General features: G+C 43.6%; 1 protein-coding gene across 2 annotated transcripts; it reads right to left on the reverse strand.

Moving 5' to 3' along the window:
- Positions 1–10,290: 10,290 nt before the first annotated feature.
- Asb7 (ankyrin repeat and SOCS box containing 7) lies at positions 10,291–60,730 on the reverse strand. 2 transcript variants are annotated; one of them, XM_038314029.1, is made up of 6 exons: positions 60,225–60,730; positions 59,936–60,035; positions 53,928–54,042; positions 51,220–51,481; positions 26,328–26,933; positions 10,291–13,639 (listed from the first exon to the last, which is right to left on the reverse strand). In XM_038314029.1, exons 4-6 carry the CDS (start codon positions 51,428–51,430, stop codon positions 13,500–13,502), a joined length of 957 nt encoding a protein of 318 aa, XP_038169957.1. In that variant the 5' UTR covers positions 51,431–51,481; positions 53,928–54,042; positions 59,936–60,035; positions 60,225–60,730; the 3' UTR covers positions 10,291–13,499. The 2 variants fall into 2 exon arrangements, with proteins under 2 accessions (XP_038169957.1, XP_038169956.1); XM_038314028.1 differs by having other exon boundaries at positions 53,923–54,042.
- Between the last annotated feature and the right edge of the window lie 218 nt (positions 60,731–60,948).

Genomic DNA, 60,948 nt, shown 5'->3' on the forward strand with positions numbered 1-60,948 from the left:
CATCAGTTGGGTAGCTCTAAATGCTGTCACTACCTTGTCCTTCAGCACAGCCACTCACAAACGATGTACTGAATGAGCAATCAAGTCCCAGCTGGAGCCTTTCTACATTCTCTTAGAATCTGGTGAGCATGGTCTGGAGACGCCACGAGCTCCCATTCACCAAAGAAGTGCATGCAGCCGGGACCCCTCTGAGGGTCCTTATTCTACCATTTCCAGGGCACATACTCTGATTTGAGTAGAAGTGTGAACCTAGGAATCCCACAAAGACAGGCTTCTGCTAAGCAGGCATTTTATTACTTCCCGTTAAAACAGAAGGTGATTAAAGCACTTTTTAATTTAAAACAATTATTAAATGGAGCAGGAAGCAATGGTATCAGTTAATCTTAGGGTAGAGCTCTTTTTTTTTTTAAACACCCTAATAGCTTCCTAAACATCAAGCGTTTCCATGAAGCTAACCAAAGTTACTTAATTATAGGCTCTGCGAGGGTTTCTATGAATTCTCAAAGGAATCACGAGGACCCTTGTATAATATAGGGTTTAGATGTTCCACGCTGGAGCCTATATACTAGCCCTTTTATCTTAATGCACAAAGGTGTCCAGAGGAGGATGCAATGAGGAATTAATCACCCAGGGGAGCCAGCCTGGCTCAGGGATGAAGCAACCAGCGGAACGTGTGAACTCAGTGTCAACATTCCCACCCTGCCTGATGGACCACTGTAGCTCCATGCTAGTTACACTATCAGCCGCCTGCCAAAGGTCCTCGTGAGCCCTCAAAAGACAGCATCAGCTGCTCTCCCGAGACACTTTGCTGTGTTGTTGCTTCTCCTTGGAGGCTGAAAGCCCTCTGCAGAGGACTGTGTCACACAGGACTGCCAGGAGGCAGGACAAAGAAGAGCTAGGGTACAGTAGCCAGATGTCGCTACAGGACATCAGAATCTGGCTGGAGGGCATCACCAGACCCCTGGCAGAGCATGTGGACAAGCCCTCCAGCCTCTTCTAGTCTCGGGGTTGCCTCCTCCTTACCAGATTGCAGAATGAGATTCCGAGGCTTCTGTGAGCTTATTTGCTCTTTCAGTATCCTAAGACCTTTGTGTTTAAGATAGGACTCGTGGGGAAAATTAACTATGGAGACGAGAAGAAAGAAGAAAGCTGGCCAAGTGCTAATAGTTCAAGTCTGAAATGGTTCCTGTCGGTCCCTAGCATGGTGCGCTCTGGGGAGGTAGGGTGTGTGTAGGGGGTAGAGCCTAGTGGGAGGTCCTCTCGCCTCTGGGAATGCCTCCCCAAAGGGAATTGAAAGACCCTGGCTTCCCTCTCTCTATTCTGATTCCCATGCATCTGCATCGCTGATTTTGCTCTCACCATGATGTACTTTGGCACAGGCCCACGACAACAGGATCAACCAGTAAGGGATTGAGACCTCTATAACCTGAGCCTAAAGAATCTGTTTTATCTACGAGTTGATCATCACAGGCAAAGCAACGAACAGGAAGCGAGAAGCAAGCGTGTGCTGTGTAACACAAGCTTGAGTGTCAGTCAGGCGGGGACATCGAAGCCCCAGGGACAGGAGACCGTGTGCAGCCCACTTTCATCGCTCCGCTGGAGAGATGCTGGAGAGCCATGGAGAGCGATGAAGGGTCACTCAAATGTGCCACCTCTGAACACTGCTCGGGCTCTGGACTCCTCTGACAGCTTGGCAATGCCACAGATCCTCTTCTGTGTAATCCTCCAACTGTGTACAACCTCCCCCCCCCCGGAGGGGGGTTAGGGTCCCTGGGAACACAAGCACACACAAGAACTAGGTAGGGGGGACATGTGGTATGGGGCAGACCTGTGGGATCTCTGGTCAGGGTGAGCAAGGCCAGCTCAGAAGCTGACTGAAGTCCTTCAGAGGGCAGTTCTGGGGAGGGGACCGAGGTCTTGCCTCAACTTCTTCTGTGGAGATAATAAAACTACCTCATAGGGAGGAGGTCAGAAGACCCGAGGGTGAATGTATGGTGGCTTTATAGGGAGGAGGTGAGAACCCCTAGAAGGAATGCATAGTGGCTTTCCACAGTAGGTACCTGGTCAAATTCTGGTTCCCTCTGGCTCTTACCTGGTGCCAGTGCTGTAGCAGGGCCATGCTCACTCCTCCTTCACCAGACACCTCCTGCCAGTGACCATATTCAGGGCTGGTCTAGCTGTTGGGCAGCATGGCCCACAGCTGGATAAATCTTGTCTTCCAGAAGCTCCATGCATGACAGGTGGACACAAAGCAAATGGGTTTCCCATTTAGAAAGAGCTTCCGGGCAGTTCCTCCAGCCAGTGCTTTCCCAAAGCCACAGCTGGACCCACAGATGGGAAGTTGAAGGCTCTGTGGTTTCACTAAAGCAGGAAGGCCTTGGAGAAATAGCCCAAGGCAGCCTTCCTTCACTGCCATCCTGGGTAGGGGCCCCGTGTCTAGCAGGATGGGAACTCAGAAGCAGCAAGCGCATCGTGAACTAAGTGTCCCTGCTCTCCAGCATCTCCCCAGACTCCCTTTTCTAGCATGCCTGAGTTCAAATGAGTGCAGACCTGCAGGCCTTCAGACTGCAACAAACGGCAGAAGGCTGGGCGTCCACGACGTTCTTAGCTGTCGTGAAAGCTAACGAAGTGAAAAAGCAGATGGCATATCACAGGCCTCTTTGGACAAGCGCCTAGATTCCGTTATCCAAGCCACCTAGAAAAGACAGTGTAGGACAAAGCTGTACGACAGTAGTTTGCCAGGTTCCCAGACAGGCAAAGGGCACGATACAGGGTCCCTCTACCCCAAGACACTGCTTTTGTTTTAAGCTGAAAGTGGTAGTGGCACTGCTTATCCAAGCACTAGGGATTTGCACGATTTGAAGACTCCATCTCATATATATATATATATATATATATATATATATATATATATATATATATATATATATTTGCTGTGGAATAGGGGCCGAGCCATGTTCTGACCATAGTAGAGCATCCTATGTGTTGGCAAAGTTTACAGCGCTTAAGGTTGCACCCATTCCCTTCCGTGATTAAGGTCCATACCAAATGCCTATCCTGATGGCCTTGCCCTTCTCATACCTATTTTTAAACTTTTGCCATTTTATTTTAGCCAGGTGTTATGGCACACACCTTTAACCCCATATATATATATATATATATATATATATATATATATATATATATATATGTATGTATATATATTTGAGATAAGATCTTACTATACAACTTCAGCTGGCTTAGAACTTGCAAAGCAGACCAGGCTGGCCTCCTTGAAATCACAGAGCTCTGCCTGCCTCTGTCTCTCAAGTACTGGGGTTAAAGGTGTGTGCCATAACACCTGGCTAAAATAAAATGGCAAAAGTTTAAAAATAGGTATGAGAAGGGCAAGGCCATCAGGATAGGCATTTGGTATGGACCTTAATCACAGAAGGGAATGGGTACAACCTTAAGCGCTGTAAACTTTGCCAACACATAGGATGCTCTACTACGGTCAGAACATGGCTTGGCCCCTATTCCACAGCAAATCGCTGGCACGGGCAAAATCAAAGCCCAAATAATTTGCAGAAAACAGATGACTTCAGGATTTTATTTCACAACTATTCACCTTGCCTGTACTGCGGTCAGAGTTGCACACACACACACACACACACACACACACACACACACACACACACGCATGCATACACACCCCACATCCCATCTGCGCAACAAACAAAAAAAGGAAAGAACTCAAGAGGTGGAAACGGACAGGGTTCGACTGAAGACCTCATTCAGCTGCCCTGAGAACGGAGGGCATGGGAACCTGTAAGGACACCCCAGCCAACCTGAGAACCCAGAGGAACACTCTGAGCTGGACAGTCCTCAAACTGCTGGGAAAGCTCAGAGAGGGAGACCCAATACAGCTCTCAGCAGCCGGGGTTCAGTGGGCTCTGTGGAAGTTCACCGCCACCAGTAGGCCTACTGCCTGGAACTAGGGCAGAGGAGAGGTCAAACGAAGGGGCAGGGGCCTGGAGGAACAACAAAGCCAGTACTGCCAGGGGTCAGGACTAAACCCGCCTGAGCAGTGGAGAGAAAAACGTGGAGACTGTCGCCTGCTTGTTCCTGTTGTTTTGGGTTTTTTTGTAGAACTGAAGGATAAACATGGGCTAAGAAATACTGAATGACTACCACAGCCGAATAAAACACTGGAAAATGGAAAAACAGGCAGGTAAGACCCCCAGGGAGTTGGGTGTCAAGAAGCTCGTTGCCTCAGGGAAAATAATTTCTTATGAGCAGCAATAGTCAAACAGGAAGAAATGCAACCTGCTTCTGTGCACATTCAAGATGGAAGATGGCTGCGGCCCACACCAGATCTTAGCCATTCTTTCCTATTAAAACTGAGCTGTCGTTTTGCTCTGGTAATTACGGGAGGGGAAGCAAGCCGGCTAGGACTTCAGAAGCAACCCTAATGCAGTTTGCTGAGGGTGAGCCCATTCCTTGCCGACAGCATGTAATTCACCGAAGGTTCAGGGGACTGGGACTGAGAAGGAAATCTAGATGTGCTCGCTCGGGAGCAACGGTTCTCAGCCCTCCTAATGCTGCACCCCGCTAAGGCAGCTCCTATTATGGTGGTGATCCCCCACCCCACCCCATGAAATTATCTTACTGTAATTTTGTTACTCTTATGAATCATAAAGTAAATATTTTTGGAGATAGAGGTTTGCCAAGGGGCCGTGACCCATGGGTTGAGAACCACTGCTCGGGCGGCATCTGTAAGAGTCATATACAGTAATTCCTTGGTCTCCAAGCGCTCTTTATTCTGGGAAAGACAACGAAAGTGAAGCTACAACCTGACCCAGAACTACCAGCGGAAGAAAAGCACCACGAGGTCAGAGCTGAACAGCGGCACAGAGAGGACCGGGCTTGCCAGATAAAACAGGCATTCTCCAGCAGCGTCACCACCGTGTCGGGGGAGGGTAAGTCGTCTCATAACAAGCCAGTTTCTCAACCTAAACAGAATCCACCGCCACACACAGCCACCCCATCTGATCTGTAAGACTTGGTTTCCCTGAGAAGTGAATCACTTCATTGTTCTCCACATGACTTAAACTACATTTATATTAAAGGTCTCCCAAGCAAAAGAGGGGGGGGAAGGACACACAGAAGGAACACACATAAATACCCATATGTGATGGCTTGCATCTGGAGCCCAGTCCCTCAGAGGCAGACAAGTGGAACTCAGGGGCTTGCTGGCTAGTCAGTCTAGCCAAATCTTCAAACTCAAGGTTTAATGAGACCCTGTCTCAAAAAACAAGGTGGATGGAGATAGAGGAAATCCCAGTGCCAATCTCTGCCCTGCACAGATGAGGATATCTGCATACACACTTGCACGCAAAACACATATACACAAACACATTTCCAATGAGATTTTTGAATCCTAGGACAAGCCAAGTTTTAATATTATTTATGACAATTACAAATGACTATTTCTTTTAAAATAACAGAACAGTAGTATTTGACTTTACCTTAGTCCCTGGGCTATCAGGGTTCTTGGTCACTCAAACAAGTCTGGTATAGGTTCCATCTCGCGGAGTGGGCCTGGGGTCAAATCTGATACCTGCTGATCGCTGTCACAAGCTCTGTGGGACCACTGCACCAACCAGCACATCGTGCAGGCAGGACACCTTTGCCGAGCCAAGAGGTTGTGGCTGGCTTGAGGTTTATGTTAATCTTTTGGTAGCATTCCTAGCTATAACAAAGACACTAGGACACAGGGAAGAAGGCACCAGCTCAACTTCACCGCATTCTGTGATCTACATAGGTATTATCTTGCTGTCAGCTCACAGAGACCAGCCTATAATCTTGGGAACAGCCTGGGTTGTTCAGGGATTCCCATGGGACCCCTTTGGCCAACAACTCAATTAGCTGTAACACAATCCAAGCACTGGAAGCTTCATTTGGTGACAAGAAATGGCCAGCTGGGGCTCTGCCTCCTTAATTACTTGGTGATTTCAGTTAAATCCCCTTCATGTATATTTTAGGAAGCGTCTACTGTATTGTTTCTATACTATTCCTAAAATGTCCTGTAGTTTTACCTGTCTCTTCCTGTATTCCATCATCCTTCTCTCCCCCTCCCCATTTGGTCCTCCTATTCCAGCACCTCCCCCAACCCATCCATAACTATGTGTTCTATTTCCCTTTCCTGGAGAGAACTATCTGCACCCCCTCCCCAGCCAGTCCCTTACTCTATCTATGCCCAGCCTCTGTAGTTCTATGAGTTGTAGCTTGGTTATCATTGACTTACAGCTACCATCCACATAGAAGCAAATACATACCATCTTTCTCTCTCTGGATCTGGGATACCTCACTCAGGATGTTTTTTTTTTTTTTTTTAGTTCCATCTATTTTCCTGTGAATTTTATAATCTCATTTTTTTTAAAAAAAATGACTAATACTAATATTGTATAGATGTACCACATTTTCTTTATTTTTTCTCTTGGGGACATCTAGGTTGTTTCCAATTTCTGGATATTCTGAATAGAGCCGCAATGGACATAGTTGAACAAGTGTCTCTGTGATAGGCTATAGAATCCTTTGGATATACGCTCAAGTGTGGTATAGCCAGATCTTGAGGGAGATCCAAATCCCATGTTCCTGAGGAATCGCCACACTGATTTCTATAATGGTGGTACAAGTCTGCACCCCCACCAGCAATCAATGGGTATTTCCCTTACTCCACATCTTCACCAGTATGAATTGTCTTTTTTTTTTTTTTTTTAAATCGATCTTGGTAGGTGTAGGATGAAATCTCAGAGTAGTTTTGATTTGCATTTCTCTTAGGACCAGCTGAAAATAAACAAAAATGTAGCCGTAAGATGGCTCTAATGACATTCTGCTACACTCACAGATCAGTGCCTTGCTTAGCCATCACCAGAGGAACTTCCTCCTGCAGCAGATGGGAGAAAATATATACAGAGACCACACAGCCAGACATTATGCAGAGAAGGAGTGACCTTGTAACACTCAGCCCTAAACAGGTTGCCTTCATCAAATCCCTTAGGGATCGGGGAACCCTGAGGAAAGAGTCTAGAGCCAGAGGGGAAGGAGGACACCAAAACAAGACCCTCTAAATCAACACGATCGAAGCGCATATGAACTCAGAGACTGAAACAGCATGCACAGGGCATACATGGGTCTGCACCAGGCTTCCAATTTAGTGTTTTTATGGAATTCCAAAATATGAGAAAGAGTGGGTCTCTGGTTCTTGTACTTTCTCGTGTTCTCCTTCTGTTTTGTTTTTTCAATTTTAATGTATTCACTTTTGTTTTATATCTTATTTTATTATTACCCCTTAGAAGCCTGTTTGTTTTCTAATTAGAGACAAAAAGTTGGGTGGATCCAGATGGAGGGGAAGGGGGAGAAACTGGAAGCAGAGAGAGGAGGAACCATAATCAGGATATATTATGTGAAGGGGGAAAAATCTACTTTCAATAAAAAGGAAAGAACAACAAATGCCTACTAGTTTTCTAAAAGTCATGATTTACAACAGAAAACTATTTTTTGTAGCTTTAAGGATTTACAAAAACATTTCAGGAGTGCTTACCTGTATGTGTGTGTAGCAAATGAATATCTGTCATCTGAGGAGGGCAGAAGAGGGCATTGAGTCCCCCTGGGATTGGAGTTATACACGGCTGTGAGCCACCACGTGGGTGCCAGGAACTGAATTCAGGCTCTCTCTTAGCTGATTGAGTCCTTTCTCAGGCTTCTAACTGTCAGATCATCCACGTCTGATGTATCATGTCTTCAGGATTGAAAACTTGTTCTCCTTGGAGATACATACAGCAACAACGACAACACCACACACACACACACACACACACACACACACACACACACTCAAAAGAATGACACCTAGGCACTTAGTGAAAGTTCCCCACTTAAGACTGAAAGAGACCAAACATGTCAGCTGCAGCATTGGGGTTCATGGGTATATCACTGCATGGACATTTTCTTGCAGAAGATTCTTGACAAAGCATCAGTTTTTTTTCAAATGTGCTCTGGTCTGTGAAGAGCATAACTTGTCCCTAGAGAATGAGAACTCTATCAACATATTCAGTATCGAACCGTCTATAGAGTGTACATTAGTCTGCAACACGGAACCAGAGATAGTCAGGAAATCGTTTGATCCAGTTGGCACCCTGTGTTGGCTGACCCTCTGATTACCTAACACGTACCAGGTAGGTAGTGCTGGCATAGTAATGGCAAGAATAAAGAGGCACCGGTTTGTATGGCAGGAGCCTACACCAGCTGTTCTACAATCTAGGATCTAGCAGCGGATGCTTATAACATCTCCGCTGGTTTTGAATGACAATACTAACATTAAAGTCGGGCATGGAAGCTTGTTTTTTTAATCCTGTGATCAGGAGGCTAAGGCAGGGCAATGATGAGTTAGAGGCTAGCCTGGGCCACACAGAGAGACAATGTCTCAAAAGCATCAGAACGGAAAGTATCATCCCTTCTTCTTAGGGAACACAGAGCTGCATAAGTTACAGAAAAAAAGGAGGTGACACACAGCCTTTCATCTTGGACATCCAACTACATGGGTGTGGAGATATTTCTCTTATCAAGCAGATGGTATGTTCTAGCAACAGCTAGTAAGCCACTTTTGTAATCTGTCCTTCGGCTGAGAAAACAACACACTCCTTACATCATTATCAGAAAAGGAATGACTCCAAGATTTCCAGGCAATGCAGCTATTTTTCAAATTCAAACTCCCCTGTTACCCATTACAAATGATTTCAAATGTGCCATTCTTGGCCTTCATTTGCACCGAACCCTGGAGAAGCATGCAGCCAAGTTGTAATTCCAGCCATCACTGTCCCACATGAGGCACTTCAATAGCCAGTTCTTCCTTCCTCACATCACGCCATCATTCGTAGGAGCTGGAGGTTGCTCCCAAACAAGCTGTGCTTATGCTACACAGAAGAAGTGCAAACTCTAGGCTATGCTGCTGTCTCCTGCAGGCTAACAAACCACCTCAGTTCTGCTGTGCCTGCATTTGCTCTTCTGCTTAGTGGTTTCAATAAAAAATATTTCCTCTATAGTTTATCAGCACACGGTTTGGGGAAGTTTGGGAGGTGAGGTGTGGCCTTATTGGATGGAGGAAGTATGTCACTGTAGGTGGACTTTGCAATCTTTAAGGCCTTGACCTATTCCCAGCTTGTTCTCTCTCTCTCTCCCTCCCTCCCTCCCTCCCTCCCTCTCTCTCTCTCTCTCCCTCCCTCCCTCCCTCCCTCCCTCCCTCCCTTTCTCTCTTTCTCTCTCCTTCCTGCTTGTGGGTTGAGATGCGAGGTCTCAGCTTGCTGCTCCAGCCTCCAGGCCTGCTGCTTGCCCTCCTTGTAGACTTTTATCCCTCTGGAAGCACAGGCTGAATAAATCCTTCCTTCTGTAAGTTGCCCTGGTTGTGGTGTTCTAGCAGTTACAGAGAAGCAGCTAATGAACCTGTCTTCCTAATCAAGACGTGGCAGAGGGTGACAGTGACTCACGAAGCCTTCATGGTGGAACGACACCTGATGTGGGATTCCCCTCTATCTGCTGTGAATACCACTGGTGAATAAAGACACTCTCCTGGACCTGCGCAGGGAATAGAGGTAGGTAGGTGGGGAAAACTAAACTGAATGCTGGGAGGAAGAAGGCAGAGTCAGGGAGAAGCCATGTGCCCCGCCAGAGACAGATGTGCTGAAACTTTACCCGGTAAGGCACAGCCACACGGCGATACACAGATTACTAGAAATGGGTTAAATTAAGATGTAAAAGTTAGCCAATAGGAATGAGAGCTAATGGGCTAAGCAGTGATTTAAATAATACAGTTTCTGTGTGATTATTTCGGGGCTGAGCGGCTGGGAACCAACAAGCGCCTCCTTACAACAGACACCCTCAAGGCCGAGGCCTTTCCTTGTTTGTAGTCACAGAATGCACTTTAAAAGGAGAAGGCAGCAGTGAGGGGTCCAGAAGATTAAGGGTTTTGTAGCCAAGCCTCATGACCCCCAGGAGCCACACTGCAGGAGGGAACAGACTCCTGAAGGTTCAAAATACTAAAAAGTAAACAAATAAAAGGGAAGATAAGAAATGGCTTGAAATATGGAGCTGTTTTAGAAATCATTGTCTTACCCAGTCACTGGTGACAGAACATGCTGATGAAGAAGACAGCTTGATTTCATTTTACTAAACACCTGGAGGTGTTGAGAAGTTAAGGCTGAGTAGAAAGAAAACACAAATCCAGTATGTTTTTTTTTTTTTGAAACCAGATTTAAGATTTTTTTTTTAATTCAAATTGACCCAAAGCAAAACTTACATTACAAAGAAAGAACAGAATATATTATGATACAACACACTGGGAGTTACATGAAAGCTAAATTTGTGGGCAAACGGCCTTGTCCCAATCCCATCCTGGGCTAACGAGTGATTCAGTAGGGAAGTTAGAGGTGCTTTCGTATGGTCCACTCTGGTTATTAAGCTACACTTTCTTGTGTCTTACGAGGGTGTGAGTCTAGACTCCCTCATGCTCCAAAAGTGACTCCCGCCACTGCCACAATGCTGCCTTCTCCAGCGAAACGTTGTTCCAAGCATGACTGATAATGAATTAAAAAAAACAAACAATCAAGTCATCCAAACTAATGAGCACGGGTTATTCTGTAGTAAATAGTTTAGAAATATGGGAATTAAATAATCTAAAAAAACCACTCTTACTCTGCTGTACATTTATAAACACAAATATTTACAAAGAAACACCCTTGTTTGCAAAAGATGAGGTTTGCAGTTCATTAATGATCATAATCTTTTATGAGCTGGTTTCTTTGGTGTATTTGCCAAATGCATTTTATAAAGTTTTCGGAATAGGCTTAAATAACACATTTCAAAAGAAACACAAAAGAATCAGTGGCAAATTTTGAGTCAAGATTCTGGAATAGCCAATAGGCCAACCTTCTGAAAACGCTTGTTTTTCTCTCCTCGTGGCCAGAGACCGTTTCTTGGATAATCAAAGTCAAGTGCAGACCTGATGTCATCAGGGCCACTATACAGCCGTCCAGTCACCATAAGATACAGTGTATGTCTTGGGCCCGTTAATAAACAAAGAACATTCTTTTACGCGTCCAGATAAATCAAATCTCAAACAATAAATAATGGAATTATACACTTCTTCATTAAATAGAATTTTCAATTTCAGGAAGAGCGCTCATAATTTTTTTTTTTTTCTGAAATCACAGCAGCACACAGAACAAAGAATTCGCCTTAATATGATCTTTTCACTTGGGATTCCCTGACTCAATCTCATGGCTTGGTTCAGAACCCTCTGCACGGCTGGGGAATGAGTGTCATTAACTTGCTGAATAAATTAACAAACACTTACACACACACGCACAGAAGCACACACACGCACACACACACACACACACACACACACACACACGCACACACATGAGTCCTGTGCAACTGGGACACTAACATGGCAGCTCAGAGTGCAGACTCCAGGCTCCCTCCCTCCACTTCCCTTGCTGGGCTCGGGGCTCTAACAGGAGTTACACTCAGGTAACTGGTCACTTTGTGTTCCTCAGGCTGTTCATGAGTCTCCAGCCTTGATCTGGGTCCTGAATAAAGAATGAGAACAGGGCTGCACAGCCGTCTTCGCAGGGGGGATCTCCATGGAGATGACCTTCCAGACAAGGTCACAGCAAACAGCCAGGCCTGTCCACTGGGTTCCCAGCTCTACTTAGGGGCCAGCTCTAACTCTGGTTGTGTGCTCCCTAGCTTGCTGAGTCTATGGGCCACACTAGCGAGTCCCTGAATCATCTTTCTTGCCCAAGCTGCCTGTTCAGGAGTCTGTGCACCATCTAGGTGTACGCAGATTCCATGTTCTGATGGCACAGCTACTTTGCAGCCAAAATGACAAACTCTGGGCTTAAAAAACAGTACTGTTGGCCTGAACTCGGTGAAGCTGAGTTTCACATTTTGGGGTAAAAGAGTTTTATGCTTAGTGCCCCCAAACTGGCAGACAAGAAAGGAGAAGCCCTTACCTTGCAAACTTCTGATAGCAAATTTATCAACAGTTATAAATATTTTAAAAATTTGTCACGGCACTAAGAATGACATGGGGCACTTGGAAAGGATCTCTTCACACTAACATAATGACAAATGAAGCAGTGAGCACGTGTCGGGGGCACATCCCTGATGCCTTGTGCCTACGGGACCTTCTCCCTTGCTACTGGTACTTCACCACATCCGGGTTTATCTTGCCCAACCAACTCAGAAAATAACACATTTGTCTTGAATAGCTTTACTGTACCTACCTTCCAAACAGGAAATATTTAATTAGCATACCAGCAATTTGCCAGGCTCACAAAAGAGTGCCCATTAGAGATTTTTACCCTTAAAATATAAATGTATACATATTACCAGGAAGGGGGTCAAAAAACCACCATGAAACTACCCCAAATTATTTAATCACTAAAATCAAATGGTTTAGCAAGAATGTGGGCTATTTCTAGGGAACACTGTATCACCAGGATATGAAATTGGTTCCTTAATATGAAATGAAAACCAAAACTTAAAATGGAGGTTGAGGTGACACACTGTGGGTCTGCGGTGGGAACGGAAGGGGTAGTCCTGCGTGGAGGGCTGCGAGGAGGCCGGCGCGGAACAGGACGGGTGAGAGACCGAGAAACTACACAGAGAGATTTGCACAATAGGCACTGTTTTTTAAAAAAAAAACAGAAGACACTGGCTTTAAAAAGTTAATTCTGTTCCCCGTTAATCTCGTTTTTAAAAGTACAGTTCAACAAGAGAGAGAGGACTTGAAACACAATGTCTCAGAGTAGTGTCCTACAGTTGCTTAAAAAGAATAATTTAAAAATAAGCGCACACCAAAAGGAAGCAGAGGTACTGGTTTTTTTTTTTTTCATTGGAAAGCTACATTAATTAGAAGAGAAAAAAGAATTTTTAAACAGCTCATCTGTACTCATTAAAAATGAATGAGGTGATAGTATCGCTGTAAGTTTCTTCGTCGGGAATTTTCCAGCGTCACCCAGGATCTGCTGGGTGAGCCCGAGACCTCCAAACTTGACAAGTGTTCTACTGGTTTCTTAGTACCTTGTTCACCAATGAAACCGGAGCATTAAAGGGGAAAAACTTCCACTTTAAACCTGCCTGTGTTGGTGCATTTAGGAAAAACAATTTTTCTAAATGCATTATTGTATAGAAAGGCTTGGACCTCATAGACTTGGACCAAAAAACCAAATTAAGACCTTCAAGCGTGTGGTGTGTGTGTTTATATATATATATGTATATATATAAAAATCCCTCCCCTAAAATGAAAACCAACCAAACAAAAACCCTAAAAGTGTATACCTGCCTTCTGACTTCACAGCAAATCAGAAATTGCATAGGATATACTTTGTGCAAGGCCCAAAGCCTCTTAAGTATCTGGAATAACTCTTAATCTTGTTCACAGTCCAGGTATATCAGATATCATCAAATTTGTGTTTTAAGTAGTCTTTCATGACCTTGGCAATTGGTAGTTCATCAAGCAGCTTCAGGTTTTGAAGGCCTATACACTGTCGAATTTTAATTCGGCACAGGTCCTGCAGGGTTCTGGGTTGTCCTAAAATGACAGAAAAAAAAGACAACGTTACAAAGCTACAAAGCACAGCATTGACGAGGGAGAGCCTCTGGCGTGGGCAAAGTGACTGCTTTCCAAGGACGTGCCTGCTGCGGGCCTCACAGACAAAGGGCGGAAACGCTGGACTGACTGAAATCCAAGTGTCATTAGTACCTTTGCGCAGTGCCTCACCTACTTGGTAGCGTGACGGTCTGAGTATGTAACCACCCTGCCAGGCACATGATTATAACGCTTTGTGCCTAGATCACGACACTGTTTTGGCGAGCATTGTGGAAGCCCTAGGAGATAGGATCTGGCTAGAAGATACAAGTTACCCAGAGTGGGGCATTGGGAGTTTATTATCCCTGGATCGTTTCTGTCTTGTCTCTTCTCTATCTACTGTGACAGGAACAGCTTCCGTTGTCATGACTTTTGGTCCACACACGTGGAAACAGTCAACTTTGGATGTAACCCACAGAAGCGGTGGTCCAAAAGAATCTCTCCTCTCCTGAGTAGCCTATGTTTGGTAATTGGGTCACTATGAACTGACAAGCAACTAACCAGATGCCTCCATCTCTGCTTTACAAACAAGGCCCTCAGGATGAGAGATTTAAGTATACTGGCCACTAACCGACAACCAATTGTAGCTTAGAATAATTCTGAGGACAGTCTTTCTGATTGCAAGCCTGGTATTCTTTCTACTATAAATCAAGGAATTGTGGATCCATCCTGATGAGACTAATATGACGGTGACCATCTGTGAGGAAATAGTTTCTTTGGGCCGCAGTTTCTCCACAAGAAAAGCAGGGACTGAAACGGATGTTGGCGAAGGTGGACTGTTTGGACCCTGAGGCTTAGATGCTGGAGCCTTGACATAGCACAATCTCTATGGGGCTTTGTCATGATGTCTGCTTCCTTATTCACTGTCACCACGGCAGAGCAGACCCTGGATAAGGGATGAGGGTCAGGTGGTCCAGCAGCAGGGGAGTTTGAAAGGTAACTCAAGTTAGTCAGCATCTCTAGCTCCCTTCAGAATCTACACCCTGACCATTGATCAGCAACCACTGTTGTCAGCGAATCCAAACGAAAGTGAAAAAAATCCAATTCTGTTTCTCTCAAGAACTTTGTTTTTATACCTTAACAGTATTGATCATTACTGACCCAAGGAAAACTTCTTTAACAATGCTTCAGTCAGTGCCTGGAGCCACAGAGAACTAACAGTGTGGAGAGGCTACCCCATATCAAATGCCTGCTGTTCCATGTGCAACAGAAGCTTCTGAGTATGGAGCCATTTAATCGTTTTACAAGCGAGGTATCACTCCATTTTACTGCAGTCTCAGAGAGATTAAGTGCCAAGCTTCAAAAGTCAAGGAGATAGTGTATTTCAGTGGATATAAAACATGGAGTCTCAAATTCCATTATGTTTTTAAAGATGACTGAGGATATAAAAGAACTTTGATGTGAGCAGTATCTATGGCAAAAACCACATCAGAAGTTACAACAGAAATTTTATAAATACCTGTTAATTCATTTAAAAAGTAATTAAAACAAACTAATTACACATTAAAATGAACAATATATGATAAAAACTATATTTTCCAAAACAAACCTACAACGGTGAAAGGGAACTAGTACCACCCCCCCACACACATACACAGTTTGCCCTGCTCTACAGTGCTCGGCTTTACAGTGGACCGCTGAACGTCTGTGCAGACTTGCAGTCTGTAGTCTCAGGAGAGAAGGAACACAAAGAGGGCAGATAACACCGTGTGGCTGCTATGAGATCACTCCGACATCACAGCCTCCCTGGAAGGGTCCCAGGCTATACTTGGATAAGCACTGCTATTCTGAGGACTTTATCTCTTGCTTGCATTGTTTCTATAGTGATAAAGCAAACCAAGTAACTCTTCCTAAGTGAAAAGAGCGCCATAAGACTTCAGACTTCTGGTCTACCATTGGTGCTCAGCGGTAGAGCAGTCCCCAGGAGTGCACGGTTCCAGGTTCAATTCCCAGCATCCCAAGAGAGGAAGGAAAAACAAAAGACTGAAGACTGCTCTGGACAGCCTGGATGAACACACTGCTTTCCAAGAGTACCACACACGTGTTCTCCTAGGAGCCACAACACGCGACTGCCTTCTTGGAAATGTCTGAGACTAGGGTGCAGACGTGTGCACAGATGTATGCAGGACACATGCATGGCAGTGACACGCGTACACTTGTCTGTCTCTAGACGGATCATATGTCCTCTGTTTCCCAGGCTGATGCCAAAGCAGTCCCTCCTCAGAAAAGACAAGGTTTGGCTCTCCGTCACAAGCATATGCATGTGACGTCACGTGACATCACTTCACTAGCACTTATCTGAGTTCCCCTACAGCTGACCATTTAAGACAGCACCCCATCATGTTATTGTTTGCTCCATGTATTACTTCTGGACCAGCGTGGGGGTGCTATTGCAAAACAGCGCACTCACTCAGTGACTAGTGGGTTAGCGCTGTGGCTACTGGAGCGCCGCCAGGACTGTCCAGGCCCACACGTTCTGGAATGCTTCACTCAGGGAAATCCTAGGCCTAAGTACAGTGGATTGCCTTTCTCAGTTTGTTATTTTTCTTCTTAAGTAACACGCCACACACGGCATCCTTTATTATTCTGGAAGAATGTGGTCTTTTAAAGGTGTTTTTAGTCACGTGTAACTCCTGACTACAGAATCGTCTGCAATGATAAGGGCACAGTGTCATGGTGAAAATTCACAGTGCTGGATGCGGAGACACAGGCTCCCGGCCCTGCCACTCACCACCCACATGATCTAGGCTGAGGCGTTCAGCCTGCTGCCTTAGTTTCCTCCTAACAGCGCCTACCTCAAAGGTTTCAGAAGAACCAAAAACATTCATTGGGACAAAGAGTTGAGAAGAATACAAAGCAAACTGGAAAGCAAATTCTAAAACTACGAGCTGCTAATAAACACTTGTAGAGACAGTATTTCTTCTTGCCTCAGGAAACTAGAAGGCTGTCCTTGGATGGTGGTCTTCATCTCCTGGTGTGAGGATGGTAACAAAACAAGATGGGTAGAAGCACAAGCAGTACCCATGATGAGGGAGGAGCTGGGTAAACTGCTGGGCAGCACCCATATGATGTCACCCCATGAAGTCACCCATACGCCTTCAAAGGGCTGGAGATGGAGACTTCTACAGTGTGAGACTTAAGACGCACAGCAGCGAGAGGGTTCAGCTAGTCCTCTCTGTCACACCAGGACACGGGCTTGACCTCGGCCAGGCTGACAGCAGCAAAGTCAGTGCTATTGTTACTCCAGACATCGTGGAAACCTCTTCAGGGACAGTATCTTGGGACGAGAAGGCTATGATTAAATGAATATTTATTTGTTACCAGACCACATACTAAACATTCAGCAATGCAGTGACCAAAGAACAGAGGGACAAAGAAGAGGCGTAGAGGGGGAAAAGAGAGAAAAGTAACGGGGAGGGGCGAGTCAACACAAATGCTCATCCCACCCACCAGGCATCCTAGGAAATAAATATGTACCGCTCCACCATGGGCTTAAAACAGGGAGGGTTGTGGGGCAGCTCCTCATGGACTGTAATTTATGAATTATAAACAGTGGAGGATGCAGCAAGAACTGCACAGTGGGCTTACACAACAGTTCAAAGGGCGAATCTTGCCAGGCTGTGGAGAGGCCTATCATTACTAATAACCAGGTCGGCACAAAATAGAAAGTCGGCCTCTGGAGGCCAAGTTTAACATGAATAAAATGCCTGGGCAAGGGTTTAAATTAGAAAATTAACTGACCTGAAGCACCCCCCTCCCCCGTGGCTTTTACAAGGGAGACCTGATTTATTTCTTGGGATAAACACATCTGCACTTGGGGACTGGAAAGATTACTCGGCTATTAAAGAGTGTGAATTGGACTTCCAACACCCATGATGATGGCTCACAACCACTTGTCATTCCAGTTCCAGAAGATCCAGTGCCTTTGGTCTCTTGGACACCTGTGCTCATAAACACAAACACCTATACATAGTTAAAAATAAATCTTTAAAACGTACTCATACTCATAAAGGTAGACAAAGACCAAACACTTAGAACACTCAAAGGCAACCTCACAGAAGACAGAGTCCTAGGCTTCTTGGTGGTTATGGACACAGTAACATGGAAGGGAGAGGGAGTAAGCCAAGAAATCACGGAGTGTTCCCTTCCTCTGGATTGCTTCAGAGCCTGTCATTCCCTAAAGAAGCACTCCATCTCCATCAGCATCCAGAATGGTCCCTTAATTTTTCTGTTTAGTTCCAGCTCCCATTTTAAAATTCTACCATAAGTGCACTTTTAAAGACAGGGTCTCACTGTATGGCCCCAGTAGACCCGGGACTTACTGTGCGTACCAGGCTGGTCTACAGTTGACAGAGATCTGCTTGCCTCTGCCTCCAAGTGCTAGGATTAAAGGCATGTACCCCCATGTCTGGCCAACCTCAGATGATTCTTTTGTTCCTGCTTCTGCAGGCTTCTCACTAGGACTAAAGTGTAAAGTGGGATCAACAACTCTTAACTTTAGAGGTCCAATGGCAGGTTCTAGCTCCCCTAAACTAAAGATAACAACATTCACGTACACTTTCTGACACGGAGCATTGGTGGTCTGAGAGAGATGTCCTCCATAATCTTGAACATATGAATGCTTGGCCTCCAGTTGGTGGTACTCTCTGGGATAGCTTAGGAGGCGTGGACTTGTGGGAGGAAATACGTCACTGGAGGTGGGCTTTGAGAGTTTAAAGACCCCTGCCATTGCTAATCTGCTCTCTCTGCCTGGTGCTTGTGACTCCTGCTGCCAAGCCTGTTCTGCCATTGCGGACTCTAACGTTCTGGAACTATAAGCACAAATAAACTCTTTCTTCTATAAATTGCCCTGGTCATGGTCTTTTACCATAGTGACAAAAAAGTAACAAAGTCAAGCAAAAATTATACATGGTTTACTCACAAATGCAAAGACGTCTACAGGTGCCAACATTAAAAGTATGAACTATAAAAACACTGCAAGAAGATACAGAATAAGATACTTTCTGGTTAGTTAGAATAAACTAATTTATTTAAAATTTTAAATTCTAAAATTTATTTTAAAAAGACATTTGCTATTCAAAGAAGCTAAAAATTTTGAAGGACAACTCTGTACTTTTCATTTCTGAAAATGGCTTTTAATAAGTTAAGAGAAGGGGCTGGAGAGATGGCTCAGAGGTTAAGAGCACTGACTGCTCTTTGGAGGTCCTGAGTTCAATTCCCAGCAACCACATGGTACCTCACAACCATCTGTAATGAGATATGGTGCCCTCTTCTGGCCTGCAGGCATGGAGGCTGAACACTGTGTAAGTAATACATAAAGAAATAAGAGAAAAAATAAGTTAAGAAAAAAAACCTGTAAGACTCTAATGTGGATGGACTGGCAAAAATCTCCAATTCATGAAGAAAAATATATAAAAAAAACTTAGCTAAAATGTGTTGCATAAATTTCTCCATAGAGTCCACTATATAATAGGTCATCCCACCAAAGTAACATATGGGAAGGAGCATAGTAGGCCAGGGCTGTTGACATCCAGGCCATCTTGGGAGTAAATCCATGCACATACCTACTCTGTGCTGGATTTAACTGAGGAAACCACAGACTTTTTCACTTCCTTAAAATTAAAAACAAAAAACAAAAAAAACCAAAGGAGCCATGCCTTTTCCTAGCCTGTAGTTTTAAAAGGTTTTTTGCTTGTGTATGTTGGTGGTGCCAGGGATTGAACCCAGGGCCTCATACACACTAAGCATGTCTCCACAGCAGAGCCACTGAGCCACATACCCCCTCCATACACATACACACCCTCAGGTCTTAATTTTTTTCCCCTTCGTTTCAAATCTTATTTCTATAAACATAGTACTTTTGTTTCATTTTGTTTTGTTTTTTTAAGTAACATAGTACTTGACTATTACTGAAATCTAAACAAAAACATATTTCTGGTTACTTAGATATTTATAAAACAGTATTTTTAAACATCTGTGATTACCGTTCCGGCAAGCAACTTAAGTACTTGACAGATTGAGTCTCCTGTGAAACAGTTTATACGGTTCCCAGCCACTTCAACTTTTCCTTTTAGCATTATGAGCTATTTAATCCCTTAAAACACACAAATCAAAATCAACCTCAGGCCTATTTTTTATACAGCCCTGAAAGCGTGCTGATGGGTGACTCTAGTCTTGGAATGATATTTCTGGAACACAGGTCACTGCCTGATCTTAGGATATTAAACATTAGCTCAATCGACCTAAGAACAGTCTAGACCAGAGCCATAAGGATAAAAGGACATCGTGTGAGAATACGCCTGGAGCAGCCCACACAAGCAAGGTGGGTGGTTTATTTACTCGAGGAGCCGGCACTTTTGACACGTTCTGTGCATGACCAGTGTCTGAAAACTGTCTCTGGGACCCGAGGTACTCGAATCCCCAGCTGATAGGAACCATTTACCCCAAGTCAGGAAAGTCACAAGTTCGTAGACAATGGCTAGAACTAAGAGGCCTCTCTAGAGCCTGAGCCATAAACAGGCCAGCATGAGGCAGGCTCTCAGCTCACCCACAGATTTTAACTTCAACCAAAAATATATTAAGGATTCTTCAAATCCTAAAGCACCAGGTTGATAGGACTCCCCTAGCAAATACTGAATGTAGGGATGGGCATGCAGTTATGACAGAATGACTACCTAGCTGGGCTGGGGAGATGGCTCAGTGGTTAAGAGCACTGCCTGCTCTTCCAAAGGTCCTGAGTTCAGTTCCCAGCAACCACATGGTGGCTCACAACCATCTGTAATGAGATCTGGTGCCCTCTTTTGGCCTGCAAGCAGACACAATACTGTATACATAATAAATAAATGAACCTTAAAAGAGAGAGAGACAGAGAGAGAGAGAGAGAGAGAGAGAGAGAGAGAGAGAGAGAGAGAGAGAGAGAGAGAGACTAGCACGCCCATGGCCCTCACTTGTATCCTTAGCCCAAGAATGTGGAAACTGCACATTGCTAGGCTTCCGCGCCTTAGCTGAAGGATGCCTTCGCACCTTGAAAATGGGAGACTCTCAAAGAATTCTTGCTTAAGTAAATTATATTTGCCCATGTTTACCATATTTGGAAAACTAGAAATTCCAGAAACATTTTGACTTGTTTAAACAGTTCATCCGCTGAAATAATTTTTATGAAAACAAACAAAAATCAGTATCATTTTCTGAACTATCAAGAAGGCCGTGATACGGCGCCCTTTCTCCATCCTGCAAGCGTCTCTTAATGTCTGCATTCCACCTGCTGAGTTCAGTCTGTGTGCTGTCCTCACTACAGAAACTGAAGAACCTGAGCTCAGGGCTTCTCAACCTGTGGGTCACGACCCAGTGCTTGGACAGGGGTCTCCTAGGCCATCAAGAAACACAGAAATTTACATTATGATTCATAACAGTAGCAAAATTATAGCTATGAAGTAGTAATGATAATAATGTGGTTGGGGTCCCAAGAGGAACTGCATTAAAGGGCGGCAGCGTCGGGAAAGATGAGAACCCCTGAGCTAGCTCTGCTCAGATACGCTGCTGGGATAGCAAGGGATACTTAGAACGGCTCTTCCAGACAACTTTAGATACTCTATGAAACCCTCTTAAAATGGGACAAGGGACTTTTTTCTGTTTATATCTGATGTGTGTGTGTGTGTTACATACATACACAGGGACATGTGTGTGTAGATGCCAGCATTCACTATTGTTTTCCTTGATTGTTCCTTATTTTTTGAGGCAGGGTCTCTCACTGAACCTCAAGTTCACCAACTGACTGAGAGCAGGCCAAAAAGCCCCAGGGATCCTCCTGTCTTCTTTCTCCTGGTGCTGGGGTTACAAAAATATGCTACCATGTCCAACTCTGTATGTGGGTGCTGGGTATCCAAACCTATGCCTTCATGCTCGCTTGGCAAGCACCACCAACTGAGCTATCTCCCCAGCTCCGACAGTTGTGACAGAGAATCTGAAACTACGCTGATGAACCTTTTGTACTTTTAGATTATAGTTCATGGGCATATCTTAAACTTTTAGTGAACCATTTATCCATACACAGAGTAGTATAAATTAGTCATCAGAAATACATGGCATACTAGGTTATGCATGTCTTCAAATTGTTAGTCAATTTCATTATATAATACCAAAAAATTACTTTTCTTAATATTTCCACTGATCTCAGACAAAAGTCATTACATAGTACGACTCTCACAGTGGTAAATCCAAGTTTTCAAAATCCTTCTCTTCAAAGCTCAAGATCTGGCTGCTCATCAATACTGTGGTCATTTCCCTTAGAGTGTCAAGTGAACTTTGTGCATTTCCAGGAAAATGCCTGCTAAGTGCCCATGATTAAATAGTATACTTTGGCTCTCAGTCCTTCAAGGAAAAGTGGTTCTCCATGGAAAAGCTACTGGTGCAGCTCAAACAAACCTGTCACTTCTCCCCCGCTCAGTTATTTTCATCTATAGAACATTTAAAAGGTATGTGCACAAAGGGACAAGATGTAATTCAATTATGTTTACTGTTTTGCTGCAGACATTTGTAAATGGGTTGGACTACTCATGACTGAGGCTCCTGGCAGTGCAGCAAACAGCCATTATCAGCATCCCAGCCAGGCTGTCTGTCATGCTAACCTGGAAGCAGTTTTCCCTCCAGAGCTTACACATCACCAGCACAAAGGTCATCACAGTGGAAAGGGAAAGAGCTACAGATATGCAACTGGATTTTATGGCCACCTAAAGCAACCTGTGGACTCCTAAAAGCCCATCCTTGGAGAAAAAGCAACAAATAAAACCAGTTCTATATCTATATGGTCCTCTCTTTCCTTCCTTCTCTGCCTGCCACTCTCCTTCCTTCCTTCCTCCCTTCCTTCCTCCCTTCCTTCCTTCCTTCCTTCCTTCCTTCCTTCCTTCCCTCCCTCCCTCTCTCCTCCCTCCCTCCTTTTCCTTTCCTCCTCTGTGGGGTGGGGCTGGAAGCTGAAGACCTTGTCTAAGGTTATTAGGCAAGCCATTTGGGGCCCTCTGCACGACCCACTCTGCTGGTTTAACAGCATCTGATACAGGCACAGCTGAGAGCCTTGATGACGCAGAGAAAGGAGCCTCTGATTCCAGTGTGCAAAATCCTTCTCCACTCAAAGAAGCACAGCAAGGATGCTTTCACACTCCAAATGAAAAACCACGATAAAACCAGATGGCCGTCCCATGACAACTCTAGCATGTGCAGAGCTCAGACATCATCACTCCCGGGTTCTTGAAAGAAGAACAACTTCAACAACTTTACAAACTAAGCCTTATCTTGGAGCAATCAAAAAAAAACGGAGGTTGCACCTTTATCAAAAGTTCTAGAGATTATGACAGACCCAGAGCACTGAGGCTGACACACACTTACAGAGCAGAAGCCACAGGGCTCACAAACAGAAGCAATGGAGACCACGGATGGACAGAACACCAAGAGCCAGTCTGAGGAGGCCCCGCCAGGTCCTCAAAGTGAAGACCAATAAATACCCTGATGGCTATAGCAGGGAGGGGATGCACAACTGGCACCCCAAGCTGCTCCGTAACTAAGGCTGCTCTCCAAAGGAAAAGGCTCACTCAGGGAACAGACACTTCTCAGGGCTGGCCTTCCTACCTCACCTGACAGGACTGGAAGAAAAAAAAAAAACCTAAGGGAAAACACATATGATGATTCCAGCCTGGGGACACAGGCTCCTTTAGAAGACTGGAATTTAATTAGAAAATTGCAGGGTAGTGGCCCACCCACCACACCTGAAAACTACACCAACAGGGCCCCACTGCAGCAGCTGTGGACTAAAGCCAGCACACCTGAGGAGGAGTTAAGGGCATGAGGGTCGATATGCCGCCGAGGGAGAAACGAAGACGCTGGGGGACTTTGCCCATCTAGCTCTCCGTAGTTACACGGAGTCACACCCCGTGCCTAGCCAGATTCACAGGATGCCTTACAGGAAGACTATTAGAGAGCAGGTATGGTGGCTCACACATCCAATCCTAGCTCTAGGGAGGCAGAGGCAGAGGACTCCACTGCAGGTTTGCAGACAGCCTGGTCTATACAGCAGTCACAGGTCAAGCAGAGATAGCCAAGATGGTCTCCAAAGGGCCAAACAGAAACAAAATAAAAGGGGGGTGGTGTGCACATCACCTGAGTTCTTGCTGCTCTTCACATCATGCCTAGCTTCAACTTAAAAAAAATTGTAGCGTACTAGGCAGGATAAAAAGGCAGCCAAAGAGACAGAGCTAGCGTCAGAACGAGATTTAGATGTGATACAGATGTGGCAATGACTGTAAGCCAGAGAACCTGGAGCAACTATGAGTATTCATTTAAACCTAATGGAAACACTAGAGTGTGGGAGATCCTGCCTAATGCCCAAAAGAGGCGACAGCTCTGCGGAGCTGAGGGTCCCACACGGTGCGGGTATGGACGGAGCTGGCAGAGTGAGTCGCAGGAGGAGCACCCAACTCCACTTGCCTGGCCCTAACTTTGGCTCTACTTTGTCACCTGAACATGGCCTTCTCCTACCCAAGGGGAAACTCTCACAACAAAGGCTCTGAGGATGCGGCTTTCTGCAGTCTTAGCAAGCAACTGCAGAGCAGCTTCCTTTCAGGTCCGCACTTAGCTGGCTACCAGATTGTAGCGCGAGCAACTGCAGGTAAAAGAGCCACCAGCTCTTCACTGAACTGGCTTTTTGGAGGCACAATCTTGTGACTGTAGCCATTCCAACACAGCCTGGCCTGGCCTTGAACCCAAAGTCTTGTCTCAGCCTCCTGAGTGCTAAGATTACAGGTGTGCACCACCACGGCTCTTGACAATGATTCCCCTTCCTGGCTGCAGAAGTGGCTGTCAAGGCATCGAGGCCATGTACCCAGTGATCTAGTCTGTAATCCTTGCTCGAGCATTTCTAGATGGGCCACCGCCTGGGCCTACAATTTCTCTGTGAATAAAAGTCCAGGCATGAATTCATTAAAATCTCATCTTTCAATAGCAAATTCCTTGTTAGTCACTCTCCGAGGGTACGGCCTCTATGAAATTTCTTATGTTCTGACAGCACTACTTGTGGAGAGGACCTGGGTTTAGTTCCCAGCCAACACTTTCCTGCCAGTCTAGCTCCAGAGGACCCAATGCTCTCTGTCCTCTGGCCTCCTTGGCTACCACACACAGGGTACACAGACAGAGAGGCAGGCAAAACACCATACACACTGAGTAAAAGTAAATACATTTTTAAAACATATTTCATACTCTAAACAACTCTGCAGTCTGTAGTTATCGATTAACTAGAAAGCTTTACACGGGAAGGAAGATGACGAGACCAAAAATCTCATCTCCTCTAAATTCTAATCAGTCCTCGGGCGGGTTCCGTTAGTAGCCAACCACATCCTCAGGTAATGCTGTACTTAGGTAATTTCACCAAGTTACACAATTGTGCCACCGTTTCAACAATCTTTCGTCAGCTTTCCCTTGTTTTTTTGTATAAACAAGTTTTTTTTTTTTCTTTTTTTGGGGAATGAGGGGTGTAAGCATTTCTATAGTCTGCTTTCCCCTTGGAGAGCTGTAACCCAACCTCTAAGGACCAAATGCCCACAATCTTCCTGGTTCCACAATGATGTCCACATAGACACCTAGACAAACAGTTCCACTCTACCCGGTGCTAGCCTAGCCACAGGAGAGAGGGCAGCTCATCTCCTTGGGATTTGGAGCTGTCTGTCCTATGACCGTGCCAATTGTCATTTGACACACCTTCGTGTACTCCAGGCTCTATGTCCTCTAGTTTACTGGCACCATCCCCTGGCTTCCAGATTTAAAAACTCAAAACTAAAATTGGCTTATCATAAATGCCACATAGTCAGAAGCCGGCCTTTCTTCTGTAATCAAGATGGTGTGGGAGAGGGCAGCAGGCTCTGGACAGTGGAGCAGAGAATAAATGGATGGTGCCTACACGCCTCAGCTTCTTGGCTCACACTCTAACCTCTGGGACACACACCTGGCCAGCTCCAGGGAAGCAGGACAAGAAAAGGTAATGAAGTCCGTGCAGACTAACACTGCCCTCAGTGGACGGCCACTGCTTCTGTTAGATGATCCAGACACTCGGAAGTGCAGAGAAAGCAGCTCTCGAAAACTGGGCAGACATGGATGGGAGCTCTGTGGCCTGGGGACAAAGGGCCAGCTTCTTAGTGTTTTCTCAGAACAATTTCTAGGGTCCCAAGTCTCCATTACTGGGGTATTTAAATAGCCAAAGTGGCTTTCCCTTCATTCGAGCCTAGCGATGAAGTGCAAATTATGGACCAGCTCTATAGCTAAGGAATCTAAAACCCCAAATTCTCCTTCTAATTCCTCAATCTGAATCCCATACAGTATTAGACAGCCTATTGTTTGGACTGGAGGGAACTGACTTGTTCTAACACCAAAATTTATTCATCCTGAAAAAAATGTCTGTCGTTTCCTCTAAACTTTACTACCCACTTTTAGCAACACAGTTGGGTTTTGGACGAGTGAGTATTACTTACCAAGAAGGACTTATAAGAATGATTAACGTCTAGTCATCTCGTATTACAAAAATATCTCAAGCAACTCAGAAGGTGCGAATAAGAGGAAAAGGTGCAATAAGAGTAGTAATTATGTTACATACTTGTGACTTCTTGTAAGAAATCCAAACATGGCCGACTACTTCCTGAAATACTTATTGAAACGGCCAGTGGTGTCTGACCTTCATAGTTCCTTGTGTTCGTGTCCGCTCCATAGTTATACAACATCCGTGCACAGAGCACGTCATCACGAAGGGCAGACAAATGCAAAGGAGTCTGTCCGTCTTCCAGGCGCCCCAAGTTTGTGTCTGCCCCTCTCTGAAGGAACATGCGGCAGTAAGAGTGATTGCTTTTGATCACAGCATAGCGCAACAGGAATCCGTTCTGAATGTCGATGTTGGCATTGTGGTCCAGGAGGATTTTCACGCAGCTGGACCTCTCCCGGATGATGGCGAGCTGAAGCGGTGTTGTACCTTTATCACTGAGTGGGTCGACTTCAGCCTTGAACTCCAGAAGGAGCCGGACGAATGAGTCCCTACCATAGTGGGCAGCCACGTGGAGAGGAGTCCAGCCGTCATTGCTTTTTGCATTAATAATGTCACTCCTGTATTCAGACTCTAACATCAGGCGTGCGATCCGGGCCCGGCCGTGCATGGCTGCGTAATGCAGAGCGGTGAAGCCTCCGATTAAGTCCTTAACCGTAGGATCAGCTAGGGTTAAACCAGAATGAAAACATCAGTGGCTGTAGAGACAAAGCAACTCTATCAGCGGAGTGTGGCTCAGCTGGTCAGCATCTATGTGAAGGGTCAAACACGAGCAACAACCGAGGCCTTTCCCCAGGCTTAGCAGAGGCTGTGTCTCAGGCAAATACATTTTAGGAGGAAGTTATCAAGCCCAAGTTTGGGAAGAGCAGGGAAAGAGAAACAAGTTTAAAGACAAGACCCGGCTCCGCGGCACCTCGCCCTCCAGCCCAGTGAAGGGAGGGTATCTGCTCAGCGTGCATCGCAGCCTTAGCCCACTTTTCTCATTTGTTTTCAGCTATTTGCTGTGCTTTTCTCGCGCTGCTTCTTGGCTTAAAGAGAAGCATATGCGGCGGCACTGACGCTCTGAATCGTGTCCCGTGGTTGGCCGGACTTGGTTTAGAACTGAATAGGGTTAGTGTGGGGGTGAAGGCAAAGACTCAGGCAGTCTCTGAGCTCGTCAAAGAAGCAGGTGAGACACACGCGCATGACATGCCCCGGATGAAGCATGTTTGCATGCATAAGACAGGACTCCAAATTCAGTTACGGATGGTGCTGCAAGTTTACACGGATCAGCAAGCACTTTATGTGAAAAAAAAATGCGAGAAACCTCAGCACTACATTGGTTTTAAAGGACAGTTTTAAAACTCTCTCCTAAATCAACAGATTCCCTAGGAAGAAAAACTCACAAGAATTATTTGCTACGTGGCTTATCATGCTACAGACTTGCCTCCGGCTCTGGCCTTTCCACTTTGTAGCTCATACTGCACTGCCGTTCCTGGGCAACGGGCAGAACAGAGCCATGGGCTACCACAGTATGGACACTGCTTCCTGGAAGCGAGAGCACAGCAACAAGGAAGAAAAACCAGCACGGCCTAACCACTAGAATTAAAATGCTTCTTGTGCAACTCAGCTTTGGGTTTGTTTACAAAAGGAAACAATGTAAATGTTTTACACAGATACAAAATGCCCCAAAGCTATGATGAACTACCGATGCACTACTTAATAAGATCTTATTCAGGTCCAGACTACAGCAGCTGGGCTCTCTGTAAGTGGCTGTGAGGCAGACAACGATATGCTGAAATATTAATCAGACTGCAGCGGGTGAAAACTGCAAGTTAAAGGGTTGCTAGCAAACAAAACCTATACAAAGTAAACTATCATTTTAGCTCCTCATAACATCTGATACAAAGTGACAGCTAACAACCACAGTGTCACTTTGATCTGTCTACAAAAAAATTTTTTTTTAGGCATCAGCAATGGCCTTAACTAAAAGAATATTCAATACCTAGGACTAGGCAACCCTCAAGACAGGCTAGAACACTTAAGCACAGTACTCTGCTGCCACCTACTGGAAGCGGCTAAACATGCACCAGTCAGCTTTCACTTAGATGACGGAGCTCTCAGACCAAACTGACCTTACAGAACTGGCTGATATGTAAAATAGAAGAAGTGTTAAGAGTTCTTGCTGCTCTCTGAGAGTTTAATTCCCAGCACCTATATCAGCATCTCATAAACTCCTGCCTCTTCAGCCTCAGGGGATCCAACGCCATCTTCTGGCCTCTGCAGGCGCTGCATGCATGCACATAAACCAACCCCCCCCCAAAAAAAATAAAAACAAAGATTTAAAAATAAGTGAATAAAAGTGAATAAATAAGAATAGATGAAATGAAGACAGGCAGAAGAGATAAATGCCCACCCTTCTTTTCAGCCACCTGTGTCAGCGAAATTTGGGAACCCCTTCTCTTACCCCTCCTACCTTTCATCCACCAGGGATACCTCTGAAGGTGCCAGCGCCCTTACACCTCACAGTCGTTCTATTCGACAAGTCAGGCTAAAATGCTGTTACCCAGAGCTGCTCCTGCATGTTTGGTTTTCACTGTGGGTCTGTCTGTTCAAGGTTCCACTTACATTCTAGTGCTATACTGAACGGAGGAAACACAGATGAAGATACACAGCAGTGACCTCCCTCATCTCAGCCCCGCCATTAACTGACTACATCCTGCAAGCAAAGCAGAGTCAAGAACCATAAGGTGAAAATGCATAAAAACTATAGCTATTGTCCCCAAGAAAAAGTGACAGGATGAAATGAAGTGACAAAGCCATGAGGGTGCCAATGAGATGCACGACAGAGTCAGGGTCAGTCAATGCCAGGCCAGTGAAGCCCACAGACCAGTGCTCGGCGAGGTCAGTGAGAAACGTGGAACACACGTGTGAGATCCGCTTGGCTGGATTTCCTTAACTTTCTCCAGTGCTATCTGCGCAATTTCTCTTTTATCAGCGAGACTTCCCAAGTGCTCTAAAATAACAGCCTCATCTGAAGGTGTTGCACACGCCTTTAATCCCAGTAACAAAGAGCAGAGGCAGACAGATAGATCTCTGAGTTCGAGGCCAGACTGGTCTACAGAGCACGTTCCAGGACAGCCAGGACTATACAGAGAAACCCTGTCTTGAAAAACCAAAATAAATAACAAATGAATAAAGTAACAACTCTGCCAAGCATCTTCCTTGAACCCCCCCCCCCCCCCCCCCCCCCCCCCCCCCCCGCAAGTGAGACCATTTTAAACAAATGGTAGCATAATCTAATCTAAACACACAGAAACACGTTTAAAAACAAAGAAACATTACTATGCTGCGTGTGGTTTGTTTTGTCAAGTGGAAGTGAAATTCGTTCATCAAGTGCAGACTGACAAGCTCCAAGAATCCACAGAAACAGTCATGTTAACTAAAAGCAGTTAACACCCACAACATTTTGTCACCTCCAAGTTCCTTCATGCCTCTTTACAGCTCATTTCCTACTTAGACTCCGGGACATAGGTAAACCACTGGTCATCAAAGACAAAGCCTGGCGTCTCCTCGGATGTCTGCAGATCTCTGGGACCATCTAACTCGGATGATGCTTGAGACTCGCGTACCCTCTTCTGTGTGTTCCCTGCAGGACTGGCTGAGCTGAGACTGTCTGAGCGATCCTACCGCTGCTCTATTTTCTTTTCACTTTCTAAGTGCGGACTCTGAGGCTAGCTGCTGCTTAACTTCCTAAGAAGCTGCCCTGTGGCCTGCTGCTAGCGGCTGCCCTGCCCTCTGTCCTCACCAGTCATGTACCACAGCTGCAGATGGCCCATCTGGGTCACCACCACGTCTAACTTTGCTCATTAAAAGAGTAAGTGATGACTCCCTGTCCTGTTAATTTACTAAGTAACTTAATTGTGCAAGTAACTCGAGGGCTGGCTTACTTGCACACATTCTTTGTGAGTGATCTGTCACACTGCTTACTCATTTTTGCTGGGTTGTCCGACTGTGGAGTTGTAAAAGTCTTTGCATGTTCTGCACAGGAGCCAAATGGAGCATGCTCATTTACTTACTTAGTTTCGCAGTGCTGGAGACTGAGCAAGAGCAAGCGCTCCACTACTGATCTGCACTCAGCTCTTGGTTCTTGACTTCGTCTATTATCACTTTCTTCTTCAACCACTTACTAGACTTCTGCTCTGTGGGAAAAAACTGCCTAACACAACACGACACATTTGCTTTCGTCTGGGTATTTTGCACTTTAAACCCTTACATTTAGGTAATGATCTACTACCACTGAATATTTCTGTGTGGTGTAAAGGAAGATCAAGGTTCATCATTTGCCATACAGTTGCCGACTTGTTTTGGCACCATTTGCTACAATACTTTCTTTACAAAACAGGGGGGATGGGGGCGGTGATGGTTCAGCAGATAAAGGTGCTTGCCGACAGCCCAACAACCAGCATTCTATTCCAAACCTCGCCGAAGAAAAAAACAGACACCTGAAGTCTGTCCTCTCATCACCACATGCATGCCCTGACACATGCATGCCCTGACACCTCCACCCCCTCTCATAAAGCGTGCGCGCGCACACACACACACACACACACACACATTTTGTCAAACACAAATGTGCACACATGCACACTCTCATAAACACACACACACACACACTCTCATAAACATACATGTGCATGAACACACACATGCATACTCTCATCAACACATAAATGCACTCTCATAAACATACACACATATACTCCCATAAACACACATGTGCACCAACACACACATGCATACACTCACCAACACATAAATGCATACACTCTCATAAATACACACACACACACACAAATATTTTCTTCTCGATTTATCCTGCTGCTTTTGCTGAAATTCAACTTACCATCTATGTGTAGCTTTATTTCTGAACCATTTTATTTCTGTGCCATTTATTTAAAAATACTTTCTAGCTGGATATGGTGGCACACACTCAGGGGGAGGCAGAAAAATGCCAAGTTTGAGACCAGCCTGGGAAGAGGTTCAAGGCCAAAAGGAGCTATATAACAAAACCCTATCTCAAATCAAGGTCCAGGAATGCAGCTTAGGGGCAGCAGGCTTTCCTAGCATGGGACATGGCCCTCAGTCCAATCCCAGCACCCTAGGAAAAATGCAATTAAACAAACAAACAAAAAAATAACAAGCTTTTCTATATGCCAAGTCCAAACTTTTAATTACTGAAGTTTTATAGTGTATTTGATATCAGGTAGCGTTAACTCTTCCAACCTTTCTAAAAAATTATAGGTTGTTAATTTCTGCTCTAATTTTTACTGCTGATTCCAACAACTTTACAGATAGCAGGCTCCTCCAATGATATAAATAATACTAATTTTCCCATGAAAATTAATGACCATGGAACACTTCTCTACTTACTCAGGACTTCTTTAATCCCTCCCAACAATGTTTCAGTATAGATTATCTATGTATTTAATGAAAATAACTATTAAAAATCTTAACTCATTCCTACTGTGAGCTGCTGACAAATGCTAACCGTTGGCAGAACTTGAGTTTTGTAACACTGATCTGCAATCTCAGCTCACTTTTTAGCTTTAGTGTATCTCTGTAGACATCACACATACACACACACACACCCAGTTAAGATAGTTTCACTCATACTTTTTATGTGTTATTATTAGTATGTATGTATTGGGGGGCACATATGCCAAGGTGTGCCTCTGGAGGCCAACTTTCAGGAGTCAGGTCTTTCCTTCCAGGGATCGAATTCAGGCCAACAGGCTTTAACTGCAAGGACTTTTACCTGCTGAGCCATCTGGCGGACCCACAACAGTTTTACTGGTTCTTTTCCAATTTGATTACTGTTCTTTTACTCCAATGGCTAGAACCTAAGAGAGAATGTTGTATCAAAATAGCAAGTGTGGACAGCCTTCTATCCATGTTTAGAAGAAAAGCCTCAGTCCAGCATCGAGTACAAAGCACGTTGCAGCTTTGCCAACGACCCTTTTCTCAGGTGCTGAGTTGCCTTCTGGCTTGCTCAGTCATTTTGAATGGGTAGTGTTGTCCCGGGCTCTGAGGTGACCCTTTGGCACTTGTCTTTGGACCTATTAGCCTGGCAAACCTCTCAAGGTTTGTGGGCAGACCTTGACTCCTGAGATAAACACTACGTAGCCACACTGTAAAATCCTTTAAAAAATGCTAGTGGTGGATCATTTAGTTAGCATCTAGGCCGGATCCTGTGTCTGCTGTCGTAGAAGCTAGTGCTCTGCACTTTCTTTTCTGCCTGTGTTTTTGGTTTTGCGGCAGGGGATGCACATTGTATTGCACACTAAATTAGAAGCTGTACCTCCTCTAAAGACTGTGTGCTAGACCACTATGTGGCGCAACACACAAAACAAGAGCAAAGCCGCTGGACCCATAGCTTTCTTGGCAGATGTTTAATGAGAAACTCAATCTTTCAACGCTATAGACAGTGATGAAATCATTCTTTTGCTATTGGTCAGTTTTGGTAATTTGTGTCATGGAACTGGATTCTTCTCCATGACAAGCAGCTCACCTTATTCATATCTTTTTTAACATCTGTAGGATCCAGGACAGCGTCTGTTCCCAGTCTTGAAACTGGTTATGTCTTTTCTCATTTTCAGTCTGGCTACAGAATTTTCAATTATATTGATCTTTTCAAAGAATTACTTTTTTCTTTCAGCTCCATCAATTTGTTCCCTTTCTATTACACTGGTTTTTGTTTTCTTTTTTAAGGTATCTTTTATTTTTAACACAATATGTCATTTTCCCTGTTACCTATCCTTCCTCCAAACTCTCCAATATATCCCTCCTTGTTCCCTTTTAAATTCATGGCCTCCTTTTTCCATTAATGGTTCTTACATGCATATATGTACATATAAATATACCCAAATATAACCCGCTCGGTATGTATAATGTTACGTGTATATATATATATATACTCTGGGTTGACTATTAGGTATTATAGATAACCAGTTGGCATGCTCATCCTTGGGAAAGACTATTTCTCCCAATTTCAGCATTCTTTTGATGCCTGTAATTTTTCTGTGTAGGGTTGGGGCTTTGTGGTTTTGCTGTCCACTTTGGCTGTTTATTTTAGCTCATGCTGGTGAACTCTGTAAGGCTGGTACTTCTGACAATACTGGGAAACACAATCTCACAGCCAATTCCTCATCCTCTTGCTTTTGCAATCTTTCCAGCCCCTGTGTCTGAAGATTCGCTGAGCCATAGCAGGGGGAGCTGTACTGGAGATGGAGTCTTTGGAAGTGGGGTCCACAACTAGTCTGCTGCAAAGAGAAGCTTCCTTGATGAGTGGTGAAGACTACATTACCCGTGGGTGTGAGGACACGTTTAGTGTAGCGAAGGAGTTTCTCCTTCCAGATCATGACTTCACAAACCTTGGTATTTGCTAGGTTTCCAGCACCAGGCTTGGCTTCCTCTTGCTGAGAGTGTCTCAAGTCCAATCAGAGAGCTCTTGGTTACCACCAAAGTAGACATGGCACTACTGCACCCTTAAGGCTATCATAGCAGGATGAGGACTATTGGTTGCTTCCTTCCTTTAGAGACTTTAGTCCTCGGAACAGAGGCTTTTGGGTCAGTGGGAGATCAGGGCTTCTGGGCTCTGGGTCTGAAGCGCTTGGTGTCTTCATTACTATGACTTACTACTGCTTCTGAGGAGCAACCATGGGGAATAACAACAGCCTGCGATGCTTTGGGAGTCTCTTGGACAACTTTGACCAACAACTCAAAAGAAAGTGCCTCACACCTGGTGTTAAAAGTTTTTGTTAGATAGGCTCTTGAAAGAGTATTATTAGCCCAGATGAGAAATTTCAATTAAAATATCTATACGTATTTATACACAGACCTCTATGTATTATAGTTTTTACATAGATAATTCACTATCTATGTATTATTTTACAGATGTTATTTTGCCCTCCTCCCTCCTTCTTTTTATCTCTCTTCTCCCTCCCTAATTAGAGCTCCCCCTTTCCCTATTCAAATCACTTGTGCCCTGCTATCTCTCTAATGTGCCTCCAGCCCCAACTCCCCAGGAATGGTCCCCTTTTACTTTCTCAGTTTCTGCAGGATCTATATTCACATCTGAAGATTTGGAGGTAGGAGCTTCCAATAAGAGAGAATATGTGACATTTGTCTTTCTGAGTCTGAGTTAACTCAATCAAAAAAATGATTTCAATTTTCTTTATATGTGAATAGCATCCCATAGGGTATATTTACTATCACATTTTCATTATCTATTCATGGATTAAAGGACATTTGGTTTGTTTCCATTTCCCAGCTACTATGAATAGTATAGCAATGAACATGACTGAGTAAGGATCTACAAGAGTATATGTCAAGTCCTTTGGGCATATGTGAAGGGACAGGACAGATAGGTCATGGTAGATGATGTGGGATTCCCTACATATGCTGTGAATAAGCTTTATTACCATTTTTCAATAAAGAAACTGCTCTGGTCTATGGCAGGGCAGAATACAGCAAGGTGAGAAATCAAGCAGAGGAGGAAAGAAGGTGGAGTAAGGCAGACAGCCACCCAAGAAACAAGATATGAAGAATCAAACCATGAGCCTTATGGTAAAGTATAACATAATAGAAATGGGTTAATTTAAGATGCAAGAGCTAGTTAGGAATACATCTGAGCCATTGGCCAAATAGTGTTGTAATTAATATAGTTTCCATGTTATTATTCATGTCTAGGCAGCTGGGAAACCAAAGCAGAATCTCCATTTATAGGTGAATTTATTTTAAGCTTTAAAAGAATTCTCCATACCGATTTCCATAATGGCTGCACCAGTTTGCAATACTACCAACAGCAAATGAGGGTTCTCTTTTTCCTGCACCCTAGCCAGCATTTGCTCTCAGCTGTTTTGTTCATTTTTGCCATTCTCACTGGGGTGAGAGGAAACTTCTAAGTCACTCTGATTAGGAGTGACTAATTGCTAGGGACAATGAACACTTTGGGAGATACTTCTTAGCCATTTTTTTCCCCTTCCTTTGAGGACTCCAAGCCTCAGGCACATTTTTCAAATAGACTTAATTTTTTATTTTGTGAATTCTTTGTTTATTCTGGATACTAATCCTGTCAAAGTTATAACTGGCAAAGATTCTTTCCCAGGTCTGCAAGCTTCCTGGTCACCTGATTAATTGCTTCTTTCATTTTTGTTTTGTTTTTCGAGACAGGGTTTCTCAGGATAATAGCCCTGGTTGCCTTCAACTTGCTCAGTAAACCAGACTAGCCTCAAACTCACTAAGACTCATCTGCATCTTGCCCTACAAGTGCTTATGCCACCTTGCCCAGCCAGTTGACTGCTTAGCTGTGCAGAACTTTCTAGTTTTATACAATCTCACATGTCAGCTGTTGGCCTTTGTTCTTGGGCAAATGGACTATTCCGAAAACCCTTTCCTACACCTGTATCATGTGGGTACTACCTGTTTTCTTCTAGCTAGTTCAGTGTTTAGGTCTTTGATCTACTTAGAGTTAGTTTTTGTGTAGGGTGATAGTTACAGATCTAATTCAATTCTTCTGCATGGGGCCATCCAGTTTCTTCAACACCATCTGTCTTAGATTCTTTCGCCTGTATATGTTTTTGACATCTTTGTCAAATATTAAATGGCTGAAGTTATGTTAATCTTAGAGGTCTTTGTCTCTCTCTCTCTTTGGTTTTTCAAGACACGGTTTCTCTGTGTAGCTTTGGAGGTTATCCTGGAATTCACTCTATAGACCAGGCTGTCCTTGAACTCACAGAGATCTGCCTGCCTCTGCCTCCCAAGTGCTGGGAAAAGGACTTTGTTTCTGTTCCATCAGGCTATATGTCTGTTTTTCTGCCAGTACCATACTGTTTTTATTACTATGGCTCTGTAATATAATCTTAAGATCTGGAATGAAAATTGCTTGTACTTTTTTGTTTTCTGGATTATTTTGGCTATAAAGTTCCATGTGAATTTTAGGGTAGATTTTCCTATTTCTACAAAGAATGAAATGGGGGGGGGGGTTTCATTGGAATTGCAATGAATCTGAAAATAGTTTTTTGTAAGTCATTTTTACAACATTAATTTTACTAATACATGACGTGGACTTTTTTTTTCAATGTTCTAGTCTATCTCTTCAGAGTTTTATAGCTCTCACTGTTAGATGTCCTTCACTTACTTGGTTAGGTTTATTCCTAGATATCTTATTTTCTCTCAGACTATAGTAAATGGAAGTGTGTCGTGATTCCTTTACGTTTATTATTGGTGTATGGAAAAGCATACATTCTATGTCCTGTTGCACTGCTGAATTTGTTCATAATTTCTAGAAATTTTCTGGTGGAATTTTTGGGATATCTAATATATAGTATCATGTCATCTACAAATAGGGAGAATCTGACTTCTTCTTCCCTATTTGTACCCTTTTATTTTCTTCTCTTGCTTACTTGCTCCAGGTAGTAAGAACTTGAGGGCAGCGGACATCCATGTTTCATTCCTGACTTCAGTGGGATTGCTTCAAGGTTTTTCTCCATGTTAGGATGTTGTTTGTTTTCAGTTTCTCGTATGCAGATTTATTATGTTGAGGTATGTTAACTATAGCCCTACATTCTCTAGAACTTTTTTTTTTAATCGAAAAAGCATGTTAGATTTTTTCAAAGGAATTTCTGCTGTCTATTGAAATGATCATGTGTTTTATTTTTTTATTTTTAAGTTCCTGGCTTATGTTGAATTGTCCCTACATTCCAGGATAATGCCAACTCGGTCATGGCAGAGAATCTTTGATGTGTTTCTATATTTTGTTTCCAAGTATTTTATTGAGCTTTACTAAGCCTATGTTTATCAGGGATAGGGGCCTGTAGTTGTTTTTGTTGCACCTCTACCTGGTTTTGGCGTTATTGACACTGGCTCCACAGAAGGATCTGGGAGTGCTCCTTCTCTTTCTAGTTTTTGAGTAGTTTAAGGAGGACTGGCTGGTAGAAATCTTCAGTGAATACATCTGGCTCCACATTTTTTTTTTTGATGGAAGACTTTTTATTACTATTAAAACATCCTCAATTGCTATGGGTCTGTTATAGGTTGTCTTCTTGATTTAATTTTGGTGGTTTGGTTGAACCTAGAAATCAATTCATTTCTTTCAGTTTACCACTTTAATGACATACAAGTTTTTAAAAAAAGGTTTTAAAAACTAATGACTTTTCATGACAGTGAGACACATCTGCTCCTTGCAGCACCAAGCTACTTCAAGAGGATGACGGGCACCGAAGAGGCTCCTTATGGAGTTTGTTGGCCATTTGGGAAAGAGACTGTTCTTGTCTCGACTGCTTGATGTTATGCTATGCGAGCTGGACATGTGGTACCCACAGAGAGATGACTGCTGAACTTGCCTAAAGGTGAGACCATCCTTTGGAGTTCCTGCTTCATGAGAGTCTGCCAGACATTCTGCAGGACACAGAAGAAAGTGGCTGACAAACTGCCAATATAGGTTTAACTGTCTTTGAAATTTCCTGCTTCATGGAAAAGTCTGCCAGATGCTATGGGTCAGTAGGCTGAAGATGAGTATCCCAATGTTACAGAAGAACTTTGGGTGACTGTCCAGGCAGCGAGATGTCTCTGTCAATTCTAGAGTTTTGGAAGTTGTTTACAATATACTTCCTGCTTACTTAGGTAATATTATATCCTTCTGGAGTCTTTGATGGAGTTGAAGAATAGATAGTTATAAGTAAAGCTTTCCTTAGTTATGATAAAAGGTCGATATAAAAAATTCCTTTATATTTTGAATTTATTTTGGTATCTGCTGTAATGCTTCCCTGTACATTTTTGAAACTGTTAATATGGGTTAGTTGGGCCAAGGGTCTATCAATGTCATTTATCTTCTCAAAGAACCAACTCTTAGATAAGTTGAGTTTTTGTATTGTTTCTTTGCTTCTATTTCACTGATTTCTACTCTGATTTCTATTATTCCTTGCTGTTGACTGGCTTTGGATTTGGTTTATTCTTGCTTCCCAAATTGTTGAGTTGCATCATTAAGTCATTTATTTGTTCTCAGTTATTTTGATGCAGGCATATAGAACCATAAACATCCCTGAGGGGCTGTTTCGAATGTGCCCCAGAAGGTTTGCTGTGTTGTGTGTTTTCATGTATTTCTAGATACTGTTTTTCTTGATTTTTTCTTTGACACATTCATCACTCAAAATAATTGGTTTAATTTCCACGATTTATATATTTACTAAAGACTTGTTTGTGGTCAATTTCAAGTTTTACTGAATTGTAATTAGGTAGGCTACAAGGAATTATTTTAAGCTTTTTGAATTTGTTAATTTTTTTTGTTCCAGGGTGTGGTCTATTTTAGAAAACCTTCCATGTGCTACTGAGTAGAATGTATATTCTTTGGTGTTTAGCTAGAATATCCTATCGGTATCTGCTAAACTCATTTGATGTTAATTCTGAGGTTTCTGTTTATTTTTTGTTCAGATGGTCCACCTAATAATTGGAGAATAAGGGGTACTGAAATCACTTACTATTAATTTATGAATGTTTATCTTTAAATATAGTAATACATTTTTAAAAATGAAATTGGGTACACAGGAGTTTAGTGTGTGTATCATAGTAGTGTCCTTTTAATTAACTGTTCCCTTGATTAGAATGAAATACCCCTCTTTATCTCTTCTGAGTCACTTTAGTTTGAAGTCTATTTTATCATCAATTCTAGGATAACAATGTGATGGAGGAGTGTCTATGTGTTACTTTCACTGGTTAATTAATAAAGAAACTGCTTGGCCCAATAGACCAGAAAATTAGGTAGGCGGAGTAGACAGAACAGAATTCTGGGAAAGAGTTGGGGAGAAGCTTCAGGCAGTTGCCATGCTTCTCCTCTCTGAGATGGACACAGGTTAAGACCTCTCCTGGTAAGCCACCCCTCGTGGTGCTATATAAATTACTAAATATGGGTTAAAGCAAGATATGAGAATCAACCAATAAGAAGCTACAGATAACGGGCCAGGGGCCAGGCAGTATTTAAAAGAATACAGTTTCCGTGTAATTATTTTGGGTAAAGCTAGCCGGGTGGCGGGACACAGCCCCGCCGCTCCTTCTACAGATTGGTGCTCCAACGTGGTGACTAAATCCACTTAAAAACCTGAGAGGGCTTTAAATAAAGGAGAGAGAGAGTTTAACACAGCTTTTTGCTGTTTGCCTGGACATGCCGTAGAGAGATTTCCTGTTTCGGCAATAGCGGCAGAGAAAACGCTGAGTCATTTTAAAACGCGGCTTCCTGGGGCTGTGCCGCCAGTGTGAACTCTGGCTATAAACCATTTCAGTGGCTTTTATGGGCCTGGATATTTATGTTCCTGCTTGGGATTGGAAGGAGAGTGCGCTGAGACCAGGCCAATGGATCAGAGCTCCCCGCCTGCACCTGGGCAGATGGCGGAATCAGGCTTAGGCGAGCAGGAGAGCATGGTGGATTTCTGCCGCCATACAGAAAGATGTTTCCAGGCTGCGTGGTGCTCTGTGGGTCAGATTTGGCTGTAACTCAGATGAAAAGAGTTTCTGTGCTGCACGCTCAGTCTCAGAGTTAAAGTGCTGAGTGCGGCTCCTACCTGGCAGCCCCAGAGCTAATAAAAATGGTACATCCTCCATTTTGAAATTGGAGAGAGGTGGAGCCAACATCAGAACAGCCTGGCGGCTCTGCAGCTCAGAGCTGCAACCGATTTGGAGTCACAAGTGGCTCCGCCATGTTGGACTGGGAGGGGCAAGCTCACAGTACCTGTTTTTGTCCTAGGAATGTCACAGCTTAGAGTCTTAAGCGCTTAGCGATGTAAAGGCTCAAATCAAACATGTTTCTCGACAGTAAAAAAATTAGATTCACAATAGGAAAGATTCAGACATAGGCCTTTAAATGGCTCACAATGTTGGATAAATGTACGTAGGCTTGAGAGAGAGAAGAAAAAAGTAGAGAGAATAAAGTTAATGCCTTAAAAAAAGGGTAAAGTCTTTAAAGAAACAGAATAAAGTAAAGTGATAGAATAAAAACAAGCCACGTAAAAATGGAAAATTCACAGAGAGTCTGGATTGTTTATTTTATTGTGTTTTCTTTAAAATTTTTGACTGTAAAGGAGCTAAATACAGAGAGACATTTCATTATATGGGCTGCCAGGCTAAACCAGAATGGACATCTTAATGGTATGACTTCAAAATTTGGATCTAAGAACATGATGCTTTGAAAAAGAGGGTCTTCTTTTGTTTTCACAGAGGATGACACCCTGTGGATTGCGTCTATTCCAATATGGTATGATAGACCACACCCTCCTAAAAGGTTGCTGTAAACACCTTCAGAAAATTATTTCGCTCAACTGCCGACTGAGATGTACCTAGCACACAGGTTACACCATAAAAGATCTAATTAACAACGTCCCCATTCAGCAGGAAGCAGTTTGGAGAGAAATAACTACGTCCATATTCCCAGATATCGTTTATAAATGTTCTTTTATATTTAAAGGGGGAGATGATACAGATATGAATAATTTACATTGGTATAAATTTTGCCGTATTGATAGAAATTTAAGGTCTATTTTGTTATATGTATATGTATTTCTGATACTGATTAATGTATTGTAATTGTGTAGTTCATTTAAAAATGTAATGTATATCGGTTAATGAATAATCATTGATAATAGTTAAGTTTGTAGTCATGTTAGTTAGATTTTCTAGATATATAGAGATATATTTCAGTTAGATAGGCATTCTTCATATCTTCCAAAGACTACAGAATATGGCATTTTAAATGTTTCAATAACTTAGAGCTTTTCATGACAATGACACACATCTGCTTCTGGCAGCACCAATCTACTTCAAGAAGAGGATGGGCATCAAAGAGGCTCCTTATGGAGTTTGATAGCCATTTGGGCAAGAAACTGCTCTTGCCTGGACTGTTGCATAAACTGGACACAAAGAACCCACAGAGAGAGGACTGCTGAACTGGCCTAAAGGTGAGATGGTCCTTCGGAGTTCCTGATTCATAAAAGAGTCTGCGAGACATTCTGCAGGACACAGCAGAAAGTGACCGAACTGTCTTTGGAATTTCCTGCTTCATGGAAATGTCTGCTGGATACTATGGGCCTGAAGGCCAAAGATGGATGCCCCTAAGGTACAGAGGAACTTTGGGTGACTGTCCAGGCAGTGAGTTGTCTCTGTCATTTCTAGAGTTTGAAAGTTGCATATGACATGTTTACTTAGGTAATAAATCCTTCTGGGGTCTTTGATGGAGTTAAAGAATGGTTCAATAGTTATAGTTTTCCTTAGTTATGATAAAAGATAAAATAGATTTAAATATTGTAAGTATAATTCTTGCATGATAACTGTTTTGTTACATGTAATTTTACTATGTTAAAGTTAAAGCCTTTCTTTTTTGTTTAAACAGAAAAAGGGGAAATGATGGAGGAGTGTCTATGTGTTACTTTCACTGGTTAATTAATAAAGAAACAGCTTGGCCCAATAGACCAGAAAATTAGGTAGGCGGAGTAGACAGAACAGAATTCTGGGAAAGAGTTGGGGAGAAGCTTCAGGCAGTTGCCATGCTTCTCCTCTCTGAGATGGATACAGGTTAAGACCTCTCCTGGTAAGCCACCCCTCGTGGTGCTATATAAATTACTAAATATGGGTTAAAGCAAGATATGAGAATCAACCGATAAGAAGTTACAGATAACGGGCTAGGGGCCAGGCAGTATTTAAATGAATACAGTTTCAGTGTAATTATTTCGGGTAAAGCTAGCCGGGTGGCGGGACACAGCCCCGCCGCTCCTTCTACAACTTATTTACTTATTTACTGCTTATTTACTGGTTCCATCTCACTGGAGTTCTTTTGTCCATCCTTTTACTGTAAGGTGATACCTATCTTTAAAGCTAATATGTGTTTCTTGTAGACAACAAATAAATGGGTTTTGTTTCTTGATCCATTTTGTAAGCTTTTGTCTTTTGATTGGAGGATTTAAGCCATTTATATTTAAAGTTATTATTGGAATGTGTGGTAATTGTGCCCATTTTCCTGTTGAGTTTTGGTATTGTGTTCTCAGTGGTAGTTTGTGTATTTGCTAATTATGGCTTTGTATTTCTTTTTCATAGCTCCTCTGCTATCCTTCACCCCTCTCTTTGGACTAAATATTGTTTCCTGTATTTTCTTTAGGTTTAGCTTGTTGGATACAAAATTTTTAGGATGGTTATACTGTGGGAAGTTTTTCTTTCTCCTTCATTAATGGTGGATTGTTTGTTGTCTATTAGTCCAGCCTGGCAGTCATCGCCTTTTAGGGTTCAGAACGCACTGCTCCAGGCTATCCACTGAGAAACCAGCTGTATTCTGATGACTTTTCCTTTATGTGTGACTTGAATTTTCTCTTGAAGTTGTCAACACACTTTCTCTGCTATATATACTTTGTGTTTTGAACTATTATATGCTACAGGAATTTTCTGGTTTTGTCTATTTGATCTTCTGTGTACTTCTTGGATCTGTATGGATGTGTCTTTTCAGTCTGGAGATGTCTCCTTTTATGAGATTTTGAAGGTTTTCTCTCTCGTCTATGCCTGTAATTCAAAGGTTTTTGTTTTGTTTTGTTTTATGGTGTTCCACATTTCCATGTTCCTTTTCTGGTATTTGTGTTTGTCTGTTTTAATTTGTCACATTCCTTGAGTATCTGATCTAGATCTTCTACTTTATCTTCTAGTCCTGATATTGCATCATCTGCTTGATTCACTCTTCTTGCAGGCTTTCCTTTGAGTTTGTAGTTAAGTTATTTGGATTATTCAATTAAAGCATCATTTCGCCTTGAGTTCTCTTCAGTGTTTCTACTACTTCCTCACTGAATTCCATTTGCAAGTCCTGATTGGTACTCATCATTTCCAACAGCTTTATGTTTGCATTTTCTTGGGCATCATTTGGGTATTTATTTTCCTCAAGTTCGTTCTCCTTGATCTCAGTGTGCTGTTTGCTGCCGTGGGACAATGGTCTTGTACACTGAAAAGATTTGTTACTTGTATTTTAATAAAATGATGATTGGCCAGTAGCCAGGCAGGAAGTATAGGTGCGGCAACCAGAACAGGAGAATTCTGGGAGGAGGAAAGGCTGAGTCTGCAGTCGTGATCCAGGCGCAGAGGAAGCAAGATGAGAATGCCTTGCTGATAAAAGATACCAAGCCACATGGCTAACATAGACAAGAATTATGGGTTAATTTAAGATGTAAGAGTTAATAAAAAGCCTGAGCTAATAGCCAACCAGTTTATGATAAATGTAGACCTCTGTGTGTTTCTTTGGGACAGAACAGCTATGGGTCCAATCGGGACAAAAACCTCTATCAACAGTTTGTGGCATTTAAAAATTCTTGAATTCTCTGATGAAGCTTATGATCATTCTTTTAAGTTCTGTGTCCCGGTGTTCATCTACATAATTCTCATTGTCAAACATTTTGATAGGACTGTTAGGCTGAGGAGAAAAGATACTGGCCTGATCTTTCAATGTTGGTTGTAGTGAGGGGATGTGGGCTGGCCTGCTTTTCATCCTGCCCAGGTCCCGGCCACCCGGCTAGCTTTACCCGAAATAACATCACACAAATTGTATTCTTTTAAATACTGCCTGGCCCATTATTTTCAGCCTCTTACTCACTTCTTGATTAACCCATATCTAATAATCTGTGTAGCACCACGAAGTGGTGTCTTACCGGGAAGTTTCTAGCGTACGTCCATCTTGGGCTGGAGCTTCATCGCGTCTGGCTTCTCTCTGAGGAGAGGCACGGTGGTCTGTCTAACTTAGGAGAGGCATAGCATCTTACTGATCCTTCTACCTCACTTCCTCTTCCTGTTCTGTCTACTCCACCCACCTAAGGGGCGGTCTATCAAATGGGCCAGGCAGTTTCTTTATTAGCAAATGAGAGGCCTCCATCATTGGTTTTGTGAGTAAAAAGTGGTCAGGTGGAGAAAAGGGACTGGAGTGGTGTTCAGGATGTTACCTCCTGGTCCAGCCTAGAGTGTAGAGGTAGCTCTGGATGGGGGGGGGGGAGGCTAGATGTCGTGTGGGCCTTGGGTAGGGGGTTAGGTAGATAAGGTCCTGGCAGAAGACTAGAGATTGGTTATGGCACAGTCAGGGGTGGCCAAATTAGGCTGGGGCACTGGACGCAAACTAGATCTGACAGGTTTGGCATATAGCATGGGTAGCAAGGATCAGGGAGACTTACCAGGCTAGACCCCGGAGAAGGTTGGATAGAGGGGTTCTATCTTTTTATTTCCTTTCTACTTGCACTCTGGTTTTAATTCTAATAGTTTAAAAACTATTTTAATATAACCTGTTCCCCTGTGCTATGCTATCAGACAGACAGACAGACAGACACACACACAGCCAAATAGCACTTCCAAACATCTTGTTTTATGCCATTGCCAATGATAAAATAAACACAAAAGCAAAACAAAAACAAAAAACAAGATAAAGAAGTGTGGTATTTTTATGTGAAAATATTTCCTGTTTTTAAGAGTCTAACCTTGAAATAAATTAATAAACCTTAGTGATTATATAATTAAGTTTAAACTAATAGGTTTACTGGGCAAAGCATTTGCCACTTTTAATGCCCTAATACATACTACAAAGTTGCTTTCCAAAAGTGTCTCCACAAATCCACATCATATACTTATTTTACTTATCCTGGGGCTCTCTTGCAAACCCTTTCATCTTCCTTCCTACTGCACCCTGCCTGGCTAGTGCTATATTCTCTCTCTCTTATTTCCATGTGTTTTTCAAGAGGATGCTGCCTGCTTTCCCGAGGGGACCTGGCCTCTGTAGGAAACTCTTAATCCAAGAGCTCGCTAACCTTCTCGGAAAGGTCACCATGGTTTCTACTGGTTATTAGTGTGGCTATGCACACACCCCTGCCACAAGAGGACGTCAGAGCACAACTTTGTGGAGTCACTTCTCTCCCCACACATTTACATGGGGTGAGGGCTGAACTCGGCTTACATGGCAAGTGCCTTTACCACAGGGCTATCCCACTGGCCCAATTACCACAATTTGTGCAGAGGTATGATGGTATACAGCCATGTGTGTTGAAGATTTAAAAGTTTTTAAGACATCTGAAAACCTGACGTTTTCATTATTTTGAAGCAGTATGTAAGACAACAAAATGTCACTTACCCAAGCAGTGCCACTCAGCACATGTGGCTACTAGGCACTCAGAATGTGGTCAGTCCTGAAACTAAGGATTGACTCTGTCTAGTTTCACTGTAATGTGATAGCCTCCCATGCCACAGGTAGCACAGGCTTAAACTAGGGTCCCTGGGTACCGCCCCGTGCCCCAGCCCACCACCACTTTTGTGTTACATGAATCAAACACAGTTTTGTTGTTGTTTTAAGCAAACTTGGATTCCCAGCTGTCTCCCAGCAGGTTTCTTCCAGGGGTTACATCACTCTCCTTGATTCTCGGTCCTCAGCTCGCTAGCTCTGTGTCTTGGTATCACCATGTGGCTCTGTGGACTTGACAGGTAGAACAGTATTTTTCGTGTTGTAGCCTTTCATGTATGAATATTTAAATAAACAATTTCTGGTTGTGTAAGTGGCTGAGATTTCCACATCTCCTTTCTCATATTCCATCTGGCTGCCCCTTCCCCTACTTCCTGAGGTAGCTATGCCCTTTTAGGAAGTGGTGACAAGAAGTTCTCCCTTCTTCTTGACCTGAAGCTTCTGTTGCTCTTGATTTCTCCCATTGCATAGCTTACCTGCTCTTCCTGCCTTAGGTCTTGGGCTGTTCTGATGAGCTCAGAAACTAACCAGGGAACTTCCTACTGCCCTGTCCGCTTCTCCCTGCCCTGCCCTGCCCTGCCCAGCATCCCTAAACTGTTGGCCTTGCTCCAGTCATACTCAACTATTTCAGTCCTTAAAATCACACATGCTCCTCTCCTTCAACCCCCACCGTCAGTGTCTCGCACAGGTAGAATGTTCCACTCCACCAAGTTTCCAGCCCTTCCTGCATCACACCTTTCAAGAACCCCACCCAAGCCCTGCATTCTGGGGAGATCCTGGACTCTCACACCTCATACACAGAGGGGCCCTGTTACACATGGCACTTTGCTCTCTTGGAATGCCTTGCTTCTTTTCTAGGCAGTACAGAACCACAGTTTAGATGATGGTTTGGAGCTTGGCTCTGCTGTCATCAAGGTGGAAGACCTGGGGTATCTGAATTACATTTGCTTCTGTGGCTCATCTTTCAATGGGAAGACTAAAAGCATCACTCTCTAAAAGCTTAAAGCACTGTCCACACAAGACATGTCATTAGGGAACATAGCTCCCAACCCATCCATTTGCTGGGCTGTGAATACCAGGGCCATTTACCACTGCAGCTTGCTGAAGGCAGGGCCTGGCATACAATAGGTATGAACACACTAGGTGCTCAGCAGCATTTTCTGAAGATGAGTGAATGCTTTATCTGGAACCAAATGGCCACCTCATACATCTCAGAGTCACTGTCACACCCACAGAGTGAGCAGAGAGGGAGGGAGTGCAGAGGGCAAAGTGAACTACCTTGCTTCTGAGTCCTTTCCCCTTTCCCTTATTTGGTGATTGTGGAAGAGCAGCTGTTGTGAATTTCAGCAGTTTCGAATCCTGACCCAACAAGGGATGGGCTTTTAAGCATCATCATCATCATCATCATCATCATCATCATCATCATCATTGTCGTCATTGTCATCATCATAATTTAAGATTAGTTTTAGCTCACAAGATCAGGAAGTAATCAGTTTAGATCGCTGGTTTCTGTTCTTTCTCACTGGGAACAAACATGCATGTGGTTTTGTCTTCAGCACCTTCAGCTGAACTAGAGCTACAGACCCTGAACAGAAAGCTGAAGCCCTTCAGCATGCTTGCAACTATTCCAGGAAACAGTATCCCACAGGGTACAGAGAGCATTATCCAGGGCCCGGTGGCAGCATCTAACGGGACAAAAATGAAGTTTCCACCTGACCTAGTCTGTTGGAAGGAAGTGGCAGCCCTGAGAAAGTGCTAGGAAGACTTAAAGGGGAAGCAGGTGTAAGCAAAGGAAAGAAGACCATGATGGCAGACGCTTTACAGTGACCTCTGTGACCATGCCTCGAAGCTCAGAGACCCCCAAGAAGGTGGAGGGGCTGCTGCACAGAGCTGGAACTGCAGGGGTCAGATGATCCACTGCTGTGCTGAGCACACGACAGACTGCGTAGATTCTGTGCCGGGAAACAAGAAGTCCCTACTGGATTTAATTTCCATTTCTACTTAGAAGTGTCATGTTATTTGGAGACTGGGTTGGGACAGGGTTATATAATGTGGGGGTGAATGAGATCGGTCCACAATCCTGATGAGAAAGGGGTTTCCCTGCCACAGAGTGGAACAGTGGCTCTGTGGAAAGAAGCGAAGAAAAAGGACAGCTAGTCAGCAGAGGAGAAATCCAGAAGATAAGCGACTGCTCACATCACAGGTGAGGGCAAAGGTGCCAAGCACAGACTGTAGCTTTCCTGCATGGCACTTCTAGGCTGCAGGGCCATTTACAGATGTGGCAGGACATTACATGGAGAATGTACATATATGTCGAAGCCTTGTGAATAACTATGACAATGGGGGTGGGGGTGGGGTTATGAGTTTCCTTTTTAACTATCCTTTTCAAACTTTTATAATTTGCAGTGAGGAGAGTCATGGGATGCATTCTACAGATCTCTTTTGATTGGAGTAATGTTCTCAGAGAACAATACAAACGGCCTTACACTGGTCCTGGGGCACTAAATAAAAATTCAGAAGTAGAAGCTGGGGTGTTGAACCTGTGTATGTGACTTGGCAGCGTGAAGCCCTGAGGAAAGAAGGGAAGTTTAGGCAATCTTTGTGGGAAAGAGCGTGATATTGTATCAATAATCTCTTGCCACGCACAAATGCCATTTATGGGCAGGCTGGTGACCCAAGTGCTACAAAGTCTTGAGAAGAAAATGCAGGCAAATAATGACCCTGCAGTATGGAGGATTTACTAACCAAGACCAAAGAGACACAACCCAGGCAAAAGCAAAATAAAACATGCCCAATTTAGAGTGAAGGCAATAGGAATGTGGGATCGCTACAAACTAAGAGAAAGGTTTCCACCAGGAACTGACAAAAGAGGACACCTGAACAAGCCAAAAGTGAGCAGAAGAGGGACAAGCTCAGGCTTGTTAGTTTGATACTCGCATGCCGTCTTGGGAGGGGGGAGGTAAGCACGTCACACAAGGAAGAGCCAGCCATCTGGCAATACGCAGCTGGGTGAAGTGGGGACTGGGCACTGTCCCACCCACTCAGGGAGGGCACAGGCAACTGCAGGCTCTTTGGAGGGCAATGTGTCAGCATCCATAATACACTGTTTGACTTGGAAGTACTTCTAGAAATAAAAAAAAAAAAACAAACAAAAACAAAACTCTAACAAAGGTTAAAAAAAAGAACACTTCCTGCAATATTGGCCCTAGAAGAAAGATTCAAACAATTTCAAATGCCCCATAACTGGAGTTAAGTACAATTTAATTGTACCCAGACCGTGGAATCTAAAGCTAAACTGGGGACTGACAGGGAACCCTCATGATGAAGCTATTCCGTAGCGAAAGTCAAGATACAGAACAGAAGGTATACAAGAAGAGGCTGAAAACCTTTAAGCTAGGGGCACAGGCTATTTCTGCAGCTGCACCAGAAGCCAGTGAAAGCCATGGCTTCTAGAAGGGGAGTCAGTAGTAAAGAGCGGCTAGTGGCCACCACCCTGCACAGCCCAAAGAATGTCAACCTGGATTTTAAGCAGTTCTAATATGCACTACCTTCTCAAAAGCCTGCTGAGAACGTTTCATGCTTGCTAAAGAAACTAAAAGGAACAAAGTTGAAAGAATAACCAAGTGGAAGCATATTAATATAAATACTATACTCAAAGGAACAAGCTAAGTCTAAATGTCTTACTAACAGAATCACCGAGGTTTCTTTCTGTAGACGTAACAGTTACTTTAGAAATTAATTGTGGGGCTGGGCACCCAATTCTACAAATACACTACAATGCACTATACTGTGCAGTGTGGGTTCATGAATTGCAGTTTGTCACACACACAAGCATGCATGCACACACACGTGTATACACACGCAGATATGTGTGCGTGCACATACCCACCTTTCTTTTACTGCAGTGTTAGGGCTGAACACTGGGCTTCAAATATAAATGTGCTAGATATACACTCCACCGCACAGTCACTCTCAGCCCTGCCAGTTACCACCCGCGGGCTGGAGGAAAGGGAGATGCTTAAGAGTCCACAACTTACACCTGGCTGGCTCATCATTAGCTTTTCCTTTCCTCCCTTATCACTCATTGACTTATACAAAAAGTCTGACTGGAAGCCAGCCGGAGAGCTATGACATGCTTTCCACGTCATATCACATTCACACATTACAACAGCAGACCCCAGAGAGTTAAGGAAAAACACAATGCTCCATGAAGTTGAGTGACAAACAAACAACTGTGGCAGAGCAGCAAGCCAGTAAGCTCTAAAATCTACATGACAACAATTTCTACAAGTGTGTTAGGAAGGAGTAAGAGGGCCAAGCACCCAGGGTCACCCAAGTCAGGGGCACTTTTGAGTAGTGGCAGGCAGGAGCTGGGCAGGCCATGCAGGGTATGGCGTCTGTGCAGAGTGTGTGTGAGGGTGTGCTTTGTTTAAAGGAGATGCTGTCCATGAGTTACTATCTGGACATACTCCTTATTAAGTGAGGCTGACGGAGCTGAAAGGCACTTGGGCTGGGGAAATAAGCAAATGTGAGTCATAACCTTAATTTTAGCCTTAATCTTACCTTAATTTTTAATTAATTAATTAAGCCTTAATTTTACCAAGTCACAGGCAGAATTCATTCTGATCCCTTTTCCCGACATTCCATGTACGTACCCTTCATTAACTGCGGAACTGAGGTCTGTAAGTTAGAGGGTAAAAATGACACGGAAGACAGCTATGAGTGGGTACAGGCTGGGGAACTAGGGACTCTGTCCACAGCCAACAATGTGGGGCGTATAAATCCCATTTTGGGCCGCTGGGGCACATGGTCACTCCAGGGCTCAGGTTTAGCTTTCTCCTGGAGCCAGCCTAGCATTCGTACAGTCACCAATTCACATGGCCTGCGGGAGAGCTGTGGAACTTGTAACACTTCTGTACTTCAGGAGGCAAGCAAGTCTGCCGTCTTTACCAGTACACATCTCAGAGCGCACTCTCGGAATGGAACAAAGCCACTGCTGATGAATGAGCCGGGCCCTATTCACACCCTAACATATAGACAATGTAGACATAGGTAATGTCTAAAACAGACACATACACACCACGGCCTGTCTTCAAGGTAAGAGTTGAAATCCACTGGAGAGAGGAGTCAATTGAGAAGAAGCCTTATAGAAACGGCCAATGCAGTCACTAGCCACGTCTGTCTACAGACTCAGACCTTAGACAAGCACCCTTCTGTGGCATGCCTATACACCCTGTAAGTTCTGGAAAAGGAAAGAGATCTAAAAGAACAAGAGAAACCATCCAAGAGGAAAGGGAGGCAAATCCACAGTCTAAGGGATGGGGAGGGCCAAGTTGCTTAAAGGGACCTGAGCAATTTCCAAAAGGGGAAACCTGGGTAACTCCCCAGTGGTAGATGCCACCACTTCTGCTTCCGAAACCCAAGTGGCTGCCAGCCCCAATAAAGGTTCTGAGTTGAAGACTTGGGAGAGCTTGAGTCCCTGTAGAAATTACACATGCCAGGTAAAGCCTACTCAGTAATCTGGTTTGAAACAAAACTCAGTGTTTCACAAAAATCTCTGCAAAGAGGAAAAAATGACACTGAACATTAAGGCAAGTGAAGCATTAAAAATTGCATGCAAATGTGCATGAGTGCATTTTCAACTCAACACCATTGCAAGTTTCTCCTTGCATCTAGTAAACTCACCTCCATGTTCTAGAAACACTCGAACACATCTCTCCTTTCCTCTTGCTGCAGAGAAATGGAGCAAGGTCCAGCCATTGGCATCTCGGCCATTTGGGGAATAGCCTTGCTCCAGCATCTTTCGTACTGTGTGAACATCCCCGGCAGCTACTGCAGCCTGAATCTGCAATTCTTCCTGGAGCTCAGGGTTCCTCCGACAGTGGTGGTGTAACATCCTAGCAGAGTCCACTTTTCACCAACCAGTCATTAGGTCAAAGGAATCAGCCTTTCGGGGAAGGGAGAACACATGAAGTTTAGAAAATGTGGCTCTTCGCACTGTGCCCACTGACTACCACAGAACTGTCTACTTCCTAAATCAGCACAGTAATAATTAACAGCACTTCAATACTACTGGCTAAATGCATATGCTAAGACCAAAACTTTCAATAGTTGCATTAAGGTTACAAATTAATTGAAAGAGAAAGCCAGATGGAGATTCCTGAATTAACTAAAACTCTCTTCTGCATCCTTTTGAAAACTTGAAACTACATTTTCCCATCATGGTTCTATTTTAGACACAATGAGGGGTGGCAGCAAGAAGCCAAGATGCAGTACCAGAGGGGCCAGAGTAGTACTGGTCTTGGGAAGTCTAATTTATGAAGCGCCTTCAAGACTTAAGTCACAAACTACTCAAAGATTCTCTCACAAGTCAGAGCCAATCAATATGGAGTACTAGAAAACAGCTTGTTATTTTACGCAGACTAAATAAAGCCTGTGATGAAAACACTTCAGGCTGAGTGTCCGAAGTAGTCCAGGCATTTTATTTTTAATGCAAGGTAACAAAGCTTGGGGGAAGCAGGCTGAGCAAACTAAGCTGGAGTAAAGTAGATTATATTTACGTATATAGGTGTATATAGGTGTATATAGGTATATATAGGTGTATATAGGTATATATAGGTGTATATAGGTGTGTGTGTGTGTCTTTCGTTTTCTTCGTTTTCCCACCTCAGGCTATTTGACCATGGTGTTTCATCCTCTCTTTGGCTGTCACATCCTTTTAAAACATTTTTTTTTTCTAACTCTGTACCAGTTTTCCTTCAGAAACACTCAAAGCAGCATAAAGAACCTACTGGTTAGTCACAGGATGAATGACTTCAGTGAACAATACCGCTGAGGGTTCCACAGCCTCTGCTGGTCATGGAGAAGTATATCCACAAACCTAGCAGCGAATGAGCTCATTTACGCACAAAGGAAATCCAAAGTAAAATGGCTACTTCTCATGTGGGGGTACAAGCTGTCTGTGTGCTTTTAAGCATTGAAATATACACAGAAACCTAGCTGGCAAGTTCCTGGGAAGACATTACAACGAAAAGAAGCAGTTAGACTAATCTAACTTCCATTTCTATAAGTAAATTTGATTGAAAGAAAAAAATGTGGTAAAGCCCTTTGAAAATATTCTGTTCTCATACGTAGGTTAGACATCTCAGGATAATTTTGCTATCAATTTTTCTTGTAAAATTTCTCACCATGGACTATACACAAATAAAGTAAGCCTAGCTTGGTAGAACCAACACAAGTTAAGATCACAAATATCTGATGTGCTTTTGTACATAAAAATGACATCATTACAGTCTCAGCAATATCACTAAGTGATGTAATTAAAAATATCAAGCTCTTGCCTCAAATAGCTCTTTCCTTAGAGAAAATTGGGGAAGGGGAAATTTATCGATAATTTGTTCTCTTAATAAGCAAGTTTCCTTTTGTTTCTTCACTTAACTACTTCCTTGAAATTCAGTCTCTTGGCTTAGATATTTAACATAGAAAATACCTTTCAGGATAGTTTCATATTAGTTTCAGTGCTTTAAGAGACAGTATCAAAACTCATCAGAATAGATTAATGGAAGCTCTTACTGTCTATTCAGACCACCATCATTAAAGCATGCTTTTGAAATTTTTATTTACTTTACTATTTTATTTTTTGAGTCAGCCTCATTTAGCTAAGGTTGACCTGCCAACTTGCTAAGTAGCCTCGGCTTGCCCTGAGCTCTTGATCCTCCCATCTCTGTCTCCCAAACGATGAGGTTGCAGGTGTGTGCCTCCACACTGGCTCTGAGTGAGCTTTGAGGGTATATGTGTGTACGCATATACTTAGGGTCTCTTCTGCTACAGTTCTCCACCTTGTCTTTTGAGACAGGGTCCATCACTGAACCTGCACTGCACCATTCCTGCTAGACTGGCTGGCTATCTAGCCCCCATGATCCTCTCTGTGTCTGCACTCTGGTGCTGGGGTTACAGGTTCCCATTTCCATGCTCAGCTTTTACATGAGTAAATGGGGATCCAAACTTCAGTTTTCAGACTTATGCTCAAACACAAGTTACCCACTAAGTCCCTGCCCTAGCCCCCAAAGAATGTTTCAGACCGATTACCTTGGCACTTGAAAGAGGTCAACTATGCAGGAAAAAGACTGAAACAACAAACTTAGGTTTTCCTTTCAAGTGCCTGCTGCACTGTGGATATATTAGTTTGTTCTTAAATCACAATTTCACTCATTCATTTCTGTTCAACTCTATTCTATTCCTGCTAGAGACTGAGCCCAGAGCCTATTCTAAGCATATACTCTATTACTGAAGCAGCCGCCCCAACCAACTCCTTATCAGTTTTCAAGAGGAAAAGTAAAAGTGTCATTTTCCTTAAAACGGCATCAGCGACTGATGGCGCTGAGTTACCTTACAGAAGAATGACTCTTCTCTTGGTAGACAGGTCGTCTAATGACCATTGTGCACAAGCAGCATCATGGGGAAGGGGCTCCCAACATGTCCAGGCCTCGGAGCAAGAGTTTTCTTCACCTAAAAACAAATCAAACAACAACCATGGGAGTCTCTGAAACTAACAAAGGACCACAGCTGTTCGCAAATTCTACTTTTTGAAGACTTTAGGTTTCAGGAATTTATAACAAACTGATAGAACTCAGAGACAGTTTTGGAAAAAATGATCTTGCTGCTTAAAACAATCTCCAAGATGCAATCAAATGAGATTTATTTTTGGCATTCTGTGCCCTTCTATTCCCCCCTCCCCCGTTCTCCAGCTTCTTGAAAAAGGGTAAATAAGGAAAATAACAAATCACACATTTGGAATTTGGATACAAGCTGAGATTCTTGTTTTTTCTACTGAGATTGTATCTTCAGGCCTGCTTCTCCGAATTACTTTTTTAAGGACATCATCAGTCACCTGCTTTTTAAAAACAGGACTAAAAAGAAAAATGTGTGCGTTCAATACAGCAGCTGCCCAAGGCCAATGTAAACTATTATAAGTAAAAGGAGATTATGCCATTGAATGGTAGCTCTTCATATGCCTTAAAGGCATCCAGTCAATAACATTTACATGCATACACTGGAGCAACTTAAAACATTAACTAGCCAGAGTTTTTGCTAGCTTCTCCTGATGAATTCTTAAACAACAGAACACTAAAAACCCAACCTCTTTCTATATAGCTAAAAGAAAAGGGCTCTTTCCCCATTCCCACTGAATCCCAGTTCTGTAGATTCCATTCAGGTTAAGGACAGCAGAGACACCCCCACCATACACACAATATCACAAGGAGATCACTCTAGGAATTAGCCTATTGGGAGACCTGCCACCCCTTCAAGTGGGGGGAAGGAGTGCAGAACCTTTATCATTTAAACTTTCAGACAAGAAGAGGGACAGGCCATCTGCCAAGCTGACATGTGCAGGGACGAGTGGCAGTTGTAGAGGCTTGCTGGCTGTGCAAGGGGATACGCAACTCAAATTAGAATCATCCATGCGTCCCTTTTGTTCTCTTCATGTTTTATTTTCCCTTGTCTGAAGTCTTTAAGAACAGCAAAATGCTTGTATGCACACGGAACTAAATTCTGAGTGCGACCTGTGCCTATTATTTCTAAATAAAAGAAGTAGGCACGGTCAGAATAACTCCTTCAAAGCAAAGTACAAATACCACAGAACAATCCTTGCAGAAATGGACGGAGACCAGAGCAGGAAGTCTGCAAGGTGAGCCTGGAGCATCTTACAGTGCCTGAAGGCATGAAAGTGCTCAAAGAAAACAAGCCAAGGTAAAGCCACCAACGCCTGGACAAAGGAACCAGCCTCAGGGCTCTCCGCCAGCAGAGACCACTGAACCTGGTTTCTCTGTAAGAGATGAATTCTTAACCACTGAGCCATTTCTCCAAAACCACAAACTTTAAACTGAAAAGCTACTCCATACACGCACGAGCTGCATCACAGGGGAGAACACACACGCATGATGTACCGTGTACACATGATCTCTGTTGTATGCATTATCAAAGTAGCCCCAAAGTCCGAGGTGTCCGACTAGTAACTAATTTCCTCTTGGTGTTACTTTATGGGCACTGGAGGGAAAAAAGCTCCACGGACCTTAAGAACGAATACAACTTCAGCAGTACAGGTGCCTATAAAAAACGTCATCAAGAAAAGCCACAGGTGGGAAAGGAAAAGCCAAGCTTTCTGTAGGGAATATAAGTTCAAAATTCTGATGGCTCTCAGAAATCACCTATAAAATAGGAGTCTTGACAAAGAAGCAATTTTCTAAATAATATACACTCAACAGAAAGTTTTCTTAAATTAATGATGGCTGTAGACTCCAGCAACCACTGAAATCAGGTTCACTGCTAGAAATCACATTCTGGGTTTCAAAAAAAAAAAAGTAAATAATAAACAAATACGGAAGACTTTGGAAGTGTCAAAATGAATCTTTTCCCCCAGTGCATGTCATTTTATAAAGTAGTCCTACTACTTAATGTTAATACTATGCTTACATTTGGCAAACTCATCTTTTCTACTATAAAAAAGCCAAAAGATAACAACCTAGGTCTCCAAGCTTTTATACAGTTGACCATACTGAATACTTTAATTTTTTTGCTGCCTAATTTCTTTACAGGTGGACAAGTAAAATTCATTCAGTTAGGATCAGAATTACCTCACATAGTTAAAAGAAAATTTAACTACACTGAGATAACAGACTGAAGTAGAATATACACATTAATCAAGATATGGTAGACATTTGCTCAAGAATACATAGCCTTCAACAAATCTGATGTCTCAACAATTTCCTTCGGCACAAGATTGGGTATTATGACTTCTGCGTATTATTTTCTTCCACAGTTTTTTTGTTGTTGTTGTTGTTGTTGTTTTGTTTGGTTGAGATACCAAGCCTCCCTTGTAAGGGCAAGATGGCTAGCAACCTGGGATCTCCTGCCTTAGCTCCCACGTGTCAGGACTGCAGGCTTGCTGTCTGTTTCTGCAACATCTTATGAAGGGACACACATGGGACCTCCGTTTCCTGGTCTCAAACCAACAGAAATAAGGTCACACAGCATCTGACTCAAGACAGCACAGAGCATTTCTCTGCAGAGTAAATCATGATAAGGAAAGAAATAAGCAACTTTCAAGACACTGGGTTGAGGACAAAAATTAAAAATCTGCCAATGGCTCACAAGACCCCAGAGAGAAGCCAGATATGGAAATATACTCTGTCCGATCAAAGTACACAATATTAGCCAACAGGCAGGCTGCTGGGCTCCACTTATACCATCAAGGGCCTGACGCCCAAATAAAGCAGGTGTTATTTTGGTATCACTCAACATACCATAGCCTTCATGTCCCTAAAGAAGGACATTGTATTTCCTCCAAATGACTGGATCTCTGTGTGACAAATAGATTGATATCATTCACAGCTTACCTGACTCACATAAATTATAGGAGAAAAACCCAATGATTTTCACAAAATGCAGATGAAGTGACAGAGATCCAACTCAAAGCTTAAATCACGGGTATTAGAAATGCTTTGTCAATAGTGCCCTATTAATGTAGTCATGCCAAGTCAAACTTAGCCAGCGCCTCAGGAATTTGCCAGAAAGTTACACTGAGGGCGTGCATTCACATGAAAATGAAAAACTGAAGGTCAGGTTTTAGATATCCAGATTATCTGACTTTATTTGCCCATTTTAAGAATGGAACCACTAAGGCTAAATGTGAGCAGAGACTACACATACACTAAATGTGAACAAGCTAAAGACACACACACACACGTGAACAAAATAAGACATTATATATTTACTTTATATATAATGTATGCATATAATCTAATAGAATTAATCGTGATCATTTTAGGTATAAAAGACAGACGTGGTCATAACATACTAAAGATGTAGCACATACTTAAGTAGCATCAATTACTCTCCTTTTGTGATATAAATCTGGATTTTGTTACCAAATAATCAGATTAGTGCCCCCTCCATGTCACTCTAAATAAAATTAACACCAAGTTGACTGCCAGATACAGAAATATAAATATCTAGATAGCCATGTTGCTAAGTAAATGTCCAAATTAAATAAATTTTAAATGTGTTGACATAACCTAAACCAAACATTCTCAACCATACTAATTATTACAACTCCCATTCCGTGTGTGTGTGTGTGTGTGTGTGTGTGTGTGTGCGCGCACGCGTGCGTGTTTTCTTAGGAAAACCATTGCTAGCTGAGCAGATTCACACACTGTGATTTAAGTAGCAATAACGGCCTGGCTAGAAACCAGCACAGAGGAATATCTATCTTTACAAGTGTGACTAGTGCTCCTCATTTATAACCTCAGGTAAACATAGGCCTCACTTAGGAACCCTAGCAAATACATCCCAAGTTAACTCTCAAGAGGAAAATACTCCCCCCACTTCCACTAAAGAGGCTAGACCACAAAATATATAGTGCTTTTTACCTTTGAAACATACTCCAAATATTTTATTACCATTTTTAAAAAAGGTATAAGGTACTCAGAAGGCAGCACACTGCTGAGATCCCCATTTAACTGCAGAACCTCTCCAGCCCTGAGGTCTGTATTTAAGTAGTACCAACTACCCTTTACCTTGACAGAACTTTCCTTAATTCCGTGTGTATGTGTGTGTGTGTGTGTATAAGAATGCTACCCTAAATTTTCTCTATAGTACAGTAGTACAGTCACTGACGAATATTAGGGGCTCCCCCCTCCTTTTGCTTTCTTTCCGTTGGTTCTTTAAAAACTGTGTCTGTGTGTGTGTGTGTAAGAATGCTACCCTAAATTTTATCTATAGTACAGTCACTGACGAATATTAGGGGCTCCCCCCCCCATCCTTTTGCTTTCTTTCCGTCGGTTCTTTAAAAACTGTGTCTCACTCTGCAAACAGCCCAAGTTGACTTCAAATTCTCCATCCTACTGCCTCAGCCTTGAAAGAACAACAGTGGTACCCATTTTTAATCCCAGCACTCTCACCTCAGCACTCAGGGTAGAGGCAGGAAGACCTCCAAGTTCGGAGCCAGTCTGGTCTACAAAATGAGTTCCAGGACAGCCAGGGCTACACAGAGAAACCCTGTCTCAAAAAAAAAAAAAAAAAAAAAAAACACAAGCAAAATAAGTATAGCAATTAGAGAGAGGGCTCTATCGCATGGAGCTAATATATACTACTTTTAAATTCCATTCAAAACACTTTCTTTGGAATTGAATTTCAAGTTTTAAAAATATACAATCCCTCAGAATCTTTTAAAATTATCTTTAAGTCTTAAGGATCAGTAGACTCAAAAGGCATGTGTGTATGTGTGTGTGTGCGCGCAAGGCACATGAAATCTAAAGGAACAAAGTAAAAAGTCTACCAGTTTAATTACTTCTTTGTACTGAAAAATTCCAAAATCACTTGAGTTATTAAGATAAATGAGTCACTTTTTATTTGTGATAGCCAATGCTATAGAGTTACTCATTAAGCAGTCTCTCTGCTGTCCTTTGTATAACTTCTCTCTATATGGTTGGTCTAAACTTACCTTGAGGGCATTTTTGGAGGCAGCAACAAAATAGGCAGCAGAAATGTGACCACATGAACTAGGTGCTTACATTTCAATCTAGCAAATTCTCTGTAAGGGTTTTAAAATGAGAAAACAAGAATGACCACTGCCAAAACTAAGCCCCAGATAGCTAAACATACCAAGACATTACTTTGTTTTCAAATTCCTGACTGTGCCACTATTGTCAAGGAGGTACAATATAAATTTTTCTAAATTCACCTAGAACCCCAAAGATGTAACTAATACTTATATCACTTTATAACAACCCTGGTGTCCATCCATTTTGTCATGTGCAAAAACCCAAAGAGTAAGCCACATACTTTGTTTCAGGAGCTAATTGCTTTTACACAGCTCCTATGAAGTTAGCTACACACATTCATTTTTCCCAAAGCAAATTATTTTCTTCAAAACCCCTAAGTTTCAGCCCTCCAGTTCACCTTCTGCTGCCAAGCCATTATCAGTTAGGTAACTCTGAAACTTTCCTGATGGAGGTAGAGAGAAAACCATGGGGGGGGGGGAGGCGGCAGTAAACTGTGGTTTAGTTAAAAGCAGCATCATTCAGAATTAACAAGCAATTAACATGGAATCGAGGAATTCCTATGAGAGTAAGGAAGGCGGGGAGCTACCGAAAGGTCTCAAAGCCTCAGAGCAGAGTAAATGACACAAGTGTACCTAAAGATAATGCAAAACACGGAAACAGTCTGAACGGGAACCAGAGGATGTTTCTGGGATCGGACATGGGCTGTGTTTCTCTTTTGGTTAGGAACCTAGGGTCCAGGAAAGCTAGCCTTCCCAGGCAACCACCCTGGAAAATAAAGCACTGCTTAATGAGGTAGGGGCCAGGAATAAACAATGGGGGAGGGGCGGCCTGGTCTTTACCTTTAGAGAGGATGCCGGTCCAAAGCAGTCTCGCTGCTGCTTCTCCGGTGGGTGGGTAGACCCCTTCTGCTCACACGAGTGTCCTACAGCCAGCTCAAACCTGGAAAACAGGAACCAATGAGTGGTGCAGTGAGTCCAGGGGCGAGGAGAGGCTCTGAGGATGGGGGAGCTAAGAAAGGCTGGAGAGTGGCAAGGGCAGGCAGGCGAAAGCAGGGCTTCTCCTTCCTCCCACACCCAGTCAGCCCCTTCCCCTCGAGGGGGGCAGTGGGGAGGAAGAAACTGACTTTACCTGTCCCCTCAGCTGCAGCTCCTCTCTCTCCTTTCAGCCTCCTCTACATTCACCAACTTCTCCATTGAAGAAACACCCCAGGCAGGGCCGGACACCGTGTTCCTGATCCTCCTCGGTGCTTCACGGCCCCAGCCCGGAGAGCATCCAGATAGCCGATCCGGTAGGAGGTGGCGGTCTTGGCCTCAGGAGCAGCCTCCGGGAAGGGGTGCAGGGAGGAAGTGCCGGCTCGGGTTGGGGTGGGGGGGCAGTCCCAGTCCAGGGGCTCAGACCAGGGGTCTGCCGCGCGCCGGGCCGGAGGCTTCCAGCTACCGAGGGACTCAAGAGGTCTGGGGACAGGGAGACCCCAAATGGTACCAGGTCCGAAGTGTCAGCAGCGGGGTGTCCCGACAGGGGGCTTTCGGGATGCACTTTGCACTGGGCCACCCCCGCCCCCTCCTTCCAGCACTTTGGGGTCACTGGGATGGGACCAAGCCTTCGGCAACCAATCAGCTGCCGCACTGGAGCCTGCGCTCCAAGCCGTAAACCAGATCCGCGGTGGGTGGAGGTGGGGGTAGGGGGTGGGGGCGACTTGGTTGGTTGGTTGCTTCCTTCTCTTCACCCAGAGGCCCCCACCCCCTGGCTGCCGTAAAGCTGCCCGCGGATTCGCGACAGTCAGAGGAGGCGGGCCGGTAGGGCCTGGAACTCGTCTCCGATTGGTCGTTCTCGCTTCGTCCCTCAGCTTCCC

Source organism: Arvicola amphibius, chromosome 12 (genome assembly GCF_903992535.2).
Source record: "Arvicola amphibius chromosome 12, mArvAmp1.2, whole genome shotgun sequence".
Classification (NCBI taxonomy): Eukaryota; Metazoa; Chordata; class Mammalia; order Rodentia; family Cricetidae; genus Arvicola; species Arvicola amphibius.

Coding starts and splice junctions, on each gene's coding strand:
- Asb7 (XM_038314029.1), bottom strand. CDS start 51,430: ATGTTACACCACCACTGTCGGAGGAACCCTGAGCTCCAGGAAGAATTG. Junction 26,934..51,219: donor AGTGTTTCTAGAACATGGAG/GTGAGTTTACTA, acceptor GTTTAACCCTAG/CTGATCCTACGGTTAAGGAC. Junction 13,640..26,327: donor TTTCTTACAAGAAGTCACAA/GTATGTAACATA, acceptor CTGTCATTTTAG/GACAACCCAGAACCCTGCAG.